The following is a 72089-nucleotide window of genomic DNA, read 5'->3' as shown; positions in this document are numbered from 1 at the left end:
ATATATTGACGATACGTATGTAACATACACTGCATTACAGATACATATGACATTACAGACCCTTATAAAACCTTTATAATCAAATAGATCCTATTAAATGCAACCCATAGGTTTAATATCATATAAAAGTCATTTTAAAGTATTGCAGTTTTCATTGGAAATGTGATTTTTGGAGAAAAAGGCAGAATGACGGGACCTGAAATATCAGATTGATAAGCTTCAAATCAAACCGTTTCCTCACATTTTCCGGTTTGATGCATTTGCCGCGCCCTATTCTTAGTATGTGCCTTGAAACATCGATTTGATTGACGTCAAAATGTATTCTTATAAGAAGAACACTTTTGAATCGATTGTGTTTCGAAAACATAACGTTTTGTGCGCTGTCATTGTGATTCTTGTTGAAGAATAAGACCTACATATTTAACAATTGAAATGGCCATAATGCTTTCTGTAGAAATCTTTCATGCATAATTGGCGATACTCTTTTGGTTTCCATATCAGTAACATACTGTATGTTCAGTAGACTATATTCTGCTTAACAAACCAGTCGTTATTCTGACATGTTAGCTATGATGGTTGCCGTCACGGTGTGTTATACCATCGGTGCGTCATTCTTTCCTGGAGTTAATGACTGGCTTCACGACCAGTGACACATGTAGTTCCGGAACAATGTCATGTGAAGACCTATCATTGTAATCGAGGTTGCTATTTTTCGTGTTCATGTCTCCGTATATTCATAGCTTGGCAATCCTATTTTGTTCTGGCGTGTTGACGCTATTCTGTATTTTCAATTCGCATCTTATACATTAGTTATCTCTTCCTTAGGCAGATTATAATACCGATGCTGTATCTTTGAATGTCAAAAGTTCCCCTGGAAGTACAAAGATGGTGCACTATTTGTTGGAAATTAGGCCCTGAAGAATATGAAAGATTCAGCACATAAGGAAAACAAGAAATGATAGAACTGTAGTCTATGGGAAGTAGATACTAAACAAACAATACGTCGTACATCTCAATCATCATATTTACACAAAACATTCATGTGAAAACAATTGTGTCCCCAACGTATGGGATTGGTGTGTAAATTATTAGTCAACACTTATCTACCTGTATTTCCTTTCTCCGAGTGTTCAGGGTACGATCAATGCCAAAGACATAGGGGTGAATAATGGGACATCATTATACGGGATGATCCTTACGATTGTATTAAAGCAAAATGTTAAAGAAGAAAATAGCCACATGGAAGCGTTCGATCTCGCGCGTGTCTTAATGGAATTTGGGATAAAACGAAGATATCGCAAAAAAGCTGTGATTAATAGTATACAGCCACATAACCAAAATGTGGAGAACGTAATGTAGAGCCATACTAGTGCCTGCCAAGCATTTTATTAATATTGTATACACAAAGATCAATATTGTATACACAAAGATCAATATTGTATACACAAAGATCAATATTGTATACATAAAGATCAATATTGTATACACAAAGATCAATATTGTATACACAAAGATCAATATTGTATACACAAAGATCACTATTGTATACACAAAGATCAATATTGTATACACAAAGGTCAATATTGTATACAAAGATCAATATTGTATACACAAAGATCAATATTGTAAACACAAATATCAATATTGTACACACAAAGGTCAATATTGTATAGTAAAAGATCAATATTGTATACAAAAAGGTCAATATTGTATACACAAAGATCAATATTGTGTAAAGATCAATATTGTATACACAAAGATCAATATTGTATACACAAAGATCAATATTGTATACACAAAGGCAATTTCAAATGGGCTAGTTGTTAACAACGTACTGTATGTAATTTGTCACAAAAGGATCAGATCAACCAGCAATTGTTGTCAATTTAAATTATTCACGAAAAATCAGATAATCATCCAGCACTTGGTGACAGTTTGGGAGTTCATTAGATGATGTTTGTCTGTCAATATAGATTCTAGGTCACGGCTGATTAAATATCGGGAGGGATCTACATCTTCTGATTATAGGTCAGGACAGCAATACATCATTGTAGGCGTTTTACGACAATGTACAGCAGTATTCGACACAGATATCACTGGAGGCCATCATGATTATAAAAGATAACATCCAACCCGTACATTTTCTAAATTGAACCTATGCATGCCTTTATTGCTGGCATCACACAAACGATAAGGAAAAACCCTAGGCGGTAATGATTTTGCAACAATTCTTTAATAGTCAACATCAGCATTGGCATGATAATATGTTGCTCCGGGCTGATCGTATACTCTCAATCCAGTGTTGCTACGGATTATACATATGAAAATGGGTAGCTTGTATAGAGCACTACTGTTTGTATACGATCGGCTCGCAGCAACGCATTGTATGGTTTCAATATTGTACTTCGATCTCCTACTTAAGAGGATAAATGACGAATTTATTGAACATGACTGAAATGCTGTTATTACTATCTATGTATGTTGAACAAAACCCTGGCCCACATAATATAAAAATAGCTTGTCTAAATGTTAGATCCCTGCGAAATAAGATTGATATGATAGAAGCAGAGCTGAATTCCTACGATATCATTTGTTTAACTGAAACCCATCTAACTAATGTAATTTTAGATGAAGATAATCAAATTGATTCTTATAATGCTCATCGTAAAGATAGATTTACTGGCTTTGGAGGAGGTGTAATGATATATTATAAAAATACAGTTAAAACTTCTAGAAGAAAGGATTTAGAAAGGGATGGTCTTGAGCTGATATGGTTAGAGGTTTCAATTGAACATCATAAATTCCTACTATGCTGTATATATAGGCCTGAATCAAGAGTAGAATACTGGAATAATTTAGATGTGAATCTAGAGTTAGCTAGTGACACTAACTTAGATATTATAATTACTGGTGACATTAATGTTGACACACTTACAATGCCACCCACATCTCACTTTGCTCGATTATTGGCAAAATTTAATTTGAATTGTATGAATACCCAACCTACTAGAATTACTGAAAATACATCAACAGCCATTGGTGTAGTTTTAACAAACAACTGTAATTTAATTAAAAGTATAACTGTTGACACACCTTTTTGTAGTGACCATTCCCCAATATTCTTCCAAATATCATATGCTACTACTAAATATACATGTTATAATAAAACTATCTGGCGTTATGATGAAGCCGACTATGAATCTATTAATAACATAATAAATGATATTGACTGGCACTTACTAGACAATAACTTGAATGTTCATGATTTTAATCAATATCTTGTTGATGTTATAGCAGAACTAGTTGATAATTACATACCACATAAAACAGTACTAATAAGGCCACGAGATAAACCCTGGATGACAAACACTATAAGGCTAGAAATGAGGCGTATGAATAGAAAACATAAAAAAGCTAAAAACACCAATAACCCACAACACTGTCTTGAGTATAAACAATCAAGAAACTATGTTATTGATCTGGTTCGTAATGCAAAAAATTACTATTTTAAGCACTTACAAACTTCTTTATCTAATAAGTCAATACCTCCTAATAAATGGCGGAAAATTGCTAGGTCAGTCACTGGAATTAACAATAAACAATCTCAAATACCACCACTTACACATAACCACAGAACAGTACATCATCCAACTGAGAAAGCTGAGATACTTAATAATTATTTTACTTCTATCGCAAACTCTTCTGATAATCTGCAAAATCTTAATACTTCCAGTAATGATGAAAATCACACACCTTTAATACTTGATAATATATATGTATCAGAACAGGATGTCGAAGATCAAGTAACTTTGTTAAATGTAAATAAACCATCTGGTCCAGATGGAATTATACCAAAGGTTGTGAAAAATCTCAAGTCAAGTATTATCCTACCTTAACAATTACTTATTAATAAAACCTTACAGACTGGGGAAATACCAGATAACTGGAAAATGGCAAATGTTAATGCAATTTATAAGGGTAATGGCACCCAAAATGAACCAACTAATTATAGACCAATATCAATTACCAATTGCTTTAGTAAACTATGTTAAAAGATAATATTTAAATATTTGTACAATTTTGTCAAACAACATAATATCATTTCAAATCATCAATCTGGCTTTACACCAAAAGATTCTACTGTAAATCAACTGTTGTCTATTTATCATACTATCACTAGTAATTTAGATATAGGAAATGAGTTACAATTTATATTTTGTGATATAAGCAAAGCATTTGATAGAGTTTGGCATGAGGGGCTATTGTATAAACTAAAAAAATGTGGAATTACAGGGAAATTATTGGAATGGTTTCGGAATCATTTAAAGGATAGAAAACAAAGAGTCATTACTGAAGGACATTACTCTTCTTTCCGTACTGTCAATGCAGGGGTTCCTCAGGGTTCAGTACTGGGTCCTCTGTTATTTCTTATTTATATAAATGACATAACTAATGATGTTAATAATTCTATAAATCTGTTTGCAGATGATACATCATTATTTGCCATTATTGATAATCATAATAAAATTATTGCTACTGACTTACTAAATGAAGATATACAAATTATCAATATTTGGGCAAAACAATGGGATGTTATTTAACCCCTCAAAAACTAAATCAGTTTTATTTACCAGAAAAAGAAATACTACACACTTACCACTATTTTTTGCTGACATAGCAATAGGAAATAATGACTCACATAGTCACCTTGGTGTTTTATTTTCAGCTGATAGTACATGGAATAATCATATTCACAATATCTACCAAAAAGCCTGTAAACGTCTTCATATTTTGAAATATCTTAAATATAAAATTGATAGAAGTTCACTTACTACAATTTTTACTGCTTTTATTAGGCCTATACTTGATTATGCTGATGTGACCTGGGATAATTGCTCTCAGCAATGTAAAAATGTATTAGAATCTATTCAAATTGAAGCTGCTCGTACTATAACTGGCCTACGTAGGGGAACCTCACATGAAAAATTGCATAATGAGCTAGGATGGGAAACATTGGAGTCCAGACGGAAGAAACATAAATATCTGCTGATGTACAAAATAATACACAATGATACACCTTCCTATCTTACTGAGATTGTAAACGTTTTTAAAAATAATATTGATGAACAGAACTACCCTTTAAGAACCATCAGGGCTTTCAACCCACCACTATGTCACTCTGAAAATTATTTTCATAGTTTTTTTCCCTCCATGGTACGAGAGTTTAATGACCTTGATTTTGATACATTAAATGCACCAACCATTACAAAATTTCGAAACTTGATATCAGCGGGTAATGATATAAGAAATACTACTTCCTCAATCTTTAAATATAAAGGAAATAGAAATGAAAACATACTTTTGTGTCAATTGAGAAATGTAGCAAGCCAATTAAATTATGATCTTTATAAAGACCACCTGATAGAATCGCCTGTTTGTAGTTGTGGATATGGACTTGAAACTTCATATCATTTTTTCTTCTTATGCCCTAACTATATTCTGCATAGAGATACTCTAATAAATTCTCTACATAAGCAGGAATATTTTCATATTGACATACTCCTAAATGGCTCTGACAGTTACAGTGATGATATAAACACTCATATCTTTGTTAATGTAATTAGATATATTAAAAACACAAATAGACTATTACATTAGTCATTAAGTCAAAAGTCGGGGTCTAATGACCTTAGATGTTAATAGGACGTTAAACAAAATAAACCAAACCAAACCAAACTGATTCAAGTCTTTAGTACTGGAAGTCTATTATATGTCTATTAGTTGGTCCAAAGGGTAAAGGTCAGCCTAAACCAGTGTAACTTAGGAATTAGTGGTTCATTAGTACATGTATATTTTTTATCAAATTTTTGATCAAATTAAGATCTTAGTAAAAAATGTATTTGTCATTTATCCTTGTATATAGTTGATGAGATATTATGAACATCTTAAAAATTTTGTTCATGTCTGTGCAGTTTTGCGCAAGAATCTGTAGGTGACCCTGATTTGGATGAGTAATACTAAACCATTTAATACTCTGAGTTTATAATTACCGTAATTATTCTAAGTTGGAAAGAAAAAGTTAAAAACACATATATGTGCATAGTGTCTGCCTGGGTTGGGGGGCAGGTGTGTATTCAGCCATGAGTGGATGACTACTGGGTGTAAGCACCTCATGGACATTTTTGTCGGAAACTCTTGGTTTGACTAGGCACCTGCCTCCCATCCAGGCACATAACATGCAATATCAACCATATCTATAAATTCTAATCATAACAGTAATGGAAAACCCACTGTATATATACATAGAGAAATTGAATTTCTTTCCCCTGTATATATACATGTATAACATGTGCGAGTGTGTGTGTGTGTGCGTGTGTGTGTGTAATACTATATATTACTCTACATTGTATGCTATTAATACCGGATGTTTTTATTTTGTTAATATTATTATAATACGGAGAGAACTTAAAATAGGCTTAAGCCTGATGTTCAATCCTATTGTTTTTTCAAACAATAACATTTGTTGAAATGAAAAATAGTCAACATAAAGAAAAGGTCCCCTTGGAAAATGTTCGTGTTTTGTCTCTCGTTTTTTATCATGATTAAAAATGATATCCATCAAAGATAAGAGTTTAGAGCTGAATTGCATTTGATGAAGAAAATAATCTTTTCTGGCTTTTTTTCCTCGGGTAAGCAACAGTATATTAAAACTGCCCGATAGAGTTTCGGTTCGACGAAATCTCAAAACTGTGCGATAGAGTTCCAGTTTGACTATCATTGGAAGTTGCAATCTTTGTAAAAACTTTTTAATGTGCATTTCGACGCCGTTTTCATCGATTTTATTACTGAAACATTTTTGGGATATGCTGATTATCCATTTAACATTATAGATGAAGGTTGATAAAGACCAATGGGAAAGGGTCTACATCATGAACTCATTAAGAAATGTTCTATTTTCCATACACGATATAAATAAATTCATTCGGTGCTTGTTGCTGTGGCTATTGGGAATGTCAAGTAGCTCGGATTTGACCTAGATTTGTATGGCATGTGTAGTCGATGACATTGAAGACGCTTATTCCATTGGAGTACATGGTCGTATTCTCCTTGTTCTTTTTCAATATCTCCAGGCGAATATATACTTTTGTTAATATTTCTATCTCGGTTCATCGATTTTGAGTTGGCATTCTGGTTTTATTGATATGTCGTTCTTCTTTATTGTCTTTATAAACCCTGGAGTATACACACAATTCAGTCCGAAATCTCTATCTGACGACTACGTATCTATGTCAAGATAGCCACACATATACCAGTGCACCGGACCTTTTATATCATTGTACTGAAACCAGTAATATGTTACTTACTACTTTCTTAATCTTTATTTTGCAATTAAAGCAACGCAGAATTCAAAAAAAAATTGTCATGGACTTCTAAAACTTCGTACCAGTCATAAACTTGTTCTCACTTTGATTATACTCGAAGCCAAATCCAGCTTTGATAAATCGCATTCTAGAAAGTAAAATACAGTTCCCTTGGTCTATCTCGTACGTTTCGCCCACATTCGTTTAAAAATGCAATACAGATATCAGATGTATGGGATGTTTTTTTTATCAATAACACCTTATCTTTAGAACTATACTTCGGTTGACGATATAACGTATTTGAAAGGTTCGTGACAGAATGTTCAGATGTGATAAATGGGTAGTCAAGTAGAAAGATAGACGCAGCAGTGTAGTGACGTCACACATGACTACAATCAATCCTTGTGTTAGTGGTAGAGTAGCTATCTGGAATAAATCGGTTGTGTGTTACAGGTTCAGATTTTATGTACGTTTGTTTCTAGTTTTCGCAATTATTTTTCTAGAAAGAACATCACAAGCCATACCGTATCTTAGCTAACAATAAAACTGCAATTTGGTCGTAAAACATACAACTAACACACATGTGTTATTAAATAGAACTAAAAAATAAATACGATGCTGTTGCTTACATTCTAAGATTATGTACTTAAGTGCATTTTATTTTAACGAGGATCCATTACAGTTTATAGAGAGTATTAAATTATGTATATTTGTTCCTTTATGTAAAAGGACCAAATATCAGAGGAAATATCCATCTTCGATATTAGAACATTCTCTGAATTGTGCCAGTCGCTAAAGGTAACAGGTAAAACTATTTACAAATTAAAGTAAGATAAAAATAATATATCACCAAATAAATAGATTGATACACAAAGAAGATAATTAAAGAGAAAGGAAAGCTTACTGGATACTACCTAATGCCGACACTGTGTACTACTTTTCATTGTTCATTTAGTGATTACTGCCTATTGCGTACAGTCTTCTGCGTACAGTCTTCTGCCTACTGCCAACTGTCTACTGCCTACTGCTGACAGTTTTCTGTCTTCTGCTAACTGTCTACTGCTTAATATATACTGGCTACTGTCAACTGCTTACTGCCTACTGCTTACTACTTCAGCTTACTGCCAATACCTACTGCCTACTGCTTACTGCCAAGCGCATAGTGTTTACTGCCTACTATTCACTGTCTTCAACCTACTGCTTACTGTCTACTGCTTACTGCGTACAGACTTCTTCCTACAGACTTCTGCGTACAGTCTTCTGCGTACAGTCTTGTGCCTACTACCTACTGCCTACTGTCTTCTGCCTACCGCTTACTGTCTACTGCCAACTGCCTACTGCGTAAGTCTTCTGCGTACTGCCTACTATCTACTGTCTTCTGCGTACTGCTTACTGTCTTCTGTCTACTGCTTACAGTCTTCTGCCTACTGCTTACTGTCTTCTTCCTACTGTCTTCTGCGTACTGCCTACTATCTACTGTCTTCTGCCAATTGCTTACACTCTTCTGCCTATTGTGTTCTGCCAACTGCTTACTGTCTTCTTCCTACTGTCTTCTGCGTACTGCCTACTATCTACTGTCTTCTGCCTACTGCTTATTGTGTTCTGCCTACTGCTTATTGTCTTACTGCCTACTGCCTACTGCGTACATTCTTCTGCGTACTGTCTTCTGCAAACTGCTTACTGCATATTGCTTACTGCCTACTGCTTGCTTTCTCACTGCATTCTGTTTATGACTTTTTGCCTACTGCTTACTGCCTACTGCTTCATGCCTACTGCTTAATGCTTACTGCTTAATGCTTACTGCCTACTGCCCACTCCTTACTATTTACTGCTTACTAGCTACAACGGATTGCTTACATTGTTGCAAGATAACACGACCGCTGTGTAAACATACGGATAAAACGATGTGAAACATAAAAAGTTCCCGTAAACTTCATAAATATAATGTAATACATTTTATCAGCTGCGATATATTAACACCGTTGGTTACAGAATCAAAGAAAAAGCTTTGATAATAGAGAATTTATGATAGGAAAAATATTATCAGAATGCTGGTTTATAAACTTTTAATGATGGGTACATTTCAAGCACAAAACAAAGTAAGCGACTGGTTCATAGAGGCTGTAGTTTAATTAATTTCAAGTAATCTAAGGTATATCTGATCGACATTGTACTGTTATTTGCAGCGATCACATCATCAAATTTATCTATAGTTGAAATTGAATGACTTGGCAATGTCGTTGTTAACTTTAAGGGAATACGAAACAGTGAAGAAATAAAGAACCGATTGTTATGAAAATTGATATCAGTGATCTTTGCGCAACCACTTGCTTTGTTGCAAAAGAAAATACTATACCCTTCCATGCTAATTTTCTCTATATCTAGACCTTTTTTGGGAGAAAGCATGCAATTGTTTTAAAATAAGATTGAAAAATTGCTACAATTCTCAGTAAATGCTTAGTGTGTACAAGTAGAATCCTATTTTAGTTAGGAAACTTTACCTACAAGTAAGAATTCTATTTTTGGGGGGCATTTTAATTTCACGAACATATAAATATTCCAAAAAGAATTCAATAAAACTATTTTGTCATTTATTCTTGAAAAATATTAGATTATGGAAGCATTACCTTACCATGAAAATAAAAATAATACAACACATTATTGTCATTTTCATTTTTATCGCACAAAGAGTAGTTATTCTCCCCTTTATATTTAATTACGTTGTTTTGTCTTTTTCCTGGTGCCACAGACCAACATGGTCCTTGACTAATTAGAGTATTTATCAGTGCTCACAGCGGGAATACTTCTTACCAACTGTACTCAAACATAGGTCGATGACATTCGATTGGAAGGTAGCATTTATAAGTGTTTCATATTACATTGAGCTGTTCGATGAATTCAGAAGCGTACGAAGTCGGCACATATGAAGGCACAATGATATCTCTGGATAAAATATTGCCACGGGACGCAACGAAGATATTGTCAGTCAGAAAAATTTAGCCTTTGTTTGTTTAATGAGAACCAAATATAAGACGTAATTGGTTATACATGTATATCAGAACTCATTCCTAGATTACATCGTACCTAATCAATTGACAGAATGACTTAAAAGATATTATAACGTCTGTTTGCCTGAAGTTAGTTTAATGTGTCATGGAGAAAATATCATGTCTTATATATGTGTTGGTGACATGCAATCCCATTGATCCAGCCCATGTCGACGCCGGTTTATTTTGTTTAGATATCAGGAAATACCGCCAGATATATTTTATGTTACGCCATTCGAAAGATCCAAGAGCATCACTGACAATACCCAAGTTATCGGGCAGGAAGTCTGAGTTTTTATTGCCCCTGCTATGGTATAATAACTCTGCAAACTAAAATGGCGTACTGTTTTCAACTCTTCAAGGTCGGTAGTTTTCACATGTTGTGGTAGATATTTCGCTACAATTTAACAGCGTGTAACCACTGCAATAACGGCGAGAAATTGTTTATGATTGAGGTCTTTGGTCTGACAAGAACAGACACTGGCATCGATTCTGCAAAACAAGGTTTATATCTAAGTGTAATGCACGCATAAAACTGATTTCTGTCTTTGCTGTCAAAACACTTCTATACATGTGTGTTCTTTAGTTATGGTACAGATACAGTTTTATGACTAGTTTGGTTACAGGTTACGAGAAGACTTCAATCATATGTCGGTAATATCAGACCATGGCACAAACCAAGTCAATGCATGGCACTAAACACTACTGCATGATCCAACTAACCAGTTTTATATTAAAGAATATATAAATATAATTAATAAGCTCGTCAGACAGAATGTAGAAGAGACAAAGGTGTTTTAAACTTGTGCCACCACATGGCGTGCTGGGTAATGTCTAACAGTGAGGAATCAAATCTACCGGTAAAGGATCGAAGGAAAGACACGCAAGGGAATGTCAATCTTAAATAGGAATATAGAATTTTTAGAGAGTATACCAAATTATGAATGATACCTTTCTCTTCCTTATATCGAGAATTTTAATTGGCTTGAAATTATATAGCCAATATAACTAAACAATGACGTCACTGTTTGTAACGACCCTTTTGATTGACCGATATAACGGCGTTATAATTCCGAAGAGAAAAGAGTCCGTCAATAAAAGTGAATCACCACATCACCACAAGATTTGTGCACTGTTGATTGAATTATTAGGATTAACTTGAATATATTTTTATGTTATGAAGCCATACCTTAAAAAAATTGCAGTGTACTATCAACATGAAGTTAACCCTTGAATAAAAGGACTTTTCAGTTATGCCAAAAGTGTGGAAATCCATAATGAAATTTATAAAATCATTATAACAATGCACAAATTATGAACTATTACACCGTTAATACTCAGGGTTGTCTAATGCACTGACAAACGAAGAACTAATACCTGTAAGGCCAGCCTAATATGAGAATTTTAAAAATAGTTAGCCTATACAAGGACAAACATTTTAATATGAATATCTTATAATTAGATCAGCCTATATAAGGACAAACATTTCAATATGAATATCTTCTAATTAGTTCAGCCTATATAATGACACGCAGTTTGATATAAATATTTTTACAATTAGTTTTAACCTTTATAAGGACACACAGTTTAATGTTTTACAATTAGTTTAGCTTATATCATGACGTAAACTGCAGTCAACTGGTTCCAATCCCTTTGTGAAGGGTCATGGAATACACCCTTTTCATTCATTTCCCTTGGAGCCGATGATTAACGGCTATAAAAAATACAAAGTAGATCCTCAGGCCAGCTGAATGATAGAACAAATAATGTTACCTTGTAATCTGTTTATGGCCAAACTAAACTATTATTGTCTTGTCTTATCGACCTTATCGTAGACAGTTAGGTCTTCCCTGAAGGCGATTTGAGGAAGACTTTTGCACTGCTATCTTGTTCGTGTGCGCAATATCTTTATCTTAGTGCATATTGATCGGTAATGTCCGTTTGTCTGTGTGGCGACCCTTTTTCGTCTGATGTCCAGCGTTGTGCCTCAATGTTTACAAACATACAAGTTTTTGCATGTTCCTGACTTTAGACTACTGGTTCACTTTCCTTTGTATCTAACAAATCAATCACTGTTTGCTTATGTAACATGCTAAGTTGCTTGTATTCGACTTACAATTACACATATCAATACATTTTTTCAATCTATCTCAAAAGTTTCAAAGTCAATCATGCTGCTTCACATGCTGCATATTCACAGAAAACCACATCATCCAAATATGTAGCTCTAAAAATTCCATTTCCCCCTTTTTTCAAATAAATATATGCAAATTGACTTACCTTCGTAGTTAAAGCAGAATATCACCAAAATAAATATGGGAATGACCAAAATTCAAAACAAATCGTTCGCCTACAAAAAAATGACATTTTTTTTATAATACCATCATAAAAGACAGTTACATCCATTTGTAAGTTTTAGTACGTAGATTTAATTTCCCATTGGTGTTAAATTACCATCAAAAAGCACTCTATCACTTTCACTTTCCCCGAGGTAGCTTTATTTATTTCCTTAATATCTTTCTTATATTGGTGCTTTATATATTATCGACCCACTCATCCCTACAGCATTCCTCCTACCTTCCTTATTCTTACTTAAGCTCTCATTTATCATTTGCCTTGATAATCTCTCGATGCTTTGCAAATGTCTACACTCTCATCTCTCATCCACATTATTTACCTCCTATTGCAGTATTGTCTGCAGCTGTGAGCTTGTTGAGGGGCGACACTATACATTCAGGTAAGTATTTTACAATATTTACTTTCAATATGTTTTGATTTTGTTTAATTTCTTATTGTTTTGTTTTCAGTGGTGACATGTTTATTGGTTGTTGTCCTTTCTTTTTGACGATGATACCGATAACAAACCATACATACACAATGTATTGTACGGAACTGTGTGTCATATCAAATCACTGCATAATATATGCATTAATGATTATATCTTTTCGTCGCGTTCAGGTACTACTATAAAGAAAACGTTATTGTATCATATTCATTTTCTAACCAATGAATATCTGGTCGTGGTATCGAGTCTTCAAGATATGATGTAACAGTCTAAAGGTCTTTTTCACTAGTGTTTCTATTCGATGAGCAATATCTCTATATTGCTGGACCTGAAATAACTATTATAATTATTAAAAGCACATCAAAGCAGGAACTACATATAATGAGATATACACCTGTACATTCCAACATTAACTCAATTATAAATATCCTTCTAGTTTCATATCATTTCAACCTCATGATTATGTGTACCAGAATAAATCATATACACTATCTCTATCAAGTTAATCTTAATCACTGTTTTAATCGAAAATATCTGTTCCATAGTGATAATAATTTGGTGAAGTTCTTATATAATCTGTAGATAATCACCGTCAACAAAATTAGATATTCATCACTCCGAGGATATGTTTGGTTTTATGGTTTTACTACTTGAGTTTGCATGCATGTTTGAGGATGTGTCGCACCTAAACATTATATTGTATCACTCGGACAGTAGGCTGCCTCATTGATCTCTAGCATAGCTATTGTATCACTCGGACAGTAGGCTGACTCATTGATCTCTAGCATAGCTATTGTATCACTCGGACAGTAGGCTGCCTCATTGATCTCTAGCATAGCTATTGTATCACTCGGACAGTAGGCTGCCTCATTGATCTCTAGCATAGCATCGGCAAATGGTAAGCGATATCCTCTTGCAATGCAGAAATATTATACTTAGCATTGTATTTGGTGATAAAATACCATCTGGTAGGAAGAAGAAGTTTATGTAAACTGTATCTAAATAATCACATGCACGGATGTTTGTATACTGCAAGCATTTTTTTGTCTCGATGTCGTACATTATCCAATTTAAACGACAAACACAGATTAGATTGGCACATTCATATTTATGGGTAATGCTTTCAGTGCGAAACTCACCAAATTGTGATAACATGTTTGTCTGTTATTTCAATCATGTTTTATTGAAAGTAAATTGCATATGTGCATGGAATGTAATAATCGTCCTTACATCCGATTTTAGCCATTAGTTATATTATTGTTGTGTTGGCTGAAAATGTTCTATTCTTTGAAAAAAACAGTACCTATTTCCAAACATATCGAAATCGGAAAATATTATATCTCCAAATACACCTTGCTCTTAAAGTTTATAATACTGTATGTGTAGAGGTAATTCAGACCACTCATGTATTACAGACTTTTTCAATTGCTTCTGTGCGTTCTAATAGCTGACATGAGGTTAAAATTAAAAAAAAAAGTTATTTCCATCTCAACGCCCACGATATTTGTTTCCCCACCTACTATGACTATAGTCGTGTAGTATCAGGCAACTTAGGTAAGGTAAAGCGTCATGTTCTTATGTGACTATTTTAGGTGACTATTTTAGTCCTCCTACTTATTTTTGTTAATCGTAGAAAAGTGGTCAAACTTTCTTCCATAAGGCAGGAAACCGTTTCCTGAAATATAGAGAAGAATAATTATATATCAGTAGTGTTTTATTTCCTGTACCGGAATTCCATGTCTCTTAACGAATACTTAATGAATGTTATGTTGTCGGTGGCCGACTGCGTGAAGTAGTATGACGAGAAAAAACATAGCAGGAATAAGATATTTGATATTTATGTGTCATCATCGGATACTCACGGTTTGGTTTGGTTTGGTTTATTTTGTTTAACGTTCTATTAACAGCTAAGGTCATTTAAGGACGTCCTCCCGTGCGTGCGACATGCATGCATGTGGCGAGTGCGTATGTGTGTTTTGGGAGGCTGCGGTATGTTCGTGTTAAGTCTCCTTGTGATAGGCCGGAACTTTTGCCGATTTATAGTGCTACCTCACTGAAGCATACTGCCAAAAACACCTAGCAGCACACCCCACCCGGTCACATTATACTGACAACGGGCGAACCAGTTGTCCCACTCCTAATATACTGAGCGCTTAGCAGAGGAGCAACTACCATTTTTAAAGACTCTGGTATGTCTCGGCTAGGGGACAGAACCCAAAGCCTTCCTCAAAGCGGCGAACGCTCAACTAAAGGCCAAAAGTGAGGCATTGTCGAGGGAGACATTAGGAAGAAGACAGTTGTTCAGAAAGAAGAGAAAAGATAAGATCCCAAATTAAGTCGCCTCTTAAGATCATGCCATGGGGGCAGCAGGTACAATTCTTACGCCCTACATGCAGGGCAGGGATACTCATTAAAAAAACTCATCTCAATAGAGGCTATTTTATCAAAAAGTACATTTTACAATATAGCTGCACGCCATTAAGGGGGGTAGCCAAATTTTAACATGTACATTTTAATATTTCTCCCTCTAAACTGAAGAGTTCTTATTCTGAAAGGGTTATGTTGATTGGTTTCTATTTATAGAATGACGTCGTTAAAACAAAGATTTTGCATTGCGTTGATCTAAGGGTGTTGAGTGTGGCGTAGAGTAGTACAACAACCGTCGGTATCCGACGATAATCTAAAATGTTTTCAATTTGTGTTGACGTTGATTCATGTTTGCTACTTTACATTTATTCCCGTGTGGCAGAAAAGATTTTTTTTTAAGAACAGAGGAGGGCAAATTATGCTTCTATAATGTAAAAAGAAGATACAAATTTTGTAATGCCGAAACAAGATTAGAGATTACTAGGCTCCGTAACGTGAAGCTGAGGTATGATGCCGTTGATTTTTCGTCCTGAGACAAGGTAATGGAAATACTATAGATAAGACCCGAACGCAAAAACGCAAGGATTCATCTCCTTGTCGTGTGGTATCGATGTGATTCTGAGATATAATTACATGTAACAGAGCGCATGATTAATTAAATTTAAATCACTGCCTCCGCTAGGGATCGAACCCGGGACCTCTGGCTTTTTAGTCTTACGCTCAACCGATCGAACTAAAGAAAAGATCTCTCTTGCCGAACGGTATTTTGCGGCTAGTATTTAACCAGGGTTACATACATACTGATGTAAAGTTATATATGTTAATGATTTACCCTAGCTATGAATACCTTTCTTGAATTTTTACACGTCTACAGAATAAAATGATACCAAGGGCCCATTTCTTCTTAAAAATAGTTTGATATTTCTGTATGTGAATAGCTTTGGTCGGGATATCAATTTTTGTAAGCAAAACTTTATAACGTACTTCAAGAAGAAGAATATTTACATGTTTTTTAAGTTGATAACCTGTATTTTTGGGTTACATTTTATGACTTTTCGTTGGTTGGAAAAATAGATTTCAATATGAATCTCTTTGAAGCAATTCCGAAATTGATTATACATGCCTGAAATTCGATAGATCAAACGATATTTAAATGTCCATTTAAATCGATTTAAACAGTGCTGACGGCAACAGAATGAGGTTTTAATCAGAGGCTAGGTTTGTTAACCTTGAAATGTAATCTGAACCTATATAACAGAAACCAATATAAACGCCACCATGTCTGGTTCCACTTTATGTTTTCCTTGCCCGCACAAGCCGGCAACGTTTTTTTTCTGATGTTGCTTTGAATGCATTATTATATCAGGGAACTTGATATTATTTTGTTACGAAACAAAAAATTCATTTTTTTGAAGAACTGCTTATTAAATGTTCTCATCGTATTGGATTTATTGGAAGTTTCGTTCACTCCTAACTATTCTTATTGTAGCTTTTGTTGCCCTAGGTACTGTCTTTATTGTTGTTTGTGTAAACCAAATCATCTTCTTTATTGTTGTTTGCGTAGGCCAAATTATCTTCCTTATTGTTGTTTTTCTCGACCTAGAAACAGTCTTCATTAATTCTTCTCCTGCTCTAGGCACGATCTTTATTGTTGCTTTTGTCGCCCTAGGCACTGTCTTCATTTATGCTCTCTTGTTGCTCTAGTAACGGTCTTCATTGATGCTCTCTTGTCGCTCTAGAAACGGTCTTCATTGTTGCTTTTGTCGCCATATGCGTGATTTACTGTTGCTTTTGTTGCCCAAGGCACTGCCTTCATTGTTGCTTTTGTCGCCCAAGGCAAAGATGATACATTTTGCAATGATAAAAGATACAATATTACTGATTGATGGCAACATCACTTGAATTCTTAATTATTTCATTGGTATTGGTATCACCTGAAGCTATATAATGACACTTATTATATTGGAAATGTTTATTTGTTGATGCATTGGTGTTATATTGGATTTGGTATCCCCTACTTTAAAACTGTTATTGTATGTGGAGATGTATCACTGATAAAAACTCGCCGTCAAATTGATACTGGTGTTTATCACGTGAGATTTTCATTTCATCGAGGTTATTACTTCATGAAGGCTTTTATTTGGGAAGACAACCTCAGCGCACCCTCAGATAATTTAATTTCGGAAGTGTCACGTTGAAGAATGGGTGTCGTATATAAGGTACCATTATCGTAGGGCCACGTCTACGTTGATATATTTATTCCTATAATTTACCAAAGACGCACTGGACGGCAGTCAATTGACTACACAATGGCTGGCCATACTGTCATTTGTCAATCAACCATGTGATCACAGACCAACGACGTAGCATTAGTTATCCTACGTCAGTTTGTCCATGTATCTTAATGATATATTCGAGATGCCAGTTATAACAGAAGGAACCACTACTTATTTATACTTCCACACCATAATGGTAAAAAACACAGGTCTGTGCCTGGATTAGAAGAAATGAATTTCGGTTGTTAACTCGAAGAAATAAACTATAGGAATACAGAAAACATAGTGGTGAATGAACTCATGTTTGAAGATATGTCAGTATAGTTCATCTTACCATACCATACCTATAAATTAAGCATACCTCACCTTCAGTCTTAAATAGACTGGTATATCACGCGGATTCCTCAACATTCCGTATGGAATCTGTGTTAGATTTTCTCTCGTGTATCACATGATACATATCAAATCAAACGTTAGCAAATCCTTTTGTAATTCGTTTTAATTTGCTCACCATCCGAGCTGGAAATATTGTGTTTTTCTCTTTTTATGACACAATGCAATGTTGACGTCACTTATTGGACATCAAAACCCTAGTTAGTCTGCAATACACAGAACAACGACAGAAGTTAAACATTCAGGATTTCAATCAGTAATTGGATTACCTGAGTTTGAAAAAAGAGGATAGATATTTTGTTCAAATAATAAGTATTGCCTGCGTGTCATTGATAACTGCAGCCATGTCAAATTATGTCTAATCCCGGTAAAGCTACGTCTTCAAAACGAGAACTGGGAAAGTGAAAACGAAACATGACTCATAAAAAAATGATCAAATGGCGATAAAAATATCACAATAAATTTTATATTTCCTGATTATGACGTTGATAAATGTACAAGGATTCAAATAATCACTTTAAAGTAAGAGCCATTAAGATAAACGTCATCATACGTAAACATAATCGGACTGGAATACACAACACAGCTACAATGCCATAATATTATAATTTAACTTGCTGAATCTTTATTAAAACATATTGCATATGACCTTGTTGATCGACTCCTTCCATTGATTGCTTTGAGTGTTAGCATTGCTTTTACCATGTTTTCACCAATTATATCAGGTTTTTACTGAATGTTTTAAAATTAGCACTAATTGTTTCACTGTTGAAGCAGTCTTAATCAAGGTCCAAGGACAGAAGGGACAGGAATAATGAGATTTTAGCTACAAATTCGTTTATTATTTTCATCAATAGGACATGATCGTTCGTTTGGAAAAGCGTAGGTAGGAAACTGTCAGCTACCTAGAAACACTAATGAAAACAAATACACACTGATATTTGACAAATTGCGCGAAACCAATTACTAGTTACGTAAGACCAGGATCATTTAATTTCCGCTCGACATTCGCTACCAGATGATCCTATAAACACCTGAAATTTTGCTGTGCATCAGATCGCGTCTCGTAAACGCTTAATCAACTACTCCCCGCACGGCAATTGAGAAATTGTCGAAGGAGAGACTGCTTAAACGAACGCTATTCTGAGAAAGTAACGAAAGTGACGTCTGCAATAACGAGCATTAGAAATGGCCAATCATATGTAAACAAGTCCCAGACAATATCGCCAAGGCCTTTCAGCCACCTTTCTCGATGCGACTGATTACCAGACGTAGCTGACGCCACTGTCAATTTGAGTGACTGAAACGAGACACCCATTTTGGGATATATTGCAATCTGTATACATAATATAAAATATTGTCAACAACAAATCTGACAACATCGATAAACTGTTCGGGCACGAAGCCTTGGAATTACATTTCACTAGAATGAGCATCGAAACTACCACCATAGTCATCAGATTGTTTTTCACGTCTCCAAACACAGTTATCAGATATCTGTTCATGATATCTCTGAGATTTGTTTTCATAACTGAACACGTATGTTTTGGTGGCTAATAGTATTTGAAATGCATTCTTCTGTTTACCTTATGTATCGAACTTGCAAAAGGCTATAATTGTGTTATTTCAGGGATCTGTATTGTTTTGTTTGCATTTTGCACTTAATTTGTCGATGTTGTCCTTGTTTTGTCAATTTTGTCCTGGTTTTTCGATTTTGCCTTTTTTGGCAAATTTGTTATTTTTTGCCGATTGTGACTTTGTTTGTCTATTATGGCTTTTTTGATCTATTTTGTCCTTTTTTTTGTCGATCTTGTCCTTTTTGCTATTTTGTCCTTGTTTTGTCGATTGTGGCCTTGTTTTGTCGATTTTGCGTGAGAATTACGGTTTCGCTTTAAAGTCTGTCCTGACTTAGCTAGGTTTATTATTATAAGATACTGAATAGAAATGTTTCTAAGTTGGCGTCAAATAAGGTTCCTCTAAACTCTTTAGGGAAAGCTCATTTCCATTTTATGATAAAAAGTTAAATAAGGGGGCTCTTTGCCTGTTCTTGGTTCTGGCGTTGGATCTTTTTAACGCGAAACTGCCACCGTCATAAATATTCCGGAACATGTTTTTGATTGGACTAAGTTTTACATTTCCATTTCCTGTTCTTTCTGCACAACTAAACTTTATATCTGTCATTAAATAAAAATCACCCGAGAATCCTAGAAGGACGAAACTTAGAAGCGTATTACTGACACTATAACTATCCCAAAGTTTCGAGTAGTACTACTATAATTCGAAATGTTGAGGATGCATTAAATTAAAATCTCGAATTAGTAAGTCGTAATGCAATTATCATCTAAAAACATCTTATTCCTATATCGAAATCTCGAGTTATTATCTTAAAATCGAGGTAGTATCTCAAAATGTCATCTTAGAATCTAGACATTTTAGTAACTATCTCAAAAATTTCGAGTCACTATCTTTAAATGTCGAGTAACTATCTAACATCTTCGTGTTTTAATCTGACATTATCGATTTACAATCTCATAATGTCGACTCATTATCCCAACTTTTGAGATGAAGATTTATTAATCAAGCATCAAGTTAATCAACGATATCGCCAACAGTTCGGTTGCATACATGTCATAATATTCACTTAATTACTTTGTCTTTTGGAAACCATTATGTTGAACATGTTTATCTGCATGATTCATGTATTCTATTTTAATCGCATGTCTCATTCATAAATCATCGTGTGACCTGATATTGATATTTTTCTTGGTTGATCATTTTCAACTAAAATTAACTTGAGACCACAGGTCTGATTTTTATCAGACAAGGTAGCAATGATTCCTGACGAGTGATGCTGCGAGCATATACCCGTTCAGCTGGTAAACCCCGATTACAGGGGCATGAGGGCTGAGGAGGCAGGTCACAGAATGCGAGTACAATTTCAGCACTACTTTAGCTAATACGCCATTTGAGTCTAATTCTGACCTTGGTTAAGCGAAGTTTACTAAATCTGAAAATGCACAAGGTGACCCCTTTTGGGACCATGCCATTAGGCCCCAAGGGATCTGAAGGGTCAGCAACTTGCCAAATATACATTACTGTTGAAAAGTTACTAGCTTGAAAGTAATGTACTTCCGTGCAAAACAGCTGTTGGAATATGTTCTATTTTCACCATTCTAGACATATATCTTATCTATTGTTATTTGTGATTTTATTGTTATAGTCCATTTTCAAGGGTGTTTTTCCTTATTGTGTCTTTTGTAATGGAGATATCATAACAGTAGTTCAACAACCATTCATTGATATATCAACACTTTCCTCGTTTTTATGTGTATAGCAAAATCTAGTAATCTACCAATATTTTCCCCGGTGTTTCCCATTATGAGAAATATCGATATGATCTGTAATCTGTATTTGTTGTTCATTGACAAAAAGAACATCTATGTATGTCACTATATCCGTACAATAAATACCAATAAATACATGTTCAGAACGTTACCTTCAGATCAGGTGTTAAAGAAAAAACAAAGCAAGAGATACAATGTCCTTGAAATGAACACTCTTTGTTTTATAGAGCATGTTTAGGTGGCGTTTGTATGGTAAAGTGTTATTACAGTTTATTAGTTTTAGCAGCATGATATTCATAATGACTTCCGTGTGTTGATAACATTTCGACAGAAACAGCATTAAAGGAAATACAATTACTATCTAGAACATTTAATGGTACAGATTATATTTATAGGATACAATTAAGTTGAACAGAATTTTCCTGGTAACATTATACATTTATAGAAATATTATTTGTTTTAGAATTAAAACTTGCCAATTTTTTAAAATAAAAAAAATCAAGTTACCTCAAAAAATCTAATACGTCAAATGACCTTACATACATATTTGCTTTATTTCATCTTCTTCGCGTTCTTTGTAAACGTCATTATATAAACATGAGGTACGTCACTGACATTATAAACGTCATTATATAAATATGAGGTACGTTACTGACATTATAAACGTCATTATATAAACATGAGGTACGTTACTGACATTATAAACGTCATCACATCAACATGACATAAACACGAGGTACGTCACTGACATTATAAACGTCATTATATAAATATGAGGTACGACACTGACATTATAAACGTCATTATATAAACATGAGGTACGTCACTGACATTATAAACGTCATTATATAAACATGAGGTACGTTATTGACATTATAAACGTCATTATATAAACATGAGGTACGTTACTGACATTATAAACGTCATTATATAAACATGAGGTACGTTACTGACATTATAAACGTCATTATATGAACATGAGGTACGTCGCTGACATTATAAACGTCAGTATATAAACATGAGGTACGTTACTGACATTATAAACGTCATTATATAAATATGAGGTACGACACTGACATTATAAACGTCATTATATAAATATGAGGTACGTCACTGACATTATAAACGTCAGTATATCAACATGAGGTACGTTACTGACATTATAAACGTCATTATATAAACATGAGGTACGTCACTGACATTATAAACGTCAGTATATAAACACGAGGTACGTCATTGACATTATAAACGTCAGTATATAAACATGAGGTACGTCACTGACATTATAAACGTCAGTATATAAACACGAGGTACGTCACTGACATTATAAACGTCATTATATAAACATGAGGTACGTCACTGACATTATAAACGTCATTATATAAACATGAGGTACGTCACTGACATTATATACGTCATTATATAAATATGAGGTACGTTACTGACATTATAAACGTCATTATATAAACATGAGGTACGACACTGACATTATAAACGTCATTATATAAACATGAGGTACGTTACTGACATTATAAACGTCATTATATAAACATGAGGTACGTCACTGACATTATAAACGTCATCACATAAACATGACATAAACACGAGGTACGTTACTGACATTATAAACGTCATTATATAAACATGAGGTACGTCACTGACATTATAAACGTCATTATATAAACATGAGGTACGTTACTGACATTATAAACGTCATTATATAAACATGAGGTACGTTACTGACATTATAAACGTCATTATATAAACATGAGGTACGTCACTGACATTATAAACGTCATTATATAAACATGAGGTACGTTACTGACATTATAAACGTCATTATATAAACATGAGGTACGTTACTGACATTATAAACGTCATTATATAAACATGAGGTACGTCACTGACATTATAAACGTCATTATATAAACATGAGGTACGTCACTGACATTATAAACGTCATTATATAAACATGAGGTACGTCACTGACATTATAAACGTCATTATATAAACATGAGGTACGTTACTGACATTATAAACGTCATTATATAAACATGAGGTACGTCACTGACATTATAAACGTCATTATATAAACATGAGGTACGTCGCTGACATTATAAACGTCATTATATAAACATGAGGTACGTCACTGACATTGTAAACGTCATTATATAAACATGAGGTACGACACTGACATTATAAACGTCATTATATAAACATGAGGTACGTCACTGACATTATAAACGTCATTATATAAACATGAGGTACGTTACTGACATTATAAACGTCATTATATAAACATGACATAAACACGAGGTAAGGTTACTGACATTATAAACGTCATTATATAAACATGAGGTACGTCACTGACATTGTAAACGTCATTATATAAACATGAGGTACGTCACTGACATTATAAACGTCATTATATAAACACGAGGTACGTTACTGACATTATAAACGTCATTATATAAACATGAGGTACGTTACTGACATTATAAACGTCATTATATAAACATGAGGTACGTTACTGACATTATAAACGTCATTATATAAACATGAGGTACGTTACTGACATTATAAACGTCATTATATAAACATGAGGTACGTCACTGACATTATAAACGTCATTATATAAACATGAGGTACGTCACTGACATTGTAAACGTCATTATATAAACATGAGGTACGTCACTGACATTATAAACGTCATTATATAAACATGAGGTACGTTACTGACATTATAAACGTCATTATATAAACATGAGGTACGTTACTGACATTATAAACGTCATTATATAAACATGAGGTACGTCACTGACATTATAAACGTCATTATATAAACACGAGGTACGTCGCTGACATTATAAACGTCATTATATAAACATGAGGTACGTCGCTGACATTATAAACGTCATTATATAAACATGAGGTACGTTACTGACATTGTAAACGTCATTATATTAACATGAGGTACGTTACTGACATTATAAACGTCGTTATATAAACATGAGGTACGTTACTGACATTATAAACGTCATTATATAAACATGATGTACGTTACTGACATTATAAACGTCATTATATAAACATGAGGTACGTCGCTGTCATTATAAACGTCATTATATAAACATGAGGTACGTTACTGACATTATAAACGTCATTATATAAACATGAGGTACGTCACTGACATTATAAACGTCATCACATAAACATGACATAAAAATGAGGTACGTTACTGACATTATAAACGTCATTATATAAACATGAGGTACGTCACTGACATTATAAACGTCATTATATAAACATGAGGTACGTTACTGACATTATAAACGTCATTATATAAACATGAGGTACGTCGCTGACATTATAAACGTCAGTATATAAACATGAGGTACGTTACTGACATTATAAACGTCATTATATAAACATGAGGTACGTCACTGACATTATAAACGTCAGTATATAAACATGAGGTACGTTACTGACATTATAAACGTCATTACATAAATATGAGGTACGTCACTGACATTATAAACGTCATTATATAAACATGAGGTACGTCGCTGACATTATAAACGTCATTATATAAACATGAGGTACGTCACTGACATTATAAACGTCAGTATATAAACACGAGGTACGTCATTGACATTATAAACGTCAGTATATAAACATGAGGTACGTCACTGACATTATAAACGTCAGTATATAAACACGAGGTACGTCACTGACATTATAAACGTCATTATATAAACATGAGGTACGTCACTGACATTATAAACGTCATTATATAAACATGAGGTACGTCACTGACATTATATACGTCATTATATAAATATGAGGTACGTTACTGACATTATAAACGTCATTATATAAACATGAGGTACGACACTGACATTATAAACGTCATTATATAAACATGAGGTACGTTACTGACATTATAAACGTCATTATATAAACATGAGGTACGTCACTGACATTATAAACGTCATCACATAAACATGACATAAACACGAGGTACGTTACTGACATTATAAACGTCATTATATAAACATGAGGTACGTCACTGACATTATAAACGTCATTATATAAACATGAGGTACGTCACTGACATTATAAACGTCATTATATAAACATGAGGTACGTTACTGACATTATAAACGTCATTATATAAACATGAGGTACGTTACTGACATTATAAACGTCATTATATAAACATGAGGTACGTCACTGACATTATAAACGTCATTATATAAACATGACATAAACATGAGGTACGTTACTGACATTATAAACGTCATTATATAAACATGAGGTACGTTACTGACATAATAAACGTCATTATATAAACATGAGGTACGTCACTGACATTATAAACGTCATTATATAAACATGAGGTACGTTACTGACATTATAAACGTCATTATATAAACATGAGGTACGTCACTGACATTATAAACGTCATTATATAAACATGAGGTACGTTACTGACATTATAAACGTCATTATATAAACATGAGGTACGTCACTGACATTATAAACGTCATTATATAAACATGAGGTACGTCGCTGACATTATAAACGTCATTATATAAACATGAGGTACGTCACTGACATTGTAAACGTCATTATATAAACATGAGGTACGACACTGACATTATAAACGTCATTATATAAACATGAGGTACGTCACTGACATTATAAACGTCATTATATAAACATGAGGTACGTTACTGACATTATAAACGTCATTATATAAACATGACATAAACACGAGGTACGTTACTGACATTATAAACGTCATTATATAAACATGAGGTACGTCACTGACATTGTAAACGTCATTATATAAACATGAGGTACGTCACTGACATTATAAACGTCATTATATAAACATGAGGTACGTTACTGACATTATAAACGTCATTATATAAACATGAGGTACGTCACTGACATTATAAACGTCATTATATAAACATGAGGTACGTTACTGACATTATAAACGTCATTATATAAACATGAGGTACGTCACTGACATTATAAACGTCATTATATAAATATGAGGTACGTCACTGACATTATAAACGTCATTATATAAACATGAGGTACGTCGCTGACATTATAAACGTCATTATATAAACATGAGGTACGTTACTGACATTATAAACGTCATTATATAAACATGAGGTACGTCACTGACATTATAAACGTCATTATATAAACATGAGGTACGTCACTGACATTATAAACGTCATTATATAAACATGAGGTACGTTACTGACATTATAAACGTCATTATATAAACATGAGGTACGTCGCTGACATTATAAACGTCATTATATAAACATGAGGTACGTTACTGACATTATAAACGTCATTATATAAACATGAGGTACGTCACTGACATTATAAACGTCATTATATAAACATGAGGTACGTCACTGACGTTATAAACGTCATTATATAAACATGACATAAACATGAGGTACGTTACTGACATTATAAAGGTCATTATATAAACATGAGGTACGTTACTGACATTATAAAGGTCATTATATAAACATGAGGTACGTCACTGACATTATAAACGTCATTATATAAACATGAGGTACGTCGCTGACATTATAAACGTCATCACATAAACATGACATAAACACGAGGTACGTCACTGACATTATAAACGTCATTATATAAACATGAGGTACGTCGCTGACATTATAAACGTCATTATATAAACATGAGGTACGTTACTGACATTATAAACGTCATTATATAAACACGAGGTACGTTACTGACATTATAAACGTCATTATATAAATATGAGGTACGTCACTGACATTATAAACGTCATTATATAAACATGAGGTACGTCACTGACATTATATACGTCATTATATAAATATGAGGTACGTTACTGACATTATAAACGTCATTATATAAACATGAGGTACGTTACTGACATTATAAACGTCATTATATAAACATGAGGTACGTCACTGACATTATAAACGTCATTATATAAACATGAGGTACGTCGCTGACATTATAAACGTCATTATATAAACATGACATAAACACGAGGTACGTTACTGACATTATAAACGTCATTATATAAACATGACATAAACATGATGTACGTTACTGACATTATAAACGTCATTATATAAACATGAGGTACGTCACTGACATTATAAACGTCATTATATAAACATGAGGTACGTTACTGACATTATAAACGTCATTATATAAACATGAGGTACGTCGCTGACATTATAAACGTCATCACATAAACATGACATAAAAATGAGGTACGTCACTGACATTATAAACGTCATCACATAAACATGACATAAACATGATGTACGTTACTGACATTATAAACGTCATTATATAAACATGAGGTACGTCACTGACATTATAAACGTCATTATATAAACATGAGGTACGTTACTGACATTATAAACGTCATTATATAAACATGAGGTACGTTACTGACATTATAAACGTCATTATATAAACATGAGGTACGTCACTGACATTATAAACGTCATCACATAAACATGAGGTACGTCACTGACATTATAAACGTCATCACATAAACATGACATAAACACGAGGTACGTTACTGACATTATAAACGTCATTATATAAACACGAGGTACGTCACTGACGTTATAAACGTCATCACATAAACATGAGGTACGTCACTGACATTATAAACGTCATTACATATACATGAGATACGTCACTGATATTATAAACGTCATTACATAAACATGAGTGACGTATATAAATACATAAACACAAGATACTAACGTTTACGATTAAAGACGCCATAACATAAAACCTAGACCTATCCACACCTGAGGATGAAGTACGTACGCTATTCCTATATTGTTAAGGTGTGTTTATCGATATATCAAACTCTCGCAGTTTCATCAAACGTTTGAAGCCAAAAATGATATATGTTTTCTTGGATATCGTGAAACAGCTATAATTGTCCCTATAGATGTTACTTTCAAGACATGAATTTTTTGTAAAATTTATTCCATCCACATAGCGAAATTTTAATTGTAATTCGAAATCGATAACATAAGTGCAGAATACGAGAGTATAACCAGGTATGTTAGAGGGAAACCGTTCTCTGTTTTATCGACGACACTTCCAATCCAAATACGGGTTTGATATAATTTACATAGGTAGCAATGGAACCTGTAGACATACCAACACGTCTGAGTTACTATCGCACATGGAAACAAAATATTTCTGAATCATATATAACATCTTTAAGCTATCAACCATTGTTCCGTTTTACATCTTACATAAGATTTTATTTGTCATAACATGAAAGAAAAATAAAAGAATTGTATTGGCAAGGCTCATAGAAATATAGGTGTCTATAATTATATAAGTTACAACAAATACTATCTACTGAGGGAAGATATAGATATATTATTTAACTAATGTGTTATATGTCCCTCCTTTCACCTGAAAATCATTATGTATATTTTTGCGAAAACATGTCTTAAATCCAATTGGCTGGCGTGCATAGTGCTTGCGTATTTTCAGCATACGCAGGGTCAGGATCTCTGTACGGAGATGTGCATGTGCATTAGAATTACACACAATAATATAAAACTCAAATATAAGGTTAGTTCGAGTCTTTGACTTTGATTGTATTGACAGTAGATCGTGACTACTCTCAGCCAACAACGAAATGTCTATAATTATACAACAACTATAAAAATGTCGACGTAAAATAGCAAAGAATCGATAAAATCTACAAGCAGAAATTTATCTAAATGACATAATGTCGTGACTTATTTTGATATAATTGAACAATGTCTGATGTATACTGGAAGTCATTTCCGGAATATTTATTTAACCAGTTTCCGCAATTACAAAACAAACATGATAAGAACTGCTGACTCGATTATGTTATTTCGTCTAAATAAGTCTATTGACTCGATTTGTTACCGAACGTAGACAGGGAGTTGCGCCTACGTGATATCTTTTCTATCGATCTCATTATGCATTCTGAACTCAATTTGTATCTGGGTCTTAACCGAAACTTCAATTGTAGTTTATGTGGATCGCTACTATATTTGGTTGGCAATTATATAAACAAGTGATAAGTAGTATGAGAAAATAGAAAGGAAAAGATTTTCGTTAAATCAGAATGGTATTGCTAAATCTTTCAATTGATGTAAGTTTTAAAATAGATCCCCTTTGGGCTATAGGTCGACTGGCTATTCCGGTTATGGACGCAGGTGAGCTTATTGAACAATACGGAATTGCTATTATCAGTGTTTCTTTTCGAACATAGCAAAATTATCTTCACTACCAAAATGGAAAAGCCGCAAGGCTATGAATTATGAATTGTAGACGTACGTATGTCAGTATGCGAAACGTCTGTTAAGAAGATAAAAATACCCGATCAAATATGTTACGTAAAATGATGCATCAGACAAAACATTTGATATGGGTGACTTTGTTTTCATTGTAAACTACATCATTTAAGTCTATATGAGATATTCATACCATACCGTAATATCGATATCCATGACATCAATATCGATGACTCAAACAAAATATCATGCATTTACCGTTATCCACCCTCCAAACAATACCACCCCCTTCATTATCACTATTTTCCTGTGCATTATTGATACTCCTTGTCATATCCACATTCTATACAATTATTCTCATATTGAAGTTCTATAAAATATCGATAATATTAAAATGTTAATAGCCTATAAATTAAGATACTACAAGCAATATCATCATCGGTGCCCCATACAATATTGATACCATTACAGTGTCAGTAGCCCATAAATAAGATTACCGCACGCAGTATGACTATCGGTGCCCTATTCACTATCGATATCGTTACAATGTCTATAAATTGCCTATCATTACTGATATCAATACCCGATACAATGTTGATGACTATGTAATATCGATAATCTAATAAGTTGACCGTTACGTGTTGGCAGCTTCCTAAATCAAGCATTATATTCACTCTTCGTGATGCTTTGTTTTCTCTTAGAAATTAGCGTTGTGCTACAATAATACCAAGCTTGTTTATGTTGTAAAAGCTTTGAATTCCAATTTAAAACGAAATAAAAAGGTAGAAAATCGTTTCATGAAAGTCATTGAAGCCTCATTTACAACTCCAGCTGAATGATTCAGGTCTGTTCGCATAGATTCGTATCAAAAGCAGTTGCAGTTCTGCGAGTGCTGTTCGCTATAATCATTCTTGCATCGTTTTGCTATTGACTGAATCAGCAGAAACGGAAGATTAAGCAGTGCACCGAATTGTCCCGGATTAATTACCTTGGTGTCGAGAGAGAAGCAAACAGATTTCTCAATAAATATATTTGTCAGGCACTGTGGGACAATCAATGCGAATTCTGGCCTCACATCCGAGAAACGCGTGTATGAAATGTGGCGGGTGCTTTCAGGATCAACAAAAAATGCGTAAACTTATGTGGAAATCCGCTAACAAAATGTTGATAGACAACATTTGCCTTTATTAGACACATGCAATTGTATCCGCTTTGACTGAGAAGAGCCTACTGGTTTATTTCAAAACCATTGATATTCTGTGAAAAATTACCGTACTAATTTTCGCTGTGTGTCGGTGAAACGGGATGACGGTTAAGCCGACGATGTCAAAATTAAAAAAAAAAAACTGTAAAGAAGAAACACGGCACATCAAAGTAATAAAAACGAAAAATTGTCCCTGTTTATCTCAAAATGCTTAAAAAAACAGAACTTTGTGACATCAATTTTTCGCTGAAAAGGTTAGCATCGACAGCTTTGGAGCAACATGTAAACCTAGATTAGTTGAGCCGTAAAACTGGTACGTATGCATATATATAGCCACAAAATAGAATAGAAAGTAAGCCAGGGTGTTAATACAATACCCAATACAGTACTCACGATGTTCGTTTTTTTAAACACTAATTAAAGTTCAGTTGTAGCCACATTTCGATTCCTAGGAGAGAATCTATTGTATTTTTATTTACATGCTTTCTCCCGAAATGTTGCAGTGTGTAGGAACTATAGAAACACAGATCTGCAATCGCAATTTCAAATTGGTATTCAAATAGTTTAGATATGACGTTTTGAGGATTTTCGAGTCATTGATCAGAAAATTGAATAAGTTCAACATTAAATGTCATATCAGAATAAAACCGGGTTTTTTTCGCCCTTCTTGCGGCTTCATACCTCTTGGATTTTTCTAAAAGGTCCATGCACGTGCAAATGTTAAATGTATGTTTTCTGATATATAGCATTGCAGAAATGAATACCGACTACGTTTGGGATAGGCACGGCGTCCTTTCCATCTACCGATAAGAATTTTAAAGAGTCCGTAAGAAAGTGATATTTGCTTGCTTAATGCACGCAACCTAGAGACAACATGTTCAAAACGAGAAGATGGCACTCTGTGTAACTATCCAATTACGAGGAGCAGGTCGATATCCAAGAGAACATGTCAAAAGCTGTCAGACGTTTCGATCCGATCAATCATTTGAACAGTCGCTAGAGAGATGTCATTTATGTTCTAAGATAGAAGCATCTGGTACCGTCTCCGTACAATGACATAGTCGTATTTTCGTTCTCGGTACCAGACAGATCGACCCACAGCCTCTGACCACGGATCCATTGTCGCCAAGCGATGGCCATCAATCACCATCGGTCGGTCTGTGACACTCGGGTTTCGTCGCTTGCTTGTATTGGATGGATTCAATTATATCTATTTATACATGTTTTATCAATTAATCATCGTTTTGTATCAGACGTTTTACGTTAAATCTTGTATATTTTGAACGTTTGCTTTTTCTATTTAATTACAAAACGTCAATATTACACAAAAACTTCTTGTGATATCACTCTTCATTTTTTTTAATCTAGTATTAATCTGAGATCGAGTATATATCATATACGTGTTTCGAGTAAACTGTGTACAATACGAATATGTTTCTGAAAGTGTCCATACATACCCTACACTCTTTTGAGATTTGATATTCTAAACCGAATGAATTATTGTTTCTTGTTTCTAACCCCCTTTGACATTGACACACCGTTCATTGTGGTTTCGAACCGCCTCTGTCATTGACATACCTTTAATTCTTGTTTCTAACCCCCTCTAACATTGAAATACCTTTAATTCTTGCTTCTAACCCCCTCTAACATTGACATACCTTTAATTCTTGTTTCTAAACCCCTCTAACATTAACATACCTTTAATTCTTGTTTCTAAACCACTCTGTCATTGACATACCTTTAATTCTTGTTTCTAACCCCCTCTAACATTGACATACCTTTAATTCTTGTTTCTAAACCCCTCTAACATTGAAATACCTTTAATTCTTGTTTCTAAACCCCTCTAACATTAACATACCTTTAAATCTTGTTTCTAAACCACTCTGTCATTGACATACCTTTAATTCTTGTTTCTAACCCCCTCTAACATTGACATACCTTTAATTTTTGTTTCTAAACCACTCTGTCATTGACATACCTTTAATTCTTGTTTCTGACCCCCTCTAACATTGACATACCTTTAATTCTTGTTTCTGAGCCCCTCTGTCATTGACAAACCTTTGATTCTTGTTTCTAACCCCCTCTAACATTGACATACCTTTAATTCTTGTTTCTAATCCCCTCTAACATTGACAAACCTTTGATTCTTGTTTCTAACCCCCTCTGTAATTGACATATCTTTAATTCTTGTTTCTAACCCCCTCTAACATTAACATACCTTTAATTCTTGTTTCTGACCCCCTCTGTAAATGACATACCTTTAATTCTTGTTTCTTACCCCCTCTAACATTGACATACCTTTAATTCTTGTTTTCTAACCCCCTCTAACATTGACATATCTTTAATTCTTGTTTCTAACCCCCTTTAACATTGACATACCTTTAATTTTTGTTTCTAACCCCCTCTAACATTGACATATCTTTAATTCTTGTTGCTAATCCCCTCTAACATTGACATACCTTTAATTATTGTTTTACACCCCCTCTGTCATTGACATACCTTTAATTTTTGTTTCTAACCCCCTCTAACATTGACATACCTTTAATTCTTGTTTCTAACCCCCTCTAACATTGACATACCTTTAATTCTTGTTTCTAACCGCCTCTGTCATTGACATACCTTTAATTCTTGTTTCTAACCGACTCTGTCATTGACATACCTTTAATTTTTGTTTCTAACCCCCTCTAACATTGACAATTTTATGTTTGTTTCTAACTCCCTCTGTTATTGACATATCTTTAATTTTTGTTTCTAACCCCCTCTAACATTGACATACCTTTAATTCTTGTTTCTAACTCCCTCTGTTATTGACATACCTTTAGTTCTTGTTTCTAACCGACTCTGTTATTGACATACCTTTAATTCTTGTTTCTAACCGACTCTGGCATTGACATACCTTTAATTCTTGTTTCTAACCGACTCTGGCATTGACATACCTTTAATTCTTGCTTCTGAACCCCTCTAACATTGATATAATTTAATTCTTGTTTCTAACCCCCTCTAACATTGACATACCTTTAATTCTTGTTTCTAACCGACTCTGGCATTGACATACCTTTAATTCTTGTTTCTAACCGACTCTGGCATTGACATACCTTTAATTCTTGTTTCTAACCGACTCTGGCATTGACATACCTTTAATTCTTGTTTCTGACCCCCTCTAACATTGATATACATTTAATTCTTGTTTCTAACCCTCTCTAACATTGACATACCTTTAATTCTTGTTGCTAATCCCCTCTAAAATTGACATACCTTTAATTCTTGTTTCTAACCCCCTCTGTTATTGACATATCTTTAATTTTTGTTTCTAACCCCCTCTAACATTGACATACCTTTAATTCTTGTTTCTAACTCCCTCTGTTATTGACATACCTTTAATTCTTGTTTCTAACCGACTCTGTTATTGACATACCTTTAATTCTTGTTTCTAACCGACTCTGGCATTGACATACCTTTAATTCTTGTTTCTAACCGACTCTGGCATTGACATACCTTTAATTCTTGTTTCTGACCCCCTCTAACATTGACATACCTTTAATTCTTGTTTCTAACCCCCTCTGTCATTGACATGCCTTTAATTCTTGTTGCTAACCCCCTCTAACATTGACATACCTTTAATTCTTGTTTCTAACCCCCTCTAACATTGACATACCTTTAATTCTTGTTTCTAACCCCCTCTAACATTGACATACCTTTAATTCTTGTTTCTAACCCCCTCTAACATTGACATACCTTTAATTCTTGTTTCTGACCCCCTCTAACATTGACATACCTTTTAATTCTTGTTTCTAACCGCCTCTGTCATTGACATACCTTTAATTCGTGTTTTACAACCCCTCTGTCATTGACATACCTTTAATTCTTGTTTTACACCGCCTCTGTCATTGACATACCTTTAATTCTTATTTCTAACCCCCTCTAACATTGACATACCTTTAATTCTTGTTTCTAACCGCCTCTAACATTGACATACCTTTAATTCTTGTTTCTGACCACCTCTAACATTGACAATTTTATCTTTGTTTCTAACCCCCTCTAACATTGACATACCTTTAATTCTTGTTTCTAACCCCCTCTAACATTGACATACCTTTAATTCTTGTTTCTAACCCCCTCTAACATTGACATACCTTTAATTCTTGTTTCTAACCCCCTCTAACATTGACATACCTTTAATTCTTGTTTCTGACCACCTCTAACATTGACATACCTTTAATTCTTGTTTCTAACCGACTCTGGCATTGACGATTTTATTCTAGTTTCGAACCCCCTCTGGCATTGACATTTCTCTGATTCCAGCAGAACAATAAAACGACAGACAATTCCATTGGTACAAAGCCCTGGTGCAGCAGACGCCCACCTCTTTGATATTTAAGAACCCATCCTAGGCGACCACTACTTCGGATTCCTACATGGTCTAACTTTGAAAGTAAATATAGGCCAATTACTCCTAAATTACAAACACTATTACACCGTCGTCCAGACATGTCAGGATCCAGGGGGAGCTTATGTCGATTGATTAGTTTGCGGACTTAAAAATATGATTAAGACTATTTTACTCACAGTCAGGAAAATGCTTGGCCCTGGTAATCGGTATGTGTCAGTTTATTACGTCTGATTCCAGTCGACGTTTGCGCTTCACTTTATAGAAACAGAGCTTTAACGTTTTTGTTATCCCGTTTTAACATTTGTTGGTATAAAACATACCTTCATGATATTGTATCTTTCGCTTCCATGGAATAAAGGAAAACGAAATAATGCCTTTTATATCGTATTCTATTGTGTGTGATGTATTTTGGTGATATTGTGTGTGATGTATTTTGGTTATATTGTGTGTGATGTATTTTGGTTATATTGTGTGTGATGTATTTTGGTTATATTGTGTGTGATGTATTTTGGTTATATTGTGTATGATGTATTCTGGTGATATTTTGTGTGATATATTTTGGTTATATTGTGTGTGATGTATTTTGGTGATATTGTGTGTAATGTATTTTGGTTATATTGTGTGTGATGTATTTTGGTGATATTGTGTATGAGGTATTTTGGTGATATTGTGTATGAGGTATTTTGGTGATATTGTGTGTGATGTATTTTGGTGATATTGTGTGTGATGTATTTTGGTGATATTGTGTATGAGGTATTTTGGTTATATTGTGTATGATGTATTTTGGTGATATTGTGTGTGATGTATTTTGGTGATATTTTGTGTGATATATATTGGTTATATTGTGTATGAGGTATTTTGGTTATATGGTGTGTGATGTATTTTGTTTTATTGTTTGTTATGTATTTCAATGCTAGTATGCTCACATTATTCATAGTGTTACACCATGGAATCTCATCGGTGCATACTTATTTCCATAACAATAGAGAGTACTTTCACACAGACAGAGCCGTAATATGCAACATTACAACATAAGTTGTTCGTCTGGAAAGAACGGCCAACTTTTTAAAATAATGCATTTTGAGAAGTCTTCAGCGATTCAAATCTACTCTGGTAGGGACTTCAGCTAAGCTGTTTCCTGCAATTGACAACCAAAAGTGACTTCTTGAATTATTCATATCAATGGTAATATTATAGAAAACACGTATACGACCATCGACATACAATGCCATGACGTATGCTAATCATGTTTGAAATGTGTTTTCTAGTTCTAGTTGTGCCATATCCATATCGAATCTCACTAATCTTAAATACACCGAAAACAAGTGTATTTTACAGGTTTATTTCTGAAATTTACGGCTATCAAAATACGTATTCACTTGCTTTCCAGAAAGTATGGCTATTTTAAGGAACGTTAGAATGGAAAATATTTACTAGTTGCCAAAGCAGACCGATTGGGATTTCTTGAGAGCGAATGATCAATACAGGCGGGCTACCGGTCGTTTTGGTGACGACATTGTAAAGTTTACAAGAAAAATCCATTAACTTTTCTAAAAATGTATGCCTTTGCGATGTCCGATTCTAGTGATATGTCTCTGGAAGACAAGAAGAGGTTCAGTGAAGATCCTTTATGCTACGTTATCCTCTTCTTCTCTCTATATTTGACCAGACAACGCGATACAAAATGATGATTGAGTATTTTTATAAGATTTTCTCTCCTGCGAACTCAGGGCCATATCATACATTTATAGCATATTTCTGCAGTGCCAAATCACATGTATTAAAACAACACAAAAACTACCTCTTTTTGGTCTCGAAAGTATTGTATTCATTCTAAACATTATTGTATCGTCTTTTATATAACAAGTTCAGTTTGTGGACTCTGTTTCCAAGAATATTCAAATTTATCAATATCTAATATATCAAAAACATGTTATCCAATTTTAAACATATCCAATTAAAATGAAATTGATCAAAGTACAGATGTATTGGGTTAGTGCAAGTACTCTGCTCTGTTTCAACGTTGATCAATTTCCACCTTGATTTTCCTAAATTCTCCTCTGGATATCTATATATTTGGCCATTAGCACCAATGACGAATTATTAAAGGACGAAATAGCCGTATGGTGCAGTTGACGTTGATAATTAGACATACAATGAAGCTGTTATATATATATATGTAAAGACTACCATTTAGCTTGATAACTTAGGAATGGAAACCACTGCACTTCTAGGTGTGCTGTTCTCTGGTTTTCTGGGCATGGTTAACAGAAATTAGATTTGTAGCACTTTGTACGGTTTTGTTTTGGAATCATAATCTAATACAGACTCAACACCGATTTCTGCCTGACTCTTCATATCATTACTCTTTATATATGCATTGCACTTTTGCGATTTTACCATTTTGGCATACAGCTAAGTTTTTGAGAAATCCTTTAAAGTACATTGGAAAGTTCCCAAAACATGGCTATCTAAATCTGTATAGTTTAGTTTTAGGATAAAAAGGAAATTTTGATACACACAATCAATAGTTCCACCAGTGGATGTCGTAAAAAACATGAAATTAGTCAAACATTATCCCATGAAACGAGGAATTCAAATTCTCGCCTTCGACGAATTAGTGATATTGTATGATATATCAATGTCTGTAAATACTTCTTAGATTTTGTTTTCAGTGCGTCTCAAAAGTTATTTCAGTCGCAACGAGTCCAACCCACACCTATTCCCAATTTAATGTCTAGATACTCTAAATAAAATTATGGCCCGTATGTCTGGTGCACTTGATTTAATAGTTCTTGTGTTTATCTAAACAAATCATAATATTTGTATCGCCACATGAAATGATTCAAAATGCATATCAATTAGTTTTGCAGAAATTCATCTCACAAAATCACGTTGTCTGAATACATTTCACTCAACGTCGATTTTATTATTCGCGAAAACATGATGACGATCCTCGTTATTAACGATAGTAAACGCGAAAAAGAACAAACTATTAGTTACAAACTTTCATTTCGTGAATAACCTCCTTGTGTTTTGTAAAGAGTAACAATTTTAATTTTCAAAATACTACGTTAGGGAATGTCTGTAACGTCATTAAGATCCAATATTCTGTATTCAGAAATGGATGTACCGTATCTTTTATTTTTATCCGTTTTAGAATATGAATCATTCTGTTTATTGGTTAAAACCGCTGTCAACTTTAAACACATTAGGAAACTATTTGATCCTATAGAATGATACCAATGTTATTTCCATTATTTTTATATGTTTGATTAATGTAAGTTTGTGAATGGAAGCTATGCGTGGGTGTCAGATGTTTTTATTTATCTAATTATACTTCACTACTGAGTACAACGATGGCAGTTCCTATAATATTGTTTATAGGATACTTCATATCCTGTAATATTGTTTGTAGGACACGTTATATCCTGTAATATTGTTCGTGGACACATCAGATCATGTAATATTGTTCGTAGGACACGTCATATCCTGTAATTTTGTATGTAGGACACATCAGATCATGTAATGTTGTATGTAGGACACGTAACATTTTGTAATTTTGTCTGTAGGACACATCAGATCATGTAATGTTGTATGTAGGGCACATCAGATCATGTATTGTTGTATGTAGGACACGTCACATTTTGTAATTTTGTCTGTAGGACACATCAGATCATGTAATGTTGTTTGTAGGACACATCAGATCATGTAATGTTGTATGTAGGACACATCATATCATGTAATGTTGTATGTAGGACACATCATATCATGTAATGTTGTATGTAGGACACATCAGATCATGTAATGTTGTATGTAGGACACGTCACATTTTGTAATTTTGTCTGTAGGACACATCATATCATGTAATATTGTTTGTAGGACACGTCATATCCTGTAATTTTGTCTGTAGGACACATCATATCATGTAATTTTGTATGTAGGACACGTCACATTTTGTAATTTTGTCTGTAGGACACATCATATCATGTAATGTTGTATGTAGGACACATCAGATCATGTAATATTGTATGTAGGACACATCATATCATGTAATGTTGTATGTAGGACACATCAGAACTTGTAATATTGTATGTAGGACACATCAGATCATGTAATATTGTTTGTAGGACACGCCAAGTTGTTTTTCACCATATAGAATAGGAATATTAATGATAAGACAAAAACAGAGATAGGAAAAGGCTGATTAATGAATATATTCGGGAATCATCAAAAATACTATATGTGATATTTGCGTTAGAAGAATGTCATTGTTCGCTTTCCTCAATGAAGATTAATCAGTTGCATCAGGCAGTATTGAATATTGTCATATTTTCCAATTACATCCGTTGCACAAACCCGCGCAGATGGCACAGAGTTGATCAATTTTGAATTCCTGTATTTGCGCTGCAGAACTTCTATAACAGGTAAATATGGTAAATCTATGGACATACAAATGAACATAAAGGATACCAGTTGCAAAAAAGCCTTTTTATTTTACAAACCAACTATTATATACGATGCTATGTCTCTACCGTTGATCCACTAGAAAAATAAATCGAGTACAAAATGTCTTTTGTTTTCCTATTCATCTTTTCCCGACTATCTTCAAGGCGTTTTTTTTCTCATACAATTATACATTTTCTAACGTCTCTGGGTACTCCAGTTTCCTCCTACACTAACACACCTCGCGCGCTTTCATCCCTGCCATCAAGTATGATTAATATAAGTTGTTTCACAATTGCTGTAAGAATAAACACATTTGCATTTAAAACATTTTGTGAGGTAGAAAAGGCTCACAAGTGAACGACGCCTTTGTGAAGAGTGACGTAATAGCTACAATTAGGAAGGATAATGAAAAGAAATAGCATGCTGCAATTTTGTTGTCCCATTGTGACTCATCAGTCATGCTAAGGTTCAAACGTTTGAAATGCCAGGAAGGAGTAAGAACAATCAAAATCGAAACCAAATGTTAAATGTCTCAGAGAATGTGCAGTTCTCTATCACTGAATATTTTTGTTGTTTTTGGTGAATCTAAAAATAACACTGACACACGTGACGTGACATAAATCCTTAATTAAAATCACAGTAGCTACACTGTCATACATTTAGATATCTACACAAAACGTACCATGCTACGTTGTAGTTTATTTAAAAAAATAGTGCTTTGGCCCAGGACCATATTGTTTTCGTCATATCACCTTATTATACACTATATACATTATACAAATTACTAACTGGGTATTTGATCTCAGGGTGTATGTTCGATGGGATCGAAAAATATATTCAATATCATTATAAAGTTCAAATTAATGCCACATAAAAATATAAGAGAAACCCGAACTATGTCGTATATAGAATATTCCTTTCCCTGATTGATGAGGTTGTACAGATTGATGAGGTTGTACGGATTGATGAGGTTGTACGGATTGATGAGGTTGTACGGATTGATGAGGTTGTACGGATTGATGAGGTTGTACGGATTGATGAGGTTGTACGGATTGATGAGGTTGTACGGATTGATGGAGTTGTACGGATTGATGAGGTTGTACGGATTGATGAGGTTGTACGGATTGATGAGGTTGTACGGATTGATGAGGTTGTACGGATTGATGAGGTTGTACGGATTGATGAGGTTGTACGGATTGATGAGGCTGTACGGATTGATGAGGTTGTACGGATTGATGAGGTTGTACGGATTGATGAGGTTGTACGGATTGATGAGGTTGTACGGATTGATGAGGTTGTACGGATTGATGAGGTTGTACGGATTGATGAGGTTGTACGGATTGATGAGGTTGTACGGATTGATGAGGTTGTACGGATTGATGAGGTTGTACGGATTGATGAGGTTGTACGGATTGATGAGGTTGTACGGATTGATGAGGCTGTACGGATTGATGAGGTTGTACGGATTGATGAGGTTGTACGGATTGATGAGGTTGTACGGATTGATGAGGTTGTACGGATTGATGAGGTTGTACGGATTGATGAGGTTGTACGGATTGATGAGGTTGTACGGATCCAGACACGTGCTATCGATGACTAACGACATCTCCTATGGCTTGTTTCGTCTGTTAAATCAGCTGTAAGACTGAAATATATAGGCATGTTTGAAAAGGATTTTTTTTTCTGACTATATTTCATTAAAAGATGTAAAAAAGACGGTCGAAACGATGTATCATTTTTATTATGAAAACACAAAAAATAAACTATGAATCACTAACGCATGTATCCGGCTTGTTATTCGTTTCGTCATGCTTCTTTTTAACCTGTTTATAACGATATTTGTTTTCTATTGAGTTATCCAATGTGTCTTAGTAGGCTCACTCACCAGATTATGATTTTCTACACACGTACATGTATCCTTTGGGTTCCCCATCACATGTTCTGTTATATAAAAAAGGAAACATACAAAAAAAAAAAAAAAAAAATAATAATAATAATACCTACCTTTTCAAAGCAAAGTGGATTTGGAAATGAATGGAACGGGAATATAAACAAAGGAAACTGCGGCGCAGGAATACAACCAAAAAGCTACAAAAAGCACTTACAAATTGTCCAGAAAGGAATGATTATTATGTACCGGAAGTGACACCCGTCCTAGTTCCCTGTCACACACCGCTCTATTGAATCCCTTTTTTGGCTGTAGATATTCGTGATTCCTTCTTTACATATAATGTTCTGTTAACCAAACTGATCGGTTAACGAAAATCATTGAGACTTTAAAGTTAGATTGGCAAAAGGAATGACGGAAAACATGATCGTATGTTATAAAGCAACACTACTTGCAGGCAGTGTCAATATTTCAAGGCAATTCTTTTCACGACACGATATATCAAAACATTAACATTGACGACCTTGAACATGAAACAAAGTTATATCATGTAAAGAGCAATGCTTTACATTTATCCCGTAGACTGGATGCACGATGACCACTTAAAATCAGCAATAAAGTATAAGTAGTCTTTGAAGATGGATAGTTCGTAAACAAAGAGGAGGAGTTGTTTACCAATTTATACGCTTTGTAGCCAAATATAGACAAACTAAGTATGTGAGGTATCCCCAGAGACTTAATGCTCAGAACGCCGATTATACGTCATTTGTTGTCGCAGAAAGTCAAAATGAGTGTGTTTATTGTTTTGATGGAATTTCAATGCACAAAGGATTTCTGTAGCTTATAATACGTACATTGTAGCCATTATATCCTGTTCAAAGTATACATCCGTGTGTCTTTATGTTGAGCTGCACATTTAGATAAACTTACCTCGACAACCCGCCATTAATTGAACATGATGATACATAGAATGACCTATATGAACATTTTACCATATATAGCATGTGATTTTGTACTAGGAAAACACTAGGCCTTAAAGTAAGTTTGTGGTTGGTATAATTGTAATATAACCAATAATCCTTTACAGGTGATAGAAGTGTTATTGAGGAATAAATAATTATGATTAAATATGATACTAATGATCAAAACCTAAATATTAAAACAGATGTTTGGAAGCAATTTGAATGTCACATGCGATATTTCTATTCAATATAAATATTACTGATGGCGGAAGGTGTATATATTTATGACAGAGATAAAATGACAAACATTTCCTCTACACCTGCGTGGACGATGGAATCGTGTCAGCCTGGTGTCTACCACCCAACAGATACGTATGACTAATTGTCTATGACTTGTCAGAGACTCTGCCGTGCGATCGTTGATTATCCTGTCCAAAGCTTAGTCCTTTGCGGCCGCATCTGGTACGGTCATTCGATCCTTGAAATTTTCCCCGCGAGACCGGAAGCTCCCCTCAAAACCCTGACAGACAGTCATACGGCCTGTGTTTCCATCACCTCAGAGCCAGGTTGTGTATATATGTATAAGGCAATCATTGGATTGTATTGTTATGCATAAGATATTATCAGATAGTTGGCGAGCACGCAAGTGGTCAAACTTGACACGCGGGTCGAGTAGTTACATCCTTGATAGTGTAAATACGTCAACAATTCTTACAGATTGGCAGTGAACTAGAATAACCCTGTTTTGTTTGGAAGGATTATGTTCGATATTCTATATTTTGTAGCTGATATTTTAGTAGTAAGTAACTTCAAATAATAATATAATATGTTATTTAGATTTGTATGCAAGTTGGCATTACATAATCTGTGTTCATCTGTGGTACCATGTTATATACCTTGTGGAAGACGGAGAATATGTTTGTCATTTGACGGAGAATATGTTTGTCACTTGACGGAGAATATGTTTGTCATTTGACGGAGAATATGTTTGTCATTTGACGGAGAATATGTTTGTCACTGGACGGAGAATATGTTTGTCACTGGACGGAGAATATGTTTGTCACTTGACGAAGAATGTGTTTGTCACTTGACGGAAAATATGCTTCCCACTTGACGGAGAATATGTTTGTCACTTGCAATACAAATGTATCGGCAATATCTGATGTGGAGTGTAAAATATCAGTTTGACAATTATAATTGGCCTCATGACTTAACCATTCAAACATTAAATAATAGAGGTTTTTAAAATTTTTATTTTAGAGATCAAGATACTGAGAGTTTAAAAAAGATAAAAATCTTATTATGTTCCAGGGAACGGAATACTCTGAATCTTTTTACACTATTACTATAGGCGACAGAAATGAAGCGATTTCGGAATGTGGCGGAAGTGACGCTGTGTATGTAATACAATCCAGATTTCATTGTTTAATAACGAACGCACTAGGGATCGAACCAAGGTTCTGATTTCATATCTAACTACACAATTAGATAAAGCTCTTTCGAATCAGCCAAAGAGAAATTTGCCTTAGTCGGGTCGGTAGGAATCAGTTACTGACATTATAGGGTAACATACACGTTTTGAAGTATTTATGATCTCATGTAAGATGTATTGATATTTTCTTTCAGCATTAAATCACCTACATTTTCAGCAGCTGTTTTCAGCGAATAGAGTGAAAAAGACATTTACAGATACATGTTCATAGGAGCCACGTAATAGATTAATTTTAGGAGCATAATGAGAATGAATAATACAATTATTCCCCCTAGGGAACTGTTAACATTGACAGGTACATCCTACCAGATTGGAAGTGAGTATAAGATAGGTGAGGGACTCCGTAGTTGATTTGACCTGGTGACGTAATGGTGTTTACCTTGGAAACACCCGTCACTCTATGTAAAGGTAGATACGCTGTATCACACACGCTACTACGTACGAAATGATCAGGGAACCAGCTTGACCATAGCATTCCAGCTTTTTCTGTTCGTAGGTTTAGTTTGCGCAGATGATTGTTTAAAATTGTTTAGAAACAACTGGACTAGTTTGTTGTCGTATCAATGATTTTTGTTAATTAGGGAACTGTAAATTAATGTCAAATGCATTAGGGTATTGTGGCTTCATGGATCGGGAATTGACTGATAGTGCAATCGATTCTATAAGACTATGACGGGGTTATAGTGTCTGAGTAATGTTTATATTTAAATATTAATTCGAACGAAGTTTTACAAAGGTTCTCATTGTGTTGAGTAACAGTGTGATATTACTTGCATAACCGTATACTGAATTATATATCGCCGTAAAATATCTCATATCTTTGCTATGTTTCAATGAATATCTACGCACCTGATGCAAAAAGATCTTATTGGACTGCATAATTTAGTACGATTACGAAATCTAGATAATGTTTTGCAGTCACAATGAAAACTTTTATGATAGTCAAGAATTATTTCATAAATGACTAGTTTCAGTATGCATTCGCAATTTATTTTAGACTATTATTTTATTTTTTTGTTTGTTTATGTGCTTTTGTCATTATTTAAAAAAAAATCGTGTTTTCGTTTCTTTTGACTAATTATCCAATATATATTTTTTCAGGGTCTATTATGAAGTGACAACTGAACAGGGAGGCATGGATTTCTACAAATGGTGTAGCGTCTTGTGCCAACTTTGGTTGTTGCCGTCTTGGATAAGTACGAAGACAATTCCGGAAGCGGCTGGGGAGAAACATCTAAATAGCCCGTCACGACCAGACATTCAGGATTCCTCTACTGTGTTCAGTACAATAGCAAACTTTAATGTGACAGAAAATTACGAGACAACATATTCGGCCTCTACGGATAGTTCTTCCAAGACGACAGATTTGCCAAAGATTACAAAGAAGTTATCAACGGGGGCTTATTCGGTCTTGGGAAAGAATTCATCTCCAAGGGATTCGACGACAAAATCTTCATTAGAAGCAGAAAACGTAACTGTTTTTATCGATAACATGTCAGAAAATAAAACTTCCTTTGGTGATAATACGGAGAAAGTGCCGTCTGAAAACAGCGGTGTCGTTACTGTGGCAACCAGAAATGTGTCACTCAACACAGCGAGAGTTACCGAGAGACACAATAGTGATAGCACGACTATTGAATTAGAGGGTTTCCGGGAGACCACCACGGTGATTTACACGACAGTGGATTTAGACAGGAATAAGACCACTGTAAACACGACAACTCCCCTCGATATTGATGACCTATCCAAAACAATCACTTACACCGACAATGAGAATAACACTTCAGCAAATAATTCATCGTCTATTTCTCCGTCAACAACTTTCCATTCAAAGTCGACAACGGCTGTGGCGCAATCAAGTGACAAAAGGAAACCAATTCCATGGACAACTCCCCATCCGAATGTCGTAAGAAACATGTGGTTAGCAAAGCGAGCTAGAAGTCGAACACATACGGGATCTCTTCACCATCTCAGTCTAGGTACGTCATAGATACGGGTTCTCTTCACCATCTCAGTCTAGTTACGTCATAGATACGGGTTCTCTTCACCATCTCAGTCTAGGTACGTCATACATACGGGTTCTCTTCACCATCTCAGGCTCGGTACATCATAGGTACGGGTTCTCTTCACCATCTCAGTCTAGGTACGTTATACATACGGGTTCTCTTCACCACCTCAGTCGAGGTACGTCATACATACGGGTTCTCTTCACCATCTCAGGCTCGGTACATCATAGGTACGGGTTCTCTTCACCATCTCAGTCTAGTTACGTCATAGATACGGGTTCTCTTCACCATCTCAGGCTCGGTACGTTATAGGTACGGGTTCTCTTCACCATCTCAGTCTAGTTACGTCATAGATACGGGTTCTCTTCACCATCTCAGTTTAGGTACGTCATACATACGGGTTCTCTTCACCATCTCAGGCTCGGTACGTCATAGATACGGGTTCTCTTCACCATCTCAGTCTAGGTACGTTATACATACGGGTTCTCTTCACCACCTCAGTCTAGGTACGTCATAGATACGGGTTCTCTTCACCATCTCAGTCTAGGTACGTCATGCATACGGGTTCTCTTCACCATCTCAGTCTAGGTACGTCATAGGTACGGGTTCTCTACCATCATATCAGACTGTGTAAGTCTAAATTCCGGGTTTCATCAATCGCAGTCCCCCAACCACATCATCTCAGACTAAGTAAGTCTCACTTCACTTCTGGCTATCCCATCATAGTTTATGTCGTAAATACATACGGGTTGGTTTCCATCGTCTCAGACTGAATACGTATGGTAGGTTCATCAGACACATTGGTTATCAACCCGTACATATATAACATTAAATATGCTCTACATAAAGACTCGAACAAATAATTGAAAAAGGCCATCTTACATAAGATGACAACATATCATGCGATTGCTGAAATAAAACACGGTATAAATCATCATGATGAGGCCTCCATCATATGAAAATGATAAAACCCATGAAAAAAAGGAAAGCAATCTTTAAATGAAAGTCACTCCAAAATAGACGATAATGTACATCTGTAGGTGAGGATTTTGTACATAATTACTCCAAAGGTCGGAACACATTTGTTGTTTATAGAACTTTTTATACCGGAAGTTTAATGAATTTCTAATTCGGCAGCCATTTTGAAAATGTGTATTTTTTGCCTTTCATAAAACGCCCACGTTTCACCTTTTTTTAAATCTTGAATGATCACTCAAGTCATCAGTGTGTGGCCATTTTTAATTTCACTAAGATCATTTTGCAGTACAATGTTGAATTGTTCAATATAATTAAAAAGAATATACAACACTGTGGAAAAATACATATATATATATACATTTTTGATAAACTTTTTTACAATTCTGTAAAAACATAACACCGAAAATAATAGGACAAAAAAGGAAGCACACAACTCACATTTTTATGGCATTTATTTTTTTAGAAAGATTTACTCGTTTTTTTTTTTTGATGTGCTGAATATTTAACGAAACTTTTTATAAAAAGCTTTAATCTGTAAAATATGGCGAAAAATTGTATTTTGTCATAAAAAAATAAGGAGTAGAGTAACTTGAATGAACAGGTCAAAGAAAACCGACTTCTATAATTTGAAAGAAAATACTATTTTGTCCATTCTGAAAGCAAACATACATATCTGATAAAACATCTTGAAAATATTGTATGGAATCATTCTGTAAAAGATCAAAACAGCAAATTTCATATAAAATCATACGTTATGTCAAATTAGTATCTTTGACCGATCCTAGGACATAAAACAGCACATGGACATATATTGTTCTGATATGCCATGAACTCCCATTTACAAAAAAAATGTTTTTAAGCATTGAACTGTTTTGTATGGTATTTATGATTTATTTGAATGCCAGAGCTTTGCAAGCAAACAACATAATGTGCATTTGTTTGCTTGCAAAGCTCTGGCATTCGAATAGATCATAAATACCATACAAAAACAGTTCAACGCTTATATTTACATTCCTTTTACTTTTTTTAAAATTTTTAAATGCTTTAATTTATATTTAAAATTCATAATTCCCGCCTTACCGACAGTCAGCAGATCTTTTGTCAGTCGTTGGAACAGCCGGAACATGGTCGCGTGTTTTTTGGCAAACAAAATAGTACATTTTATTATCAACGTAATGCGCAAATGGCATATTTTTATAACAAATAAATGTAGATAAAATAATTAGTCTTTTAACTTATCCTGGATATTGTAGTTCCGGTTTGTGTTGTATTAATACGCTGATAAGTGTAGCGCGGGACGGATGGCATTTAAACGTACATCAATGCCAGAGCTCTCAAACAGACTATATAGTGACAATGGCAGACAAATGTAAATATTATTTAGACTTTTCTGAAGGTTGGTATGTTGAGTCGGTTATAGTTACAGATGCACTTTTGTTGTTTAAAGCCTACCTATAAAGTAGCACTTCTTTTTTGCAAAGATGTGGTAGACTGGGATCCACCAATCAACGGGTGGCAAATTTGTCAGATAATGAAAACCATTGCACATCGTTTGGTCCCTCGAAAGGGTAAAGAGCCGCATACGGGGTTCCTAATTGAATATCTCCAAATGCTACCTAAGAGAAAAAGTTAAAAACATATATGTGTTGCTGCTTAAAATCATCTTTACGCTTTGGGTATGTACAGCAGAACGTCGTATACTGCCGTTATTTTGTTCATTGAAGATATGTTCCTTTTAGATGAGCTTTGTGATTATTTGATATATACACTAAAATACAATGACGGTAAGCGAGGTGACGAATGGACAAAATGGAGATTATATTGATATTTTACAGTCGCTCAGCTTGTTTACGTCCAACAGACATTTGCGTTACATACTAACATACTAATTCAGATACGTAGTTATGGACGTTGGGATTATACATCGGCAATCCTGCGACTTGGTATTAGATAGAAATGAAGATTACTACCACTTACTGAGCGCAAAGTACACGAGCTACGAAGGAATCTAAATCCCACAGGTTTTGGATGCATACCAGTCTCTTATACCAAGCTATAATTAGAGCTTTCCTAGGGAGATCTAACATTGTCACGTATCCATCTTTAGATGCAGGTTACAAGTACAGTGATTTATCGGATGCGAAGACAGAAATTGTATTGCCAGTTTGTGTATATTACAGGATAGCGGTAGATCTCGGAGCTAGCGTGTCCTTGAAGGGAAACTCACCGTGATACATCACAGGTTTATGTCTTTGGTAGCCTTGTCAACGCATGTTTGTAGGTACGCGAAACCAAGAGATTTATTTACATAAATGTAATTGAAAATCCACGGTAAACATTGCCTCTTTTGGTATCGAAATTCTGAGCGCAATGACATATTATATACTAAATCATCACGCTATGAGCGTACCAGCAGCGGTAATTTGGGTAAATAGGAAAGTATGAAAACAACGCCTGACATAAACTCTCAAGTCCGGTCACGACTGCTTCGTATTCACTGTATAGCAATGCTACTTCACAAAGTTCTATGAAATGTCGAAAAATTTCTGTTATGAAGATTACATGTAGCTACGTTCTCAATATTAAATCTCGAAAATTAATTTCACTTTTATTATCACTTGCTAAATGTATGCATATGAGATATACGGAGCATCATTACACCATTTAATGAAACCCAATCATATCTCCCCAACGGTATTATTTCTCGGTTTAAATGCTTTATAACTAAACGCTCTCATACTTGATAAAGCTACGTTTGCATTGTCGATGTATAACAATCAAATTATATCTAAATATAACTCGAAATCAATAAAACGAGGACAAATCAAATCATAAAAAAACATTTAAGATTTACATGGAGACCTTTGGGAAAAGTACAAGAAGAATACGTCCATGTGATACGGAGGGCAAGCGTCTTTCACTACAGTGGTGACACACATCATACCAGTCCAGGTCAAATCCGGGTTAACTTACATAATCAAAATGGTTGAAAACGGAACCATGAAGCTTATCATCAACCATCGACCTAATCTGATTACCTCTGATTACAAATCGCTCAGGGAAGTGAACATGTTAAAATGGAATCATGATCACGACCATAAACCTTTCCATTAGTCTTCCACTACCTGCATCTTCCACCCGTGATTATTGAATCAATAGGGATATGCAGACACTTTAGGTAGGAGAAGCATGGATGTAACAATACAAAAAATTTACAATTAAAATATTTTGAAATATTCCATACACTGTATAAACGACTTTAGATTAGCAAAGTAGCATGTTCAATCGACAAATCTCAGCAAGCTTTTAACCCCCCCCCCCCCCCCCCCCCCCCCCCCCCTGCTGAATTAGGATTTCGTGTCCTTCTCTTGGATGAGGAAAGCGACCAGATAATTATCCGTTTCGGATCTATATTTTTATTCAAACAACCGTATTCTAATGTTTCTATTTGCATTGTCTTAATATTGAGCGTTCGTCTTCATACCGATTAACCAAATCAATAAAACTTGTTTTCCGCTTTCTGCTGGACCCCACTTTAACAATTGACGGTAAGGAGTGGTTTCACTTTGCCGGTAATATGACCAGGTGGGCTGCCATGCTACTGTGATCAGGTATAAAACGTGTTTGCACTATGAAAGCGTCCACCAGTGGTCCAATCGTCCGTCGAGGATGCCTTTATTTGACCTTAGTTCTCCCGATGATGTAAAACTGCTAAGAGAGAAACCGAAAAAGCGAGATCTATCTATGATACTGTGGTCCCCAGTGAAATATATCTAGAAATCACGCAGTCTCGCCGTGATAGTGTTCATCAAGAGAAGAAACGATTACGGTAATATAAGGCAACGCCGTCTTCATTCCAATTACAGCATGCTTGATACAAAATAAATCACTTGTAATCGATCGTTTATCATTTCCTACACTTTCGGTCACACCGGTCGGCTTGTAATTCCTCCCATATGGATTATATTGACCTTTACGCTGGTTCAAACTGTGCTATTTATATGGAACGGTCAAATTATTCTAGACTGGAATCCCTACATTTCCGCACGTCGCACTAACACAATTTACACTGGTCACGTAAATAAACTAACTGTCCGTTTTTATGTAATTATGCTGCTTCCTGTCGCTGGCATCTTTACAAATCTCGTTATTTAGACAAAATTCATGCAAAATTCATTTAATTTCCGGCCAAATTATTACGCGAAGCTATGATTGAATTGACGAGTATGGACACTGATTCAGCGTAATGCGTAATGTCTACATGTGTGACTAGGGATCCAGCGATTGCCTTGGGAAATGGGATTTAAATTATGTCAGTAATTCTTCTATCTAAATACAATCAGGAACACCCAGAAGTACACAGTGGAAAACTGAGTGGGTTATCAGTTAGGTCAGACTAAAGGATTATGTTAAAGTCACTAATGCGTATTTTGGGTCTTCTGCTTTGGGATATTAGAAGACCCAAATCACAAATTGCAACATCCAAGCACACTGTGGTTTTTATCTCACTCCTTTATATTGGTTGTATGTCCGACCCCTTGAAGGATAAAAGGTGGCTTCTCATATGTCCTCTTGAGGATGATCGTGTTTTGTTCATCTATGTCTTCGACACTTATCAAAGCAACACTGCCTTTCTTGTAACAGGTGTTTTTGTGTTTGCCTGTTTATTCATTCTTAATAACGCTTTGTTATAAAGTATATTCTCTTTAGACATATCCAATATTCAGTTTACCACGTTGATTTAATTATGGGGTAAATTGAACGTACTCTTCTAGAAGAGTAAATACCTTGTTCGTATCATATTCTTTCATCACATTAAAAATCAATAAAACAAATATGCATTGAAGTAGTACATATTATAGAGACCAACCAATCAATTGTTTTTCCATAGACTTTTTGGTTTATAACAAAAGTTAAGGGTCTCATATAACACTTTATCAAAAAAAAACAATTATTATGACTTTTGAAAAAAAATATTCAATCGGACTTATACGAAATTTATATCAACATCTCCTATGAATAGTTACCAATCAGGCTACATATCCATTTTGTAACTTCATAATATAATGGCCAATCAGTGGCTGCTAGACATCTTATCCCTGGCTCAACTTTCTATACACAGGGGATGTTTTAAAAGTCTATCTTTTCAATTGGTTGGTTGGTTGTTCCCTATAAAACAAATGACCAACACGTGTTTATGAATGTTCAAAAATGGGGACATGATACATGTATATCCATTGCTTTACAAGCCGGATAGCGAATTCAATTGTTAGTTCGATAAATTCATGTAGAAAATTTAAATTGTCCTTACTTCTCCTTGATAGACACAACCAACCACTAAATAAGCATATTACACCTTGTTTGTTTTCTGACTTTGAAAGGGTAATGTTGTTTAGTTTTCATTTTATTTATATGCTAAATTATTGATTGTAGGTAATTGAAAGTGAATTGCAACGTTATTGTAAAAGAAAATTGAATGTCTGTGGCTCCGGTAATGTGAAATCTTTGCATGTTTAAATAAAGCTCACGTATGTTTTGTATTCAATATATACAGAGAAAGCGTCAAGATTCTGTAGGTATCAAAGCTGTTTTCGCCCACTTGTTCATTTTTAAAGGATGCTCGTATTAGCATGCGTCGTCTTGGTAAAACTGACTAGAATGATTGTCTGCAGTGTTTGTATATTAGATAATCCTGATGTTCAAAAAAGAAGAACACGTTTTAGAAGAAATGAATGGGTTCATTGCACAATAATTGAATGATTACAATTTGCCGTCATTACATGCACAGAAGCAATTATTTCATTTGGAAATAATATTATGATAACATTGGACCAGATCTACTTTTATAGAATAAACATTTCCCCGGTATGATTTCAAACTTATTGCTTCTTTCTACTATGATTGCTCTGTATCAAAATCGTCCTGGTTGTTGACGGGGCTATATAAAAACCGAGTAAACAAACAAACAAGAAATAACAACATTTTATTTGATTGTTAAGATTTACATGCAACTAATGCTTTAATTTAAGGGAAAGTATTTTCAGCCGTTGAAGGTAATCATCACAATGATGTTATGTCAATATTCCGTGCATATTCTATCAAACAGGAAAAAAAGTGAACATTAAACAATACCGTATCCGGCGATCGGTTAAAACCTAAACAATCTTTTTTCAGCATTTCATTACCAAGAGTTTAAAGCCCACATTTTGACAGGAAAGTTCAAAGTCATTTACCAACGAAAACATAAAAAAAACCCTAGCAATGCATTTATAATGATTCGTCTATTCTTTCCCCACGATGAAACAGATTCTCAAGGAACACCTAGAAATTCAATCCCCGTAGGCTGTGAGGGAGATTACGGTCACATCCATCAGGATGACGTGAGAAATACACATTAATTACAGTCCATGTCCCAACTGATGTGCATGGCTGCTTCTATGTATAACGAATGTCTCCTGTCGGCTAACTGAACAACGAGTTGATCTTGATGCATGTTTCGCACGCCAAATGGTACTTTTTGCCACTCCTGGCAACTCAAAACCTGTTGTGTAAAGTGCGGGAAGTGGACACACGTGACATATTAGGATATTCCGTTATAGTTATTGCTTTTGTCTCAAGCCGGTTCGTAGATGTACCAAAAAACGACAATCTGACATCAATTGGTAGTCGCTGGTATGTTCAGAGTGGCTCTAGAAGTGTTTTAGCTCCACGCGAACCCGGTTTGTGTTAACACAACGAAGAAACGTAATAATTGATTTTACAAAACATTAATTGCTTACTTTTCAAAAGAAAGTACTTGCTGTTTTGTTACATAGGTCACTGGTACTTGCTTTCTTGTTATATAGGTCGCTGTTAAGGACAATAGTCCAACGTAAAAATACAGAAAAATAGAAAATTGGTTATTCCAAAATATCACTTTGCTAAATCATCTTAATTGAATTGTCATTTTAATCAGTCTTCCTAGCAGATGAAATTGTTCTAAAATTAGATTTATTCAGGCGGTTCAGAATATCCCGATTACTTTGCATCTGTATTCTTGTTCCGTATCTTGACCTCTGTCAATTGTGCTGTAGTTATTCCATACAGATGGTACACGTGTCTATATAAGATCTTAAATAAGTTTTCTTTTTATAATATTTACATCAGTGTTGATTTTTATATGAACATACCAAGTGATCAAACAAACATTTGACCATGAAAACAGTAAGAAAACATCGTTTTATGGGCTGATTTCAAACACAATACATCAGTTAAATATCAGTACGCCAGAAAAATCGTCCCCGTTAACCGTAAATTGCGTTTTCTTTTCACATCAAAAAAATTAAGACGAATTATTGTATTTGACGTGATTTTTTTAAAGGATTTAATGTTGCTTTGGTCGATTTCATAGGTTTATGAATTGAAATGCTCTTGAGGCAAACTTAAGGAACTGCGAAGCTTCATTCAATCCTTATAATTATTTCAACAAACCCTAATAAATTGTAGTCTAAGAGGTACAAGTCCTCAGTTACTATAAGTTGTGCAAGTATAATGGTTTTGTTAAAAGAAATAGTCCGTTATTAGATGATGCCCAAACTGTATAATTTAGACAAAAATACGATTACGCAACACAGTAACCATAAAGCAGTATCAAAAATAGCATGATTAAATTGAAATATTAAGTTTGCCGTTGAATCTAAAATTTATTTTTAAAACGCTCCGCCAGCTCCCACTTCGATACGAACTGAACAGCCATTTGTACGATTCGAAATATGTTACGAAGTCGGTTGTGACCTTGATACGAGCACGAACTGATTATAAGGTGATGCTTCATTTATCATTTGTTTACTGATATTTCTTCTTGATCGATTGAACTTCCTTGTATACATTTATGCAAATTGAATCGTTACTTCGACCGCCTGTCACACAGGAACTTGACACAACCACTGTCCATTTGGACGATTTATAGGATCAGGGTAGAATCGAACCGTGATGATTACGAGTTCATTTTGATTGGAAATGGACAAATTTAAAGCAATATGAGCTAATTCTGAATATATACGAAATCAGGCATCATTCTTGATCGGGAATAAGACATTTCACCAGTGGTTTTTTGTTGAAAATTTTCATTTATATCATTATATTATTATCTTAATGTAGACCTCCATGATGCCTATTATGTAGATCTAACAGAACAGTCCCATTCACTTCCTCCAAAGCCCTGACAATCTCACATGTATGTTATTTCTGACCCAGATCTATTCCTGCAAATTAAGCCTATGAGATCCTCCCTCCACATTGACATGATGTATGTGCCTACAGACCGGGTTGAAGCGGGCGGGCGGCTGGTACACTATAATCTATAATCTGGTCAAATTCATTGACATTTTGATTTGAATGAAAAGCGAAAAAAACGGAAATTTAGATAACTCTGTTCTTTGTTTTAAATCCAATTCACCTTGTAAATATGTGAATATATGATTGAAATGGATTTATTTCGAAACGCGCACCACGGGATATGTAGAAAACTACTGCTATTCATAGCCGCAATGAGAATTAATATATATATATATATATATATATAAGACAACCATTCGATCCCTATTTAATTTTCATGAAACAAGCATTTGCGAGCAAAATTTAACCTTCGAGAAGAGTTATAAAACCTCCTTAATTTAATCCTATTACAAAAAACATGTACTTTTAATTCACATCTTGACAGATTTTAAAGTAATCATTTGGAGGACCCAGTCAGACGGTGGCAGCCATTTTGTTGCGACATTCTAACACCACTGTCCATAATATGACGTCACAATCGATTTTATTTTTCTGACGCGTAGCCAATGAAAACTGATCAAGGGTGTATTACAGTAGTGACATAATGCACAAATATTACATGGGCGAATTCACTGGTTAACAGACCGATTATGTGATAAACATATTTAACTTTAAACGAGTCTCGATGTGAACGATCCTTGCTATCTGGGTGGCGTCCTTGTTCTGTTCTGTAGGGAAATACAGTCCAATACTGGACTAAATTACATTTCGTTTTCCTTTTTTTCCCTCAAATTAGCGGGCCGGGTCTAGTTCATATACAAAACCTGACGCCTTTAATGCTGAAGGTGACTCGATCCTATTTGACATCCAATAGCTCGTATAAACACTATAATTCGATAGGAAACCTTAAAGTCAACAAAAGATTTGATGATGTTCCCTACACAGTTACATCGTCATACGGACTATTTGTAACCTATATTCTGAAGAGAGTTTGAAACTTTATTAAATATTGTTTTCGCTCATTTTCAAATTTTTGCATTACACATCGCACGATCGTCTCGGGATATCTTAATAAAATGATGGTTTGGTTAACTCTTCCTCGGCTGATCGTTGGGATTTGAAAGTCGGTAAACTGCGGCCTGTTGGCTCGAATCTGGAGATTCTTGTGTAATATAATAAATGTGTTGGTATAAAGACAAAGTGCTGACTAGGCATAACGTTATAAACATTCACAGATTGAACCGTATATTTCACGTGGACTGATGCATAAATATGACTTCTTTAAGCACACAATTGTTCACTCAAATAATAGTTGAATGACATTTGAACGATTTGGTAATCACCTTCGGCCATCGGGTAAACGTACACTGTTGAGTAACGACTACAATACAAGTTAAAAAAAATATTTATTTATTTATTTGTATGGGGGTTGGGGGTTGGAGGGGGGGGGGGGGGGGGGGGGATTGAAGAATCTTTTATTACATTTCAGTGGAATTGCAATACGTAATATAATTATATAAAAGAGTATGTCATTAGATTAGATGATTAATAATTTTACAAATTACAGATATCAGTAAAATCAATGAGTAGACTGCTATGTAATAAGCTTTAATTACAAGTTATTATATTTTACAATGCCTTTTGATGATCCAAAAGAAATAAATACATAGTTTGTACATTTTTAGATAATATGAGGCTACTGCATTTGCATCATCAGGTTATGTATAAGGCCTCTAAGTGATCCGAGTTCTTTATCACGAACATGATGAGTCAAAACCAAGCTGTTTCTAAAGCTGTAGAAATAATACGGGAACTAGTCTCTTTTAAGTTTTTAAACAGACCCCAAATGTTGTTTTTGTTTTTGGTCTTGGGAGCGAGAGAGTGCTGATTTTAGAATAAATATCTTTCCATTGCATATTGTGATTTATATATATAAAATAAGGCTGTTTGTGACTGCTTTCTGCAGGATGTCTTTCTGGACATACGATACTGTTTCCACAGACAAATTGACATTTGTCGAAAATACAGTATGTCTGTGAGGCCAAACAAACAATTGGTTCAGAATGCCGCAAACGAAATTAATTATTTGGCAGAATATAAATTATAGAAGCAATACAGTCACATAATTGATTTTTTGTTTTCGTTAGGACATTTGTCATACGCCTTGGAGGCCAAACAATCGCTTTTCTCAGTTATAGAAATTGTAAGTGACAGTTCAATTTTCTTTTGAATTGATATTAAAATTGAGCTAAAATAAATTTAGATTGTAACAGTTTCTGACGTTGAAATACAATGTAAATTGCATTTACTGCCCTTTTCGTAAAGCAAAAATGCAGTTTAGTATTTTAGGTGTCTATACAGATTGCAAAGAGAAAATAGAATTCGATTGATAGCATAAGAAATGGGTTCTAAGTGATATGATTTCTTTGTAGCTTTAAATTGGTCTCTTATGAGAAATCTTATCAATTGACATTCGGAAAACAAGTTAATTAAACCTTTGCCTCGGATCTTTTGCATCAACCATTAGGGAGAATTCATATGGAAGAAGTCATTTTGGAATCGATATTGCTATATGTTGCTGGTAGAAATACACACTCCATGACTGTTTGCTAGAAAGCAGTTTCCAATATCTCAGAAATGAATGGGGAAAAGATTTTATTAAGAAAATTTCGTAAATGCCAAGGAAATTTATAGGAAATATAGGGAACAGATATTCTCAGTTTTAAATGTCGCCGTCTTTACGTAATCATACAAACTATCGTGGCGTCTGTGACCAGAGGCCAAAAACTATCACTGTTTATCAAAAAAAAAAAAAAAAAAAAAACAGCTGTATGGCACAGTCTATTCATTTTGGCCCTACTATATCTATGTTTAAGTTTCAAAAGGTGTTGCGAGGTAGTGCGTAATATGCTTGTCACGTACATACGCGTAATGTTCTTCTGAAATACAAAATTGAAAATTGTGTTTATAAAATTTTAAACTTTATTGAACCATGATGGATCCTTTGCACCCCTCATTCTGATTGTTTTTTTTTAAAAGTTTTTGTTCGTCCTGTCATCAACAATTTGGGCTCATAGCATTACTTATGAGCCCTAAAATGACGGAACAGCTGTATGGTATAGTATAATAATTCAGTTTGGCCCTACTGTATCAAATCCTCAATTTGTTGCCAAAGGTGCTTATATCTATGTGCATTTTTTCGGATAATCTGAGAATAACCGATTGGTGCAGAAAAGTATGTGTCCTAACAAATATAAAAATAAAAGAAGGAGGAAAAATAAACGCAGATATGACGGTTTGAGATTATTCTGATTTAGAAAGAATGAATCAGTATTTTGGATCAGCTCACGTCAATTCGTATTAGGCAAACTACGTTCGTCCTTGATTAAACTTGTGAGGCAAATTGGTGTAATCAAAGCCCGATCTGTTTACATCGCGACACATTTATCATTCAGATAATTAAGATTAAAGAGAGATCAATGTGAATAGATATATTTACTGCTGCTATATATGCTACATAAATGATACTGCATACACTAGGTAAACACATGCTGATGCCTACTTCATCGACCAAGATCTATTTTATGAGGATGGACATTCTATAATTAGTGAAGATAATGTAATTTTTTTGAGTTATTACTGTTTTGTTTGTATGGTGTTACACTCGTGATTCTGTAATATATGTATTTAATCGGAATTTACGTACCTATATTTGATACAAAGTTAATTCTCAGTTATTAATAGCCTACAGCAATAAACGTTAGCTGGCTTGATTCGAAACATTTAAAACATGAGTGATATACACATTTAAAATTCCTGAATTTACGCCAGGAGTATTAACCGACGGCAGTATTTTTATCATATAGTTGATGTGTAACTGAAGTGTATCTTTATCAGATACAGACATGTTTTGAGTAACATGCCCATTGCATGATGTCTCTAGTAATACTTTTAGTGAATACTGAAGTAAGTTCGTCTGCTGGAACAAATACAAAAACATTTATCAAACTATAGAGAACACCCATCCGAACTCAAATGAAGAGCACTCATGAGAAAATATAGTGTTGTAATGTTATGAGATGTTTTAGATTTTGGTGGTACTATCTATCATACAAGAATAAAGTACTTGTTTTGTAAAACTACAAAATGGTATCACTGTCGAAAATCTATATGAATTTACATATCTTGTACCCGCTCACGTATACTCAGTTGTGTATGATAGCCATGTTCCTTTCTTAGGCCGACTACGTTAATGATAAAGGTTGGTGCTGGTTCAGAATTCACATATGAGCTGAGAAATTATTACAGGGACACGTCTAACCAAATATCAAAGAAGTATTGCATTTCAGTTAATTACACTAACCAAGAAATAACATTTCATGTGCAATAATTATGGTACAAGGTTTAGCGGGTACTTCAAAATGACCGCACACGTACTAACGAACTGACGGGCATTCCAGCGAAACGAATTTGGATTTGTTTATGCTAGCTGGACAGTTTCAAAACAAGCTACAATAATTAATTCATATCGCAGAGGAAAAATCCGTCCTCCGGATTATATTTGGTAATTCGAGTCTGAATCACTATCTGTGATCATTGGGGAACGAATTTCCTATTTTATTCCATGAGAACTATTTTACATGATCTACATTGAGGGATGTGTAAGGTATCTCATCTCTTTTGTGTTTATAGGTATTTTTTTTAAAGGAAAACATAAATGTCTGATATAGTTATCTCATTATTTTTTTTCAGTCCCAATAGAAGATGGACCATTTGGGAGTTTGATTTGGAAGGTAAGTTATACATTTTTGGTCCTGCTGATGTCACTCCTCTTCAATAATTAGGCTTATTACAGAAGTAGGAAAAAGGAGAGTTATTTCATTTTCAGTAAAATTGTTTCCTTGAAAATGTAATTTTGAATGGGAACGGGAAAACTGTCAATTTTAATCAATTTAAATAAATATGATAACGAAATTCACACTTTATCATTGAAGAACCAATTTGATTTTTTTAATTTTAATGTGAGAAGTAATATTACCATGGGGCGCCGTTATAAAGGCTTAAAAGGATATTGGTCTTCAAAAGGGTCCTTTAATAACTAGGCTGTGGAATAGCATTGATCTTGATTTGGATATTGGTTCCAAAAGAGTGATTCGGCTTCATCATATCCGATAGAACGTGTATCAATTTGAGACGGCTTTATTCCCTTTCCAATGGATCATGTTACCGGATTCAAATTTGGAAATGCCTGATAAGGCCTTTTTTTCTTTGTACTCAAACTACAATAAACATCAGATTAGATTAAGTATTTTGAAGACTAATTGAATGAATCGAGCTTCTTTTAAGGGAAAATTTCAAATTAATCAAGCCTATATCCAAAACAATATTTTGATTCATATCATGAACATATTTTCACGAGTTTCATGCAATGCTCTAGTAGAATCTTACAAGTGCTAGCTCCAGTAAGCTGGGAAATTAACATTTTGGAGAAGAATATTTTCCGATTTATGAGTTTCCATAAGAATTGTTTGTTTTGGTCGTCATTATTATTCAGTTTGATAATTAGTTATTATAAATGTATACTAAAATTTATCTAAATAAATATGACATTATGCTCTTTATTAGTCATTAAACGACGAAACTTCTTACAAGAGGAATTAATGCCACACATGTTTCGTTTTCTGCAAGTACATTCAAATTAATACCAAGCTGTGCTAACAGAAACATTTCACAGAAACATTTCACAGGAACCCAAATAATCTTCCTGCCATTTCTTTAATCACGATATCCTGAGGTTCAACTACCGTGTTAGTTCTATGCTTTCCGATTCCCTTCACCACTTCCTATTACAGCCATTATCGACTTCTCAGTGGAGGATAGCTGTTGCTTTCCATGAGATAGCTAGTCGTTGCAACATGTGATCGCTTCGAGATTGATCAGTGTGTCCACAAACCTGACACATTAGTTCCGTTCTAATCACTTCTGTATGCTAATTAAATGTTGTGTGTTAATGAATTTCAGGTAATTACAATGTAAGAGAAATGCAATCCAGAAGCCAACAAGTGACTGTCTGTAATGGAGATAAAACACCTGTTTCCTACAAACTGAATAATGGATTGTGTTGATTGAATGCAATTTTGTTTCGATGTTTAAAGAAATCAAATTTAAACGTCATAGACTACAATAAACTTTGACATTTGTTGTCGAATTCCATTTGTGATACATTTGCAAAAATTGTACACAGTAAGTAAAATTTCTAAAAAAAAAAAATCAAAAAAAATCAGATTGATCATAATGCATACTTTTTAAAGACTAATATCATACCCAGGCCCAGGTTAATCAAAATTTCCCGAATTCAGAATTATCCTCAAATTTAAAGTTTTAATATAATACCACTCGTATCATCCAATATTAAACAACTTGACAATTAGTGTCCTTTGGACGTGTCGTTATTCAAGAAGTCAACAATTTGTATCTCTTACATTGGTTAATTTCTTTATTTACAATTTATTTACCGATGGTATTGGTAATAGACAGCTGCCGTTTTAATTCTGCTTTACCGAAATACGTTTGACCAAACCATCTTCCCTACAGTGCCATCAACAGGAAGTTCACAATCAATTCTTCAGATACACTGTTTGTTCCATTCTGTAATGATATCATCAGCATATGATTTTGAGAATATTAAAAAAAAAGTTATATCCTTTTATTATTTCAACAGGACAAGAAATACCTGATCACGGTCCTCGTCCCCATAGGCATTGGTATAATTGGTGCCGTGTGCATTATCTCCATGGCGTATGTGGTTCGCTTCTGTCATCGGCACGAAAGGAAAATGCAAGAAATCCGGGAAACCATACAAAAGGTAGAGAATCAATGAAAGACGTGAGGAAATTTAACATCATTTTAAATTTGTATCGAGTTATACGTCGCCTATGTTGAAAATGTCAAAATAGAACAATATAAATTGTATTTGGGGAAGTAAATTTCCTTTCAAGAAACATATTGATAATACGACTGAAATGATACTTGAAATACAAAACAGAATTGGTTTCCTGTGGGACCTCTGTTTGCGATTGATCAAACGAGATTTCACTTCTTGATTCAAAATAAACATATTAATATCAACTGGCCGTTGATGATTATTGATTTTGCGCTGAATCTGTTCTCCAATATCTAGAATAATATCTTCTCGGTCTTTTCCGGCAAATGATATTAAGCTGCGATTATGAGTCATAACTATAATATACATTTATCATGTTATACAAATGGCACGTTTTTGTTCCGAAGAAGAGCGCATATAATATCAAAAACAAGAGAATAGCAAACGGCCTGTGTAACCTTTATCGATTTTTCCACACTGTTTATCAATTGTAACCGATAACGGTTTTGTGCAATATGAATGACAAAAATGGCTTCCCCTATTAAATAACCGATACGATCTAAGCATCTAGTCTTAATGCAATAGTTCTTTGTATTTTAAATTGCTTTATAGTCGGATAACTTAAATGATAAACAAAATCAAACAGAACCTTTCTATGTCAATTTGGCAAGCGTAAGCGAATGACAATGTGGAGCCCGTATTAAATGAACATTTAAAATAACATAATAATATAATAATATTTGGTTTGCGGATATTTTACTGTGACGTGCAAGCTGAGGAACAGTCTTAGCCATGATTCCTCTGTCAGATTACTAAAACGTTTTATACCCTAGGGAAGTATCACTGATGTGTTATATTTTGTGAATAAAACCACCAGAACAACTGTTTGGTTAAAGCTCAGACCATGCAATCTCATAACCGCAATGTTCGCCGAAAATATAAACAGAACGGAGCCAAATTAAACTTATTTATAGGTAGGAAGAGTTAGATATTATCATTTTACCGTCTGATGGACTAGTGGGAGAAACCTGAAGTCATCATGCGGGATAGCATATTGAAAGTGTTTTGAAATTTGCAGAAATGAAGCGATCAATGGTTATTGGCTCGAAACAGAATTTGCGGTAATTTAGGCAACTTTAACTCTCTTTAATGCTAAAACATTAACCAGAAGACCAGTAACATATCTTAGAATAGAGAAATATTTCTGAAAGCCTGCGCACTTATTTTGGGATTCATTATTATTCGTTTTTTCTTCCCGAAGAATATTTGTTAGACCCTTCCTCAAGTATGACCCTATGAGAGGGGACATTCCTTCTGTTTCCTAATCATACCTATCATGATACCATAATGCTATTTGGTGTTCCTTGCTTGATAATCAGTTCAGAATACAAAAGGAAACATAACGAACTCAGTCAGTATAGTGTGAAAACCCCAAGTGGTCGGGCAGGTGACCACAATACATTTTCACTTGCGATCGTGGAACTGAACCTCGACAGACTAGGTGAAAGGCAAATATGACAGATGTTTTGTCATTCTGTCTACGACGTGACATTTCAGTGAAATGCCACCGTGGACTTTCTTTAATGGCTCAATTGCCGTCCTGAAAAGACCGAATGTATTGATAACACTTAAACTAATCTAACCAATCTACCAACTCATAAAAAAAGCTTTTAATCGATTTTGGAATATAAAATCAACAGATGGCACTTAGAAAATTTGAAATAGGATAACATTGTTTAAATAGGGATTATATTGCTAGTCTTTTGTCGATCATTTGAAATTAATTACCTTTATACATTTAGTCAAAAAAACATTATATTCATATTATCTGATTTTTTACATATGCAGAATGAAACTGAATATTTCTGTTTAGACAAACACCTAAAACGCATTATGGTCCATACTATTAGATAAGTATGCGCAATGAAAATTGTAGTGAAATAGGTGACGATCATCGAATTGCCGATATTTTCTAATATCTCAAAAAGTCATGAACTGATCACATCCTTTTTTTCTAAAATGTCCTATACAACTGACAGATGAGACTAAAATCTTTAGAAACACATTCGGATTAAATAGGATTTGCATGATATTGTGAAACAGCTAAAACAACCCAAAATTGCCGATATATCTCCAATCAATTTGTTACTCGTTTTTGTCACACGGGCGTATCTTGAATACTTGTTTTAACCAACGAAAAACTAAACAGTGAACCATGTCACGAACGGTAATTGTATTGCCATTTGCAGTGCACCGCGCCAATTTCCTGTCAATTATTGTTTCCCCAGCGAACAGACAAAGTATTCGGAAATCATTTCGGATCTAAAAAGTATATTGTAAGTTATTGTAAAATTGAGAATAACCGGAAAACATGCCTGTCGTTTATTTCAATAAAGTTTTCCTCGTGCATAGAATGGTTATTATATCCAGCACGCAACTGAGAGATTGGGATGACAATTCGTGTCTTTTAACAGAAAGTGTTTTCTCCGTTTTATACCAATGATATTGGAAGATATATCAATATCAATATTTCACTAAATTAAATCTGATGTTTATATTTATATTTTTATATTTTCTTTCGATTTCAGAGATATTCAAACCAGAATGACCAAGTCATACTACTCACGAACTCCTCAGATGACGAATTTTGATGCTGCAAATCTCTTTTTCATTTGGAAAAATTTAGTGAAAGTTGAAAATGGCTTGACTTCATGCTCCAACTTCAATTAAGTATTGTTCATGGAAACGTTATTTGTGTAATTTAAAATCAACTGTTTGTTGAAATTGTTTCTCGATAGCAAATTTAAGAAAAATATACATAATTTGCAAGTAACGCTAAATCATTACAACATACATAAACGGTACAGAAACAAATTTGCATATTAGTTAAAGTTTTATTACGACTTGTCGCTGTGAATGAAACTGTTAAGTCTTTATGTTCCTATAATGACTTGCTTCCCGAATAAAACACGGGCTTTATTGTAAAAGTTGTTTATTCATCAATGCAATTGTAAGCCAATCAAGTTGAAATTAACGTTCTCATTTACAACACTTAATTGTTAGTTGTGTAATACTCCTTTGAATGAATCATGACATTTCCTGGTAAAGGTAAGATAGCACAAATTCTTAAGCGGTATGGCTAAATCATTTTTCTAGAAAACGACATGATATTACTGATTTGAATGATCAATATTTTGATCTGTTTGAGTCAAGACGTAAAAAAAACAAAAAAACTATGTTATCTTTTAAATCAGCATTGTTTTAAAAACAAAATCATTAGCAATTCATGGCTAGGTTTAAGCTAATTCATGTTTACAAATAATTGTACATCTGACAAAGAGTATAAAAGAAATACGGACTGTTAGCTATTAACTTAGACGTAAGAAAGCATCAATTAGAAATTTCTAAGAACGAAATAATATCTTGATATTAACGAGAAGACACGCATCTTATTTTTTTTCAATAATAATACAGTTTGAAATTTATAGTGCTTTTTTCAGTTTATAGACCCTATTGTAAATTTTACATTTCTTTAATTCAAATCAAAGCTTTGTACCTACACATATTATTATTTATTTTATATTCATTCGAAGAAATGGACAAATTACACAATGTCCTAGTTTTTTTGTAAGTTAACTATTAATGAAGAATGCTATATGTTAGCTACAGTCATGTAACTTAACAAAATTACTACTAGATATTATGATGTTTATAAACATGCCATACAATAAAATTACCACTAGATACTATGATGTTTATAAACACGCCATACAGTAAAATTACCACTAGATACTATGATGTTTATAAACATGCCATACAATAAAATTACCACTAGATACTAAAATGTTTATAAACACGCCATACAATAAAATTACCACTAGAACCTATAATGTTTACAAACATGCCATACAATAAAATTACCACTAGATACTAAAATGTTCATAAACACGCCATACAATAAAATTACCACTAGAACCTATAATGTTTACAAACATGCAATACAATAAAATTACCACTAGATACTATAATGTTTATAAACACGCCATACAATAATGTCTTCTAAAAACTTGCTGTGAAAATATTGCTAACATTGGAAACATGCCACACTAACATCGCTGAGCAATTGAGAACAGCAAAATTACGAAATTACATTTGTTTGCAGGAGGTGATTAGTTACGTGCTTTGAATATTGTCCCCATATTGATAAAGGGTTGGTATTTTCCTCTTGATATTGGTATCGGTTTCATCCTGTAGTCCAGCTAACAATTACTTATAGAGGCGAAATTATATTGTCGTGTTGTGTTTGTTATCGATATCACAGCGTTTACCTGAAAAGTTCAACCAAAATAGCACCTAGCGTTTCTGACAACGTATTATAATAATATCATACACACATGCATTTCTGCCTGTTTACCGCATCTATTTTTTTTTTATATGTATGGAGTACAGTATTCAAGATCTTTTACGTGAAATTTTGTGATTCCTTTCTTTGAACAATATGATACCTGTACAATACTCTCTAAATACACATTGATTAAACGAGCGTGGATATCAAAAGTCAACAAGGCAATATAACTTTCATACATATACGTGTTTTTAACTTCATCAACCAAAAATACCAATCTTACTGAATATCTTTTGTGTGCAATAATCGCGTACTATCATTCGTGACGCCATTTTATAATTCTCATTATATTAATTATAACAAAACATAACAGACTGAGAATGTAAAATATCAGACTTGAACCATCAGTATACCTTGTGTAAATAATTGCTCATATTTCGATGGCTTAAAAGGTGTTGTATCATTTGCTGTTAAAATACATGTGGCTATTGATTTTAACATATATTATGAAGTTGTAAATTTGTTATATCATAATTGTATTTCCCTCTGCAATATGAAATTAAATGTTTGATGCTCGATAATATGCTAGTCGGTTTCGTAGTGAACACCCTGGCTCTTATTTTAACCCAGATTTACATTTGGTGAAAGTAAATACGCTTATCTCCTGGATAACCAGGGGTTGTTCATGCCATGATTAGCTTAATCATTGATAACTGAAAATATCATCTCTTTTTACTTCATGACCCGTATGTGTGCATTCCTTGAAATATGCGGGTAGGAAGAGTCTGAATGGTGTTATTGAATATAATATTTCTTTTAAAGAAGGTTGTTACAGAAATTAATTTATCAGGATTTTTAAAATGTTGTTAAAACTGTGATTAGGCTAATAATCTTTTGAACAACTAAATCCATTGTGTTTTTGTTTAGGTGCAATTTAACTTTGTCGTCGTTTTACAGATTCCGAGTTGTTATTATTGTTATGTTGACATGTCGGTTTTCTTTTGTTTAGTAGACATGTCGGTTTTCTATTGTTTAGTTGCCATGTCGGTTTTCTATTGTTTAGTTGACATGTCAGTTTTCTATTGTTTAATTGACATGTCGGTTTTCTATTGTTTAGTTGACATGTCAGTTTTCTATTGTTTAGTTGACATGTCGGTTTTCTATTGTTTAGTTGACATGTCGGATTTCTATTGTTATGTTGACATGTCGGTTTTCTATTGTTTAGTTGACATGTCGGTTTTCTATTGTTTAGTTGACATGTCAGTTTTCTATTGTTATGTTGACATGTCGGTTTTCTATTGTTATGTTGACATGTCGGTTTTCTATTGTTTAGTTGACATGTCGGTTTTCTATTGTTTAGTTGACATGTCGGTTTTCTATTGTTTAGTTGACATGTCAGTTTTCTATTGTTATGTTGACATGTCAGTTTTCTATTGTTTAGTTGACATGTCGGATTTCTATTGTTATGTTGACATGTCGGTTTTCTATTGTTTAGTTGACATGTCGGTTTTCTATTGTTATGTTGACATGTCAGTTTTCTATTGTTTAGTTGACATGTCGGTTTTCTATTGTTTAGTTGACATGTCGGTTTTCTATTGTTTAGTTGACATGTCAGTTTCCTATTGTTTAGTTGACATGTCGGTTTTTACATAGTAATATAAATATATTTTCTATCGTGCCAATGAATGTGGAACGTGTTATACTCAATCTTATTAATATATCAATTTCATAAAAAAAAAAATAGATGAAATCTAAGCAAACTTAATCCTATTGTTGCTTTCAATTCGTTTCAACAATTTGTTCAAAATTGTTCAAAATTGTCAAAAATATCACGACAGCAGTAGAAGGGAGACAATTCAATCTGTATCAACATGACTGAAAACATTCACATACCGAAAACACAAAGCACAAATGCAGTTTGTTTTATTAACAGTTTTTATATAGTGTATCATGTCATATGGATATCAATAGATTTTGACCAAAAGTTGCAATCATGTTAAAAGCAAGTGCTACTAATGTCTATTAGGGGATATGGTGCTAATGACATACAAGGCAATACAACACGTTAAGTAGTATATCATATCTTCAATATAGAAAGTAATGCAATATAATGCCGAGTATTTGGAACAATTACACACACCTTTAACAGTATACATCCACAGGGATAATGCTATGGATTCCTACTGATTGTTGATATAAAATACCTGTACCTTGAATTAATCCAATTCGATAATTCTTTTCATACCTGTACTGTTACTTGCTTTTGTTTCTTATAGTGACCACATATCTTTGAGCCTGTAAGTTCTAAATTATTTGTCAAATTAACAATAAATGATGTTTTTATATTTTACTGAGTTAAAGTTGCTTCTTGTTTAAACTGTGTTCGTTTCTATTCAATGCCAAAAAGATAACTAGGATTGCATTCTACATAAATTCATTTATTCTATACAATATAAGAACTTCATTCATTGTTCCGATATTTAGATATTAGTATTAACTTTTGAAAAATAGTCAACATTCAAAGAACATGTTATCAATAACAAATAATGATAATTTGGGTTTTATATACCGTTTTAAAGGGTTTCACAAATTATCATAAATAGTCATTGGACCTTTAAAAAACCCAGCCAGTGTACATCTTTCTATACTTCATGGGACGCATACAGCCGGAGCTGCTATTTCAGCGCTTACAGATTTTTCAACATTTCTGGACCTGCCCTACAACGTATTGTGTTAATTCAAGATAGGCAGCGTCTGATTCATACACATGTTCGGAAAGGTAGTCTTTATTTGTGTTACCTTCTCTTTGACATTCGAGTGTGAGCATCTGTAAAATCAATTCACAGGAATTCACAACATTGTATATCAGGTGCATTCAGATCTAGGATTCAGCGACGTGAGAAATGGGATACCAACTCTTTCACTAAAGATTTTGAGCTTTTAATCATACCCATAATATTATGGTATTGTTGTATTGGTCGTATCAACGATCGCCTTGTATCAACACAGCGTTATGTATCCTGTTAAGGGTACTGAGACATAATACACAGACAATACGTAGCAAACGTGCCGACGACAAACAGGCACTTTCTAATAATATATTTATAAATATTTTATTAATACAGCTGCATGTAATGTTTGTGTGGTACAAAAGCCGATTGGGATCATTTAGGAGAAATTAATTGTTCACGGTTTCAGATTATCATATTGTTACTACAATACGGAGACGCTATTCGACCTCTTCTTGTGATTATTATTATTATACGTACATCGACCTCTACTTGTAATAGATATCATTATACGTACATGGACCTCTACTTGTGATAGATATCATTATACGTAAATATACCTCTACTTGTGATAGATACCATTATACGTAAATATACCTCTACTTGTGATAGATAGAGGATATCTAACAGTGTCTTCAGTAATACCAAATATATTTCACGAGTGGGCTAATATTTTAAAATATCAAAATATTAGCCACACGAGTGAAATATATTTGGTATTACTGAAGACACTGTTAGATATTCTGTTTATTACATTTTTTTATCAACGAAAAACCTACCCCGTATGCTAACTAGGCCTAATGTAAACAAAAAAAGTAGTTCCCCCTTTCCAGGTGCTGACATATATGTCAGGCTTTCTGATTGGTCAATTATTTTGCTATTTTCTAATCATTGATTTGATTGGTCAAATCAGCAAAAGTGATATTTTTCACTAGTGAAAAATATCACTTTTATAGAATGAATAATTTTTGATATTTCACTGGTAAAAATGTAATAAATATCATTATACGTACATGGACCTCTTACTTGTGATAGATATCATTATACGTACATGGACCTCTACTTGTGATATATATCATTATACGTACATGGACCTCTACTTGTGATAGATATCATTATACGTACATGGACCTCTACTTGTGATAGATATCATTATACGTAAATATACCTCTACGTGTGATATCATTATACGTAGTGTACCGGTGACGTCCAGGACCCGGAGATGTGACATCATTAGATTATTGATGACGTCAATAACAATTGCAGCTTGGGTCAAAGTTCACCGTGTTAGCCAATCAAAATGCGTACAGAGTTTATACCACGTGTGGTATAAACAGATTGTTAATCAACAGCTTTAATGATTAACTGATGGTCTGAGAGTTGAATAACACAGAGTATTGTAGTAGAAATAGAGGTTACACAACGAGTGGTTGTTGGATATGGAATTTATTTCACACGAGTAAGTTATTTTTTAAAAGTTACAAAAGACACGAGCTTTAGCGAGTGTTTTTTGCAACTTTTAAAAAATAACTTACGAGTGTGAAATAAATTCCATATCCAACAATTTCGAGTCGTGTGACCTGTTTCTACCACAATAATATCGGCTTGAATCAAAGGGAAACGTGGCCAAGTATAATTTCGCGTATGCAAATAAAGTGAACCGGTGACTCCGGGACCCGATGATGTGACGTCATTAGATTATTGATGACGTCAATAACAATTGCAGCTTGGGTCAAAGTTCACCGTGTTAGCCAATCGAAATGCGTATAGAGTTTATACCACGTGTGGTATAAACAGATTGTTAATCAACAGCTGTAATGATTAACTGATGGTCTGAGAGTTGAATAACACAGGGTATTGTGGTAGAAATAGAGGTTACACAACGAGTGATTGTTGGATATGGAATTGATTTCACACGAGTAAGTTATTTTTTAAAAGTTACAAAAGACACGAGCTTTAGCGAGTGTTTTTTGCAACTTTTAAAAAATAACTTATGAGTGTGAAATCAATTCCATATCCAAAAATTTCGAGTCTTTTGACCTGTTTCTACCACAATAATATCGGCTTGAATCAAAGGGAAACGTGGCCAAGTATAAGTTCGCGTATGCAAATAAAGTGTACCGATGACGTCCGGGACCCAGTGATGTGACGTCAATAGATTATTGATGACGTCAATAACAATTGCAGCTTGGGTCAAAGTTCACCGTGTTAGCCAATCAAAATGCGTACAGAGTTTATACCACGTGTGGTATAAACAGATTGTTAATCAACAGCTGTAATGATTAACTGATGGTCTGAGAGTTGAATAACACAGGGTATTGTGGTAGAAATCATTATACGTAAATAGACCTCTACTTGTGATCTATATCATTATACGTAAATATACCTCTACTTGTGATATATATCATTATACGTACATGGACCTCTACTTGTGATATATATCATTATACGTAAATAGACATCTACTTGTGATATATATCATTATACGTAAATGGACCTCTACTTGTGATCTATATCATTATA

The 72089-nt window shown here is 34.2% G+C and overlaps 1 protein-coding gene across 1 annotated transcript; it reads left to right on the top strand.

The window, feature by feature from the left end:
* Nucleotides 1-45417: 45417 nt before the first annotated feature.
* On the top strand, nt 45418-69124 carry LOC117324304. The gene is made up of 4 exons (XM_033880091.1): nt 45418-46288; nt 60302-60342; nt 62271-62414; nt 65021-69124. The coding sequence occupies exons 1-4, from the start codon at nt 45445-45447 to the stop codon at nt 65081-65083; spliced, it is 1092 nt and encodes a 363-aa protein (XP_033735982.1). The 5' UTR covers nt 45418-45444; the 3' UTR covers nt 65084-69124.
* The last annotated feature ends 2965 nt before the right edge of the window (nt 69125-72089 follow it).

This window comes from Pecten maximus, chromosome 3, assembly GCF_902652985.1.
Source record: "Pecten maximus chromosome 3, xPecMax1.1, whole genome shotgun sequence".
NCBI lineage: Eukaryota > Metazoa > Mollusca > Bivalvia > Pectinida > Pectinidae > Pecten > Pecten maximus.
Note: the sequence above shows the minus strand (reverse complement) of the source record. Positions and strands in the feature narration are given on the sequence as shown.

Excerpts from the sequence above, each read along its gene's own strand:
- LOC117324304 (XM_033880091.1), top strand. The coding sequence starts at position 45,445 with ATGGATTTCTACAAATGGTGTAGCGTCTTGTGCCAACTTTGGTTGTTG. Across the intron at positions 60,343-62,270 it reads TTGGGAGTTTGATTTGGAAG|GACAAGAAATACCTGATCAC; the intron begins GTAAGTTATACA and ends TTATTTCAACAG. Across the intron at positions 62,415-65,020 it reads TCCGGGAAACCATACAAAAG|AGATATTCAAACCAGAATGA; the intron begins GTAGAGAATCAA and ends TTTCGATTTCAG.